Source organism: Mytilus edulis, chromosome 8 (genome assembly GCF_963676685.1).
Source record: "Mytilus edulis chromosome 8, xbMytEdul2.2, whole genome shotgun sequence".
NCBI lineage: Eukaryota > Metazoa > Mollusca > Bivalvia > Mytilida > Mytilidae > Mytilus > Mytilus edulis.
In genome coordinates, this window is record NC_092351.1 from 39,428,547 (window position 1) to 39,500,635 (window position 72,089).

The 72,089-nt window shown below is 31.6% G+C and overlaps 1 protein-coding gene across 6 annotated transcripts; it reads left to right on the forward strand.

Annotated features, from left to right (window-relative positions):
* The first annotated feature begins 22,792 nt into the window (after nucleotides 1-22,792).
* LOC139485563 (inhibitory POU protein-like) lies at nucleotides 22,793-53,529 on the forward strand. Of its 6 annotated transcripts, none has more exons than XM_071270146.1 (3): nucleotides 22,793-22,893; nucleotides 44,153-44,221; nucleotides 51,097-53,529. In XM_071270146.1, the coding sequence occupies exon 3, from the start codon at nucleotides 51,181-51,183 to the stop codon at nucleotides 51,946-51,948; it is 768 nt and encodes a 255-aa protein (XP_071126247.1). In that variant the 5' UTR covers nucleotides 22,793-22,893; nucleotides 44,153-44,221; nucleotides 51,097-51,180; the 3' UTR covers nucleotides 51,949-53,529. The 6 variants fall into 6 exon arrangements, with proteins under 6 accessions (XP_071126247.1, XP_071126245.1, XP_071126243.1 ...); XM_071270144.1 differs by lacking the exon at nucleotides 22,793-22,893 and adding an exon at nucleotides 28,481-28,660; XM_071270142.1 differs by lacking the exon at nucleotides 22,793-22,893 and adding an exon at nucleotides 39,287-39,487.
* The last annotated feature ends 18,560 nt before the right edge of the window (nucleotides 53,530-72,089 follow it).

Sequence of the window (72,089 nt, forward strand, 5' to 3'; positions counted from 1 at the left end):
ACAAACAATTTTAGATATCATTTAAAGGACACAAAATAGTACTTTGGTTCTAAAACATAAATTTACATTGGTAAATATTACCACGTTTTAGTGAAAATTATGGGAATAAAGTCTGTTAATGGGTTGGACAATTGAAATTGTGTCAGTTAAGAGTAATTTAGCCACAGTTATTTTTGCTACCTTTATATTTTCCTATAGAAAAAGTTAAGAGTGAGATGTTCCTGAGTATAAAAAAAAATGATAATACGGTGCAACAGTATCCTACGGAAGCGAATTAGCGCAACACATTTTTTAAAAAAAATTTCGTCCTATATTTGCGTTACAACGCAAACCTTTTGCGTTATAATGCAAACCTTTGCGATAAAACGCAAACCTTTGCGTTGTAAAGCAAACCTTTGCGAAATAACGCAAACCTCAAATATCTTGATTTCAATTGTTCATTAAGTTTTGTAAAAAATGTCCGTCTGTCATTCATTTCGGTTGTGATTTACTAGTAAGAGCATTTTTATTTTGACTTTCTTTGCATTTTATTGAAGGGTGTGTCACTTCAATATAGTGTGATATGGATTGGCCGCTGGAATACGCATGAATTTATTATTAACGTTTTCAATCAGCCTCAATTTTTGTGTCTGTTCAAAGTAGCACGTTCTCAAATCCGACTGAAAGTGTCTTTCTAATACAACAAAGGGTACATATAACGTGTTGTCATTCTCATATGCACATGATATTTGTCACTGGACGTTTAACCCTAATTCGTAAGCATCGTCCAATTGGTTCTTTATTTCTATTACTTAATCATATGTTGTTTACAAATCATTCTCAAGTAGTAAATGGAAATGAGCGAATGCAGCTACATTTGGTCATCTTGAGTTTTAATACATTTTATTCCGTTTAGTTCCTTTCTTCATAAGTGTAAAGGAGAACGGCAGTTGTCCGCATGTAAACTTTTAGCATTTGTCACCAATTAGAGTACATCGAAATCTGTTACTGTTTCAACACCCAGGGATGTTTCTTAAACAATTATTTTGTTTTCTCTCTTTTTTAGCAATGCATCACTCTCTACTGTCCTCATCTATTGTTCTATATTCTGCTACTCCATCCAGACTATCGTGTATACCATGAGGGTTCGAATTGGGGGGGGGGGGGGGGGGGGTATTTCTGTATTCTCTAAATTGTTATGTCACGTTTCCTCCGTGACTTTTTTCCTTTTACCTGATATTTATCTTACTCATTATTCTTTCTCTATTCTTTATATTTTAGCATTCCATTATATTTTACTTACTTAGTTTAGTTACATTACGATGTTTATCTCTGATCTATATACTGGTTACCAATGTAGATGACAAATTGGTGTCATTCATGACAATTAAACAGAATCCACATGACATATGCGACCATTCTTGGATGAAATTAACATTACTTTAATATTACACTTTTTGAAACCGTTTTTATCAATTTTCAATTTCCATTGTTTAAATTGTTCATTGTTCATGTGTTGTTTCCGTATATTTTATGTTTCATTGCTCATGTGTTGTTTCCGTATATTTAGCCGCTCGTCTTGAGCTTACCTTTTTGATCCGATAACACCCCATATAGCAATAAAATTATACTTGTATTGCCATTCATAACTCTAAACAGACCAATTAACAGACTGGGTTTTATACATCCGACCCATTAACAGACCAGGTTTTAAATAAAGATTGATTTATGTCACCAAAATACAGATTTTTGTGAAGATTTTTCACACAATGATTTCATTATGGTTAACAAACATAATGCCTGTCTTTTCTCGATGTTCAAAATATTGCATACACGTAAATTCAACCAACGTGTCATTTTGTGTACAGTTTGTGTGTATAAAATGTGTATAAATTTATTGATGAGTAACCCGCCTTTTCATTTTATAGATCGTACATTGAAGCTAGAAAAATAATAATTACACCACTGGATTCAGTACATTGAATTGTTTTGTTAGACATGAATATTTTTTATGATAAAAATATATTTAAAAAGTTATACAATGAAACATGCTGAACTTTCAATGATTTTCTCGATAACACCTGATTAACAGACTTTAGCCAACCCGATTAACAGACCAACCGCCGAAATAGCCGCATACTCAATATAGATTAACCGACCAATCTCTCGGTTAGCCGAGTGTCGGCCGTGTGTAAGGTCTACAAAAACATATTCGTGGCGTAAATCATTAGTTGACTGCTTATAAGAATGATTGTACGTTACTGTTTTATAATATAAGAGTTATTGTTCTTTTATTACAATTTTATGAAAAAAATAAATAAGATAGAAACAAACTGTAAAGGAGTAGGTCCGGTAAGGGCCGATTTTGGCCTCAAATTTCAGATTCATGTTACTAAAGTTTTTGGACAATTTTTAAACACGCAAGTGTCTATTTCAATTCATTCGATAAGTTTATGTCAAAGATTTTAACTGATTTAGTCATTAAAAATGCTCCGATTCAAGCTTAAATATGAAAAATCTATCAAATATGCTAAAAAACGCCACTTTTCAGATGGTTTTTGTCAAAAATGAAAGTGGCCGCATCCGTGTTCATCCTCAACCTTTATATATGTTTTGTATTATCATCAAATACAACTTACATTTCAATATTATGAATGAACACGATTGCGGCCACTTTCATTTTAGACGGAAACCGTCTAAAAAATAACCAAAATGCTAAAATTTTGAAGATTTCAGTAATTTTGCATGACTTTATGATGCTTGAACGCGATATTTGTGCATTGTATTGTCAAAAAACAGCTCATATTTATGTAGCAGAAGCATTTTACTTTCCAAAATATAGCTTAAAGATTACATTTTCACAATTTTCTAAAACTGCTATATTTTGGGGCCAAAATAGGGTCTTACTGAACCTACTCCTTTCAAATTATCAACAAGGCAAGATCTAGAAATTGTCAACGTTGCCAAAATTATCAGTCCAATTCTATTAGCAGTCATTGCCCATAAATGCCGATTATACCGATTTGTTTTGCAATTTGAACAATAACTAACGTAGATTGAGAGAAATGCAAATCGACCGTGTAAGTAAAAAACTTCAATTTGTAGAGAGATGGAAAAAAGTAAAGTTATCAGCAACACAGATATTAAAAAACCGAGATTTAAGTCATGAATTATGAATATATTCTATAACATAAAACTGACAGAGAGTTGAAGTTCACCCAGGTGGGAGATACGGGCTCTTCTCTGGAACCCGTCGTTTTTTCTAGATTCCTAGATTGAAAATTGCATTGATGAAATAATAATCATAAATGAATAATTACGAATGAAATGATTTCGATGTCATTTTTCTGTTATACTTTTGATTTTAATATTATAATCATAGATAGACTTGTTAGTCATGTTTACTTATAAATAGGAAAGTTATATTTCGCAGCGAAGAATTTTAAGTCATTCTTAAGCTCACATCTGACATGATGTAAAAGTGTTCATTAGCTGAAGACCTATCAACCCTGAAATTTTCAGATGAATCTAACAACTCTTTGTTGAGTTGCTGTTACTAAATTGGTAATTTTATGGAAATTTTGCAGTTTTTTGTTATGCGTTTACTTTTCAGCATTGGCTAGTTGAGATCTCACAAACATGTTTAACCCCGCCGCATTTTTGCGCCTGTCCCAAGTCAGGAGCCTCTGACCTTTGTTAGTCTTGTATTATTTAACTTTTAGTTCCTTGTGTACAATTTGGAGTTTAGTATGGTGTTCATTATCACTGAACCAGTATATATTTGTTTAGGGGCCAGCTGAAGGACGCCTCCGGGTGCGAGAATTTCTCGTTGCATTGAAGACCTGTTGGTGACCTTCTGCTGTTGTCTGCTCTATGGTCGGGTTGTTGTCTCTTTGGCACATTCCCCATTTCCATTCTCAATTTTATTTGGTTATTATCTTGGTTATTATTGATGATTTAAATAAACTGTAAACAGCAAAGTAATTAAGACCTACAAATAAGTTAATATGACAAAATTTGTCAATTGACTCAATAAGGTGTATGTGCCCTTTTAGGACAATTTTACACAATTAGTTTATCCTGTTTTATAACTTAAATCTTTTCCTTTGAAACTACGGGAAAATTCCGACCAAACTTATATCTCAAACTATATATATATTTAAAGCATTTAGAGCAAATATGATGTGCGGTAAAAAATGTTCATTTAGCCAAGTTCTATCAGCTATGAAATTTTCAGATGAATCTAACAACTAAATTTTGCAGTTTTTGATTATTTTCTTGAATATTATTAATGCTAAAGATAAACTGTGAACAGCAAAGTAAGATCTACAAATAAGTTAATATGACTAAAATTGTCGATTGACCCCTTAAGGAGTTATTGCCCTTAAAAGACGATTTTTCACTATTTGTTCAGTCTAACTCGCTTAATTCCAAAAATCTTCTATAAAAATGCTGAATCAATTTCAGCCAAACATAGGCTAAATGAGTTTCAGAGTATCTAGTACAAATTTTGTATTTTAATTCCTTATACGTCAAGAAACATAGCCACTATGGCTAAAATTGAACATAGGGGTAAAATACATTTATTTTTTGCTTTTGAAGAAAATATGATAGAAACAAAAAACATTTAAATAGAATAGCGATTCATGCTCTCGAGAGCCTCTTGTTTAATATTGAGACATGTAACTGATCAAGATGAAGTCTTTTAAAATCTTTAAACAAAATAAAAACAATATTAGGCAATCCAAACTAGGTTTATCGTGTTTATTTTAAAGTAGAATGAGAATCAAAATTGAGATATTTAGGAATTCTGACAACTTTAAGATTTTCTAAAATTGATATTTTGGCATTGGAATTGTCAATATAAAGGCAAATATACGTATACTTGTTTTATTTTAAAATCTGTATTTTTTCGGTAATTTCTTCGAAATCATCTGACTTTCGAAATTTCGAAAAATCCGATAGCCTTATTGGTTTTATTAGAAAGCTTAACCCTTTAATTTAAAGAAACTACACTGGTAAACGAAATAAAATTAGATATCAGCAATTTACGTATTCTTGTGCTTACATTAAATATCATCATATTGATCGTTTAAATGTCAATATTATTTGAAAAGACTCAAAGGTTTTGTATCTCCATGCAGGTGGACAACGCAAGATTTAGCAAAACTTAGTGCTCCTCAACTGTGTAATAAAAAATAATTCTTTCATGCATGATTTCGAAGAAATTACCGAAAAAATACAGATTTTAAAATAAAACAAGTATACGTATATTTGCCTTTATATTGACAATTCCAATGCCAAAATATCAATTTTAGAAAATCTTAAAGTTGTCAGAAAATTTCACCGCAATTCCTAAATATCTCAATTTTGATTCTCATTCTACTTTAAAATAAACACGATAAACCTAGTTTGGATTGCCTAATATTGTTTTTATTTTGTTTAAAGATTTTAAAAGACTTCATGCTCCATGCTCATTAGCACATGACATAGACAAAATCCCTTTGATCTTGCTGTGGTATAATGTGGAAAGTGCACATATCAGGTGTGCACTAACAACCTCGTTTAAACTGCACAATTGAATTGTACTTTAAGCCTTCAGCCAGTCTAGTTTTTTTCTAATTTACATGTGTCGTATCCATTGCTACAACAGATAATTGCAATTCTCCATTTTGTAAAAAAAAACATAAAGTGAAAAAAAGCATGTACCTATACTCTGCAATCAGTCACTTGTTTTAAAAAAAAAACCATCATAATTACAAAAAAACAACATACAAAATTGCATAGTTCTGTTATTTCTGCAAACCTAGAATTGACTCCTTGTCCGATTTTGACCAGATCGGAAGATGTGCAGATCATTGCTTCAATCTGTGTTTAAATAACGTTCAGTAACAAATCTTTCATTCAGGACGAGAACAAATTGACGATAAATCTAATTGGTATACGCTCTGCTAAAAATCAAAAATCAAATCTAAAAATAAATAATAAACGATCGATATCGACATTGGATCACTGGCATTGCGTACAATGCAACTATTGGACGCAATTAGTTTGCTGATAGAAAAGAGGAATTGAAACTTCAGAAATGTCCATCTTTTATATTTCGACCTACAAGTCTAAACTTCTGATGCACGTTTTTTTCTAGATTAGAATGTGTATGTGTGTATATAGAAATTTATGTGTAAATGACACTCCTACATCTGTTTAGATTTTTGCTAAAAACTAGTAAAAAATCTTTGATCCAATAAAAAGTTGTGTTTTTCACTACGAAGTATCTAAACAAAAGTCCCAATAAATTAAAATCTGAACATTTCTTTTTCAATTTTCTTTCACCCAAATGGTCTGATCGGTGTTTTAAAGCAAAATTTAGACACATGATCTGTATATTTTAATCAGATTGGTTATACATTATATACAAGTAACATACTTTTATAATACACATTTGACGAACGGGTTAAAAGTATAAATATCACAAAATGTTAAAATATAAGTTGTTTTTTTAAACACAATATAAACAAAACATTTGTTTATGAATCCTTTACCATCCATAATATTTATGGTTATGGAAAATTTTCTCATTTTACATACATGTATTTCAAAATTACATTCAATTTTCTAATGCAAAAAAGAATAATATTAAAACCAAAACGCCTTTTGAATTATACAGAAAGAGATAAGATAAATTTTATTTTATTAAAGTGTCACGTATTGATCTTCACAATAGTAAAATATAAGTACAATCACATAAAAAAAAAGATCAACACCCAGCCTAAAAAGGATTATGAGACACTGTTATATACATATAAAACAGCTCAATCACACAATGTAAAAAAATAAGAAATAATATATATATATAAAAAAAAAAGAAGGAAATTATAAGAAATCTCACGTATTTATCTTGCAAACCTGATAAACGGACTAATAAAAATTAGATTTTAAATGTTAAATACACCTAGTTTAAAAATTGCGTCTAACGACTAAAACAAAATTATGTGTTAAACTGCGATAAGAATAAACTATTACTTTATATTATAATTTAAAGTTAATAAAAGTGATAGAAAAAAGACAAAGTAAATGGAATCAACAGTACATTTAAACCACTTTCAACCATTTTCAAAAAAAATAAATATTTAAAATGTTCTATCGACATATTATGTAAACTATTACAATAATATACGTGTACTTTAATTTTTTTATTATTTTTTTTTATGTACCAAAAGTTATTTCCCTTAATTAATATATATTTTCTTAAAATTATTTTTTTACCCTGATAGAAATAATAGGCTTTATGGACAATTATATGTTATAAAAAACTTTTTCTCCTGACATAAAATTTTTGAATAGAGTAGGACAGTGTTACTTGAATGTCATTACAAGTCATTAAAGCATTGAACTTGAGCTCTGTACTCATGTTTTCAAAATTTTTAATACATTGACGTGCCTTTTGAAACAATTCATAACTAATGTCTTCATACAGAGTGAAAACCATTAAAACTAGAGGCTCTAAAGAGCCTGTGTCGCTCACCTTGGTCTTGTGCATATTAAACAATGGACACGGATAAATTCATGACATAATTGTGTTTTGGTGATAGTGATGTGTTTGTAGATCTTACTTTACTGAACATTCTTGTTGCTACAATTATCTCTATCTATGATGAACTTGGCCCAGTAATTACAGTGTAAAATATTTTCTAAAAATTAACAAAAATTTATGAAAAATGTTAAAAATTAACTATAAAGGGCAATAACTCCTTAAGGGGTCAATTGACTATTTTGGTCATGTGAACTTATTTGTAGATCTTATTTTGCTGAACGTTATTGCTGTATACAGTTTATCTCTATCTATAATAATATTCAAGATAATAACAAAAAACGGCAAAATTTCCTTAAAATTACCAATTCAGGACAGTAACCTAAGTTAACAACGGGTTGTCCGATCCATGTGAAAACATCAGGGCAGATAGATCTTGACCTGATTAACAATTAAACCCTGTCAGATTTTCTCTTAATGCTTCGGTTTTTGAGTTATAAGCCAAAAACTGCATTTTACCCCTAAGTTCTATTATTAGCCGTGGCAGCCATTTTGGTTGATTGGCCAGGTCACGCCACACATTTTTTAAACAAGTTACCCCAATGATGACTGTGGCCAAGTTTAGTTTAATTTGGCCCAGTAGTTTCAGAGGAGAAGATTTTTGTAAAAGATTACTAAGATTTACGAAAAAATGGTTAAGAATTGACTATAAAGGGCAAGAACTCCTTCAGGGGTCAACTGACCATTTTGGTCATGCTGACTTATTTGTAAATCTTACTTTGCTGAACATTATTGCTGTTTACAGTTTATCTCTATCTATAATAATATTCAAGATAATAACAAAAAACAGCAAAATTTCCTTAAAATTACCAATTCAGGGGCAGCAACCCAAAAACAGGTTGTCTGATTCATCTGAAAATTTCAGGACAGATAGATCTTGACCTGATAAACACTTTCAAAGCATGTCAGATTTGCTCTAAATGCTTTGGTTTTTGAATTATAAGCCAAAAACTGCATTTTACCCCTATGTTCTATTTTAAGCCATGGCGGCCATCTTGGTTGGTTGGCCGGGTCACGCCACACATTTTTTAAACTTGATATCCCAAAGATGATTGTGGCCAAGTTTGGATTAATTTGGCCCAGTAGTTTCAGAGGAGAAGATTTTTGTAAAAGATTACTAAGATTTACGAAAAATGGTTAAAAATTGACTATAAAGGGCAAGAACTCCTAAAGGGGTCAACTGACCATTTTGGTCATGTTGACTTATTTGTAAATCTTACTTTGCTGAACATTATTGCTGTTTACAGTTTATCTCTATCTATAATAATATTCAAGATAATAGCCAAAAACAGCAAAAATTACCTAAAATTACCAGTTCAGGGGCAGCAACCCAATAACGGGTTGTCGGATTCATCTGAAAATTTGAGGGCAGATAGATCTTGACCTGATAAACAATTTTACCCCGTCAGATTTGCTCTAAATGCTTTGGTTTTTGAGTTATAAGCCAAAAACTGCATTTTACCCCTATGTTCTATTTTTAGCCATGGCGGCCATCTTGGTTGGTTGGCCGGGTCACGCCACAAATTTTTTAAACTAGATACCCCAATGATTATTGTGGCCAAGTTTGGTTTAATTTGTCCCAGTAGTTTCAGAGGAGAAGATTTTTGTAAAAGTTAACGACGACGGACGACGGACGACGGACGACGGACGCCAAGTGATGGGAAAAGCTCACTTGGCCCTTCGGGCCAGGTGAGCTAAAAATGGTTAAAAAATTGACTATAAAGGGCAATAACTCCTAAAGTGGTCAACTGACCATTTTGGTCATGTTGACTTATTTGTAGATCTTACTTTGCTGAACATTATTGCTGTTTACAGTTTATCTCTATCTATAATAATATTCAAGATAATAACAAAAAACAGCAAAATTTCCTTAAAATTACCAATTCAGGGGCAGCAACCCAAAAACAGGTTGTCTGATTCATCTGAAAATTTCAGGACAGATAGATCTTGACCTGATAAACACTTTCAAAGCATGTCAGATTTGCTCTAAATGCTTTGGTTTTTGAATTATAAGCCAAAAACTGCATTTTACCCCTATGTTCTATTTTTAGCCATGGCGGCCATCTTGGTTGGTTGGCCGGGTCACGCCACACATTTTTTAAACTTGATATCCCAAAGATGATTGTGGCCAAGTTTGGATTAATTTGGCCCAGTAGTTTCAGAGGAGAAGATTTTTGTAAAAGATTACTAAGATTTACGAAAAATGGTTAAAAATTGACTATAAAGGGCAAGAACTCCTAAAGGGGTCAACTGACCATTTTGGTCATGTTGACTTATTTGTAAATCTTACTTTGCTGAACATTATTGCTGTTTACAGTTTATCTCTATCTATAATAATATTCAAGATAATAGCCAAAAACAGCAAAAATTACCTAAAATTACCAGTTCAGGGGCAGCAACCCAATAACGGGTTGTCGGATTCATCTGAAAATTTGAGGGCAGATAGATCTTGACCTGATAAACAATTTTACCCCGTCAGATTTGCTCTAAATGCTTTGGTTTTTGAGTTATAAGCCAAAAACTGCATTTTACCCCTATGTTCTATTTTTAGCCATGGCGGCCATCTTGGTTGGTTGGCCGGGTCACGCCACAAATTTTTTAAACTAGATACCCCAATGATTATTGTGGCCAAGTTTGGTTTAATTTGTCCCAGTAGTTTCAGAGGAGAAGATTTTTGTAAAAGTTAACGACGACGGACGACGGACGACGGACGACGGACGCCAAGTGATGGGAAAAGCTCACTTGGCCCTTCGGGCCAGGTGAGCTAAAAATGGTTAAAAAATTGACTATAAAGGGCAATAACTCCTAAAGTGGTCAACTGACCATTTTGGTCATGTTGACTTATTTGTAGATCTTACTTTGCTGAACATTATTGCTGTTTACAGTTTATCTCTATCTATAATAATATTCAAGATAATAACCAAAAACAGCAAAATTTCCTTAAAATTACCAATTCAGGGGCAGCAACCCAAAAACAGGTTGTCTGATTCATCTGAAAATTTCAGGACAGATAGATCTTGACCTGATAAACACTTTCAAAGCATGTCAGATTTGCTCTAAATGCTTTGGTTTTTGAATTATAAGCCAAAAACTGCATTTTACCCCTATGTTCTATTTTTAGCCATGGCGGCCATCTTGGTTGGTTGGCCGGGTCACGCCACACAGTTTTTAAACTTGATATCCCAAAGATGATTGTGGCCAAGTTTGGATTAATTTGGCCCAGTAGTTTCAGAGGAGAAGATTTTTGTAAAAGATTACTAAGATTTACGAAAAATGGTTAAAAATTGACTATAAAGGGCAAGAACTCCTAAAGGGGTCAACTGACCATTTTGGTCATGTTGACTTATTTGTAAATCTTACTTTGCTGAACATTATTGCTGTTTACAGTTTATCTCTATCTATAATAATATTCAAGATAATAGCCAAAAACAGCAAAAATTACCTAAAATTACCAGTTCAGGGGCAGCAACCCAATAACGGGTTGTCGGATTCATCTGAAAATTTGAGGGCAGATAGATCTTGACCTGATAAACAATTTTACCCCGTCAGATTTGCTCTAAATGCTTTGGTTTTTGAGTTATAAGCCAAAAACTGCATTTTACCCCTATGTTCTATTTTTAGCCATGGCGGCCATCTTGGTTGGTTGGCCGGGTCACGCCACAAATTTTTTAAACTAGATACCCCAATGATTATTGTGGCCAAGTTTGGTTTAATTTGTCCCAGTAGTTTCAGAGGAGAAGATTTTTGTAAAAGTTAACGACGACGGACGACGGACGACGGACGACGGACGCCAAGTGATGGGAAAAGCTCACTTGGCCCTTCGGGCCAGGTGAGCTAAAAATGGTTAAAAAATTGACTATAAAGGGCAATAACTCCTAAAGTGGTCAACTGACCATTTTGGTCATGTTGACTTATTTGTAGATCTTACTTTGCTGAACATTATTGCTGTTTACAGTTTATCTCTATCTATAATAATATTCAAGATAATAACCAAAAACAGCAAAATTTCCTTAAAATTACCAATTCAGGGGCAGCAACCCAAAAACAGGTTGTCTGATTCATCTGAAAATTTCAGGACAGATAGATCTTGACCTGATAAACACTTTCAAAGCATGTCAGATTTGCTCTAAATGCTTTGGTTTTTGAATTATAAGCCAAAAACTGCATTTTACCCCTATGTTCTATTTTTAGCCATGGCGGCCATCTTGGTTGGTTGGCCGGGTCACGCCACACAGTTTTTAAACTTGATATCCCAAAGATGATTGTGGCCAAGTTTGGATTAATTTGGCCCAGTAGTTTCAGAGGAGAAGATTTTTGTAAAAGATTACTAAGATTTACGAAAAATGGTTAAAAATTGACTATAAAGGGCAAGAACTCCTAAAGGGGTCAACTGACCATTTTGGTCATGTTGACTTATTTGTAAATCTTACTTTGCTGAACATTATTGCTGTTTACAGTTTATCTCTATCTATAATAATATTCAAGATAATAGCCAAAAACAGCAAAAATTACCTAAAATTACCAGTTCAGGGGCAGCAACCCAATAACGGGTTGTCGGATTCATCTGAAAATTTGAGGGCAGATAGATCTTGACCTGATAAACAATTTTACCCCGTCAGATTTGCTCTAAATGCTTTGGTTTTTGAGTTATAAGCCAAAAACTGCATTTTACCCCTATGTTCTATTTTTAGCCATGGCGGCCATCTTGGTTGGTTGGCCGGGTCACGCCACAAATTTTTTAAACTAGATACCCCAATGATTATTGTGGCCAAGTTTGGTTTAATTTGTCCCAGTAGTTTCAGAGGAGAAGATTTTTGTAAAAGTTAACGACGACGGACGACGGACGACAGACGCCAAGTGATGGGAAAAGCTCACTTGGCCCTTCGGGCCAGGTGAGCTAAAAATGGTTAAAAAATTGACTATAAAGGGCAATAACTCCTAAAGTGGTCAACTGACCATTTTGGTCATGTTGACTTATTTGTAGATCTTACTTTGCTGAACATTATTGCTGTTTACAGTTTATCTCTATCTATAATAATATTCAAGATAATAACCAAAAACAGCAAAATTTCCTTAAAATTACCATTTCAGGGGCAGCAACCCAACAACGGAATGTCAGATTCATCTGAAAATTTCAGGGCAGATAGATCTTGACCTGATGAACAATTTTACTGTGTGTCAGATTTGCTCTAAATGCTTTGGTTTTTGAGTTATAAGCCAAAAACTGCATTTTACCCCTATGTTCTATTTTTAGCCATGGCGGCCATCTTGGTTGGTTGGGCGGGGCACCGGACACATTTTTTAAACTAGATACCCCAATGATGATTTTGGCCAAGTTTGGTTAAATTTGACCCAGTAGTTTCAGAGGAGAAGATTTTTCTAAAAGATTACTAAGATTTACGAAAAATTGGTTAAAAATTGACTATAAAGGGCAATAACTCCTAAAGTGGTCAACTGACCGTTTTGATCATGTTTGACTTATTTTTAGATCTTACTTTGCTGAACATTATTGCTGTTTACAGTTTATCTCTATCTATAATAATATTCAAGATAATAACAAAAAACAGCAAAATTTCCTTAAAATTACCAATTCAGGGGCAGCAACCCAAAAACAGGTTGTCTGATTCATCTGAAAATTTCAGGACAGATAGATCTTGACCTGATAAACACTTTCAAAGCATGTCAGATTTGCTCTAAATGCTTTGGTTTTTGAATTATAAGCCAAAAACTGCATTTTACCCCTATGTTCTATTTTTAGCCATGGCGGCCATCTTGGTTGGTTGGCCGGGTCACGCCACACATTTTTTAAACTTGATATCCCAAAGATGATTGTGGCCAAGTTTGGATTAATTTGGCCCAGTAGTTTCAGAGGAGAAGATTTTTGTAAAAGATTACTAAGATTTACGAAAAATGGTTAAAAATTGACTATAAAGGGCAAGAACTCCTAAAGGGGTCAACTGATCATTTTGGTCATGTTGACTTATTTGTAAATCTTACTTTGCTGAACATTATTGCTGTTTACAGTTTATCTCTATCTATAATAATATTCAAGATAATAGCCAAAAACAGCAAAAATTACCTAAAATTACCAGTTCAGGGGCAGCAACCCAATAACGGGTTGTCGGATTCATCTGAAAATTTGAGGGCAGATAGATCTTGACCTGATAAACAATTTTACCCCGTCAGATTTGCTCTAAATGCTTTGGTTTTTGAGTTATAAGCCAAAAACTGCATTTTACCCCTATGTTCTATTTTTAGCCATGGCGGCCATCTTGGTTGGTTGGCCGAGTCACGCCACAAATTTTTTAAACTAGATACCCCAATGATTATTGTGGCCAAGTTTGGTTTAATTTGTCCCAGTAGTTTCAGAGGAGAAGATTTTTGTAAAAGTTAACGACGACGGACGACGGACGACGGACGACGGACGACGGACGCCAAGTGATGGGAAAAGCTCACTTGGCCCTTCGGGCCAGGTGAGTTAAAAATGGTTAAAAAATTGACTTTAAAGGGCAATAACTCCTAAAGTGGTCAACTGACCATTTTGGTCATGTTGACTTATTTGTAGATCTTACTTTGCTCAACATTATTGCTGTTTACAGTTTATCTCTATCTATAATAATATTCAAGATAATAACCAAAAACAGCAAAATTTCCTTAAAATTACCATTTCAGGGGCAGCAACCCAACAACGGAATGTCAGATTCATCTGAAAATTTCAGGGCAGATAGATCTTGACCTGATGAACAATTTTACTGTGTGTCAGATTTGCTCTAAATGCTTTGGTTTTTGAGTTATAAGCCAAAAACTGCATTTTACCCCTATGTTCTATTTTTAGCCATGGCGGCCATCTTGGTTGGTTGGGCGGGGCACCGGACACATTTTTTAAACTAGATACCCCAATGATGATTATGGCCAAGTTTGGTTAAATTTGACCCAGTAGTTTCAGAGGAGAAGATTTTTCTAAAAGATTACTAAGATTTACGAAAAATTGGTTAAAAATTGACTATAAAGGGCAATAACTCCTAAAGTGGTCAACTGACCGTTTTGATCATATTTGACTTATTTGTAGATCTTACTTTGCTGAACATTATTGCTGTTTACAGTTTATCTCTATCTATAATAATATTCAAGATAATAACCAAAAACAGCAAAATTTCCTTAAAATTACCATTTCAGGGGCAGCAACCCAACAACGAAATGTCCGATTCATCTGAAAATTTCAGGGCAGATAGATCTTGACCTGTTGAACAATATTACCCCATGCCAGATTTGCTCTAAATGCTTTGGTTTTTGAGTTATAAGCCAAAAACTGCATTTTACCCCTATGTTCTATTTTTAGCCATGGCGGCCATCTTGGTTGGTTGGACGGGTCACCGGACACATTTTTTAAACTAGATACCCCAATGATGATTGTGGCCAAGTTTGGTTAAATTTGGCCCAGTAGTTTCAGAGGAGAAGATTTTTGTAAAAGTTAACGCAGGACGACGACGGACGACGACGGACGCCGGACGCCAAGTGATGAGAAAAGCTCACTTGGCCCTTTGGGCCAGGTGAGCTAAAAAGTGAGTTTCATGTTCAATATCATTCAATTTACAATATTTACATAGTCTATTATTCAATGGAATCTGCGGTCTGGTGTATCTCCCTGTCTCTACAGCTAGGGGTAGCGATCCACTGCGGAATAATGCCATAGTTCGCATTACGTTTCTTGGTAAAAGCGAGAGAATATACTGTTCTGTTTTAACACTTTGCTTGTAAATACGGTAAGTCCTTAGCTTTTTTCCGATAGCATTGTTTCTGTCGTCATATAAATCTTTCTCGAAATAAGCCTGCTCAAAATTCGTTAGTTTTTCACTTATAAGGCCCACGCTACTACTTTTGATATAAGTCTATCATCGTTAACTCGTATGATCTTACATTTTAGACGTAGGCATGATAGTTTTTGCTTCGTATAACATGAGGTAAGTCCAAGATCTCCGCGCACCGCTGTGTTGGGGTTTCGCTTCCCAACTGCAAGAAAGTATTTTGCAGCTTTGTTCTGTACATTGTTAATTACTCTGTGGGATTTGTAACCCTAAGCAGCACTGCCATAGAATAAAACTGGTTCTACCATCGTCGTATAATGTTTGTGTTAAATTTAAGTCGTTCCGGGTCATACCACCTGTCGCTATGAATTTACCAAAAAGGGGTCCCAAAGCTCTACTGGCTGATTTAGAAAGTTCTGTAACTGCCTTTTCTAGTATTTTAAAAGAACTCATCGAACCGAAGTACCAAATATTTGTATGAGTCAATATATTCTAAGTTGTGTGTTCCACTTTCAAAATCAAAGTCTGACCGAGGTATCGAAGGATTTCTAAACTGCACTACTTTGGTTTTCAATCTATGGACTTCAAGCTTCCAGTCATCACACCAAAACACCAAAACGCAACTTCCAAAGGTCCATATTTTCTATCAAGTTAGCAAAATGTGATGCCAGAATGCAGATATTTAATGTGAATTTGCATTTAAAAGAACCAATTTATAAGAATATAACTAACAACTATTAATATTTTTGCAAATGTTGATTAGTTTTAATTGTTTTTTTTTGTTTTTTTCAATTGGCATTTCAAGGGGAGGTAGCTCTAAAACAGTGCATTTTCTGAGGGATTCTACATGAAATTTTCCTATTTTGTATTCTAGCCGAAAAAAACGTACGGTGACCCTATCTTTTCTTTTGATATGCTCAAAGCATTGTCTGAAAGCTATCTTTTCCTGAAGTATTTAACAGTTATATCATTTTTTTAGTTTCTAATCACAAAATGGTGTTTTTTCCTGTATAATCCATACAAAATTTGTCACGTCCTGTAGCTTGAGAAAATGCGCGATGACCTATTATTTGTTTTATATTTTTCAACATATATCAATAGATACTATGTTTTGGCAAAGTATGAACGGTTACGATCCACTTCTCTCCACTCATCTCCTGGAGAGGAGGGAAGTGGATCGTAACCCTTGGCTAGCGAAGATGGGGTTAAGGAGTTTTCCCGTGTTATTTTCTTCACCTTTCTTACAAAAATCTGGAATATAATTCAAAACTCACAGGTCGAAGAGATAAATTTCAGCAGTAATACACCAACTCATAGCTCATAAATATGCTTTGAAGAAAAATACGAGATAATTAAATATTTGTTTAGAATCAGTATATACAGTTAATGTTTTTAATTTTGATCTGGGGTTTTTTCATGAGGGCATGCATTGAGCGGGTCTTTTTCTGTAGAAATTAGTTCTATTTTAATTTGACTTTGTTTGACTTGTCACTGCACTTTGTAGCAAACCGTTGAAATGCAAACAATAGGTGCATCATTTACGTGCACTGCATGTGACAAAGGGTACCATTCTTAACATTTTATATTACGTTTTATTTAATTTGTTTAATATTTTATTATTATTTGACAAAGCAATAACATTAACAGCAGAAATTTAATTTTGTAGTATTTTTTTTTTTACTTTTATGCTAATGGTTTGATATAATACATTATTAATTCACATTTAATACCGTTAAAATAGTTTCTGATTTTTATACATGATATGATATCAATATTTTTACGACTTCGCCATTTTTTCTCCACATAAATTGGAGTTCTCGTATTTTTACGATTACATTTAAATTAACATTTGTAAAAAATGAAACCACGGTTCCATGTTATATCATATATCGTAACTAAAGCTTCCATCGTCAAATTGACTACAAATATTATTAAAGATGAAAAATCCTGATAAAATCCTGATATCATAAATGTGTCTGAGGGCAAACTGCATTTGACCAATTAAATTTATAGCCGTTTGATGACCATTTGTTAGCGTGAAGTGGCAAATCAGCCTCACAATCTAATGTCTCACCATAACCTGTGGCTATTTTGTTCCGGATTGACATAATTATTAGGTAAATCCTCGTTAATAGGTATATTCATGTAAGACTCATATAATAATATTTGTATAATACGAGTCTGATAATAATAAAAATAATGATTATGAAATTAATAATAATATTAAATGTAATAATGAAAAATTATTTGTTTTTATAAGTTATCTAAACCGTTACCTTCTATATTTACATATAAGCTGACACATTCTTTAAAGACAACAATTATACATAAACAAGAGAATGTTAGAGGAGCAAAAAATACTGAAGCCGAGGAGGTTGCAAAGATGTTTACATGATCGAGCTCGTCTATTCACAATATATATATGCATGCGGGATTTTCTCGCTGTAATAACAATAATACAACTTATAGAATATACAATTTTACAATATTTTTTTTGAATGCATCAGTGAAATATAAATACAATAATTATACACAATACATGTATGGCGGAGAATGAAAATAAATTCATATGATAAATAATTAATACAACTAATTTACTACATATTACGAATTTTTTCAATATCAAACAAAAATTTACCTAAATTATTAAGTTCTTTCACATTGTGAACTGATAACAACTGTATAAGTTTAAAAGTGGATGGATATTGCCAATAATATTTCTTAATGTATATATATAGTTTTCTTACATCACTATATCTATTACATTCTAGAATAACATGGTATTCATCTTCTACCATATTGTTATTGCACATAGTACATAATCTGTTTTCTCTATCTACATTGTAATATCTGCCTGTTTCTATATTGAGGCTATGGGCGGAAATACGATATTTACATATAAAAGGTTTATATATTTGATTAACAGGTCTATCTAAATAAAATTGCAGTATATCTGTGTCATATATATATATCTATAAAGAATACATTTTGATGAATTATTAAAAAAAGCATTAACATCAGCAATAAAGGTATCTTTCATTCTTTGTTTTAACTCATGTATGAATATATCAACATTATTTACGCTTTGTTTTAGCCATACATCATGAAAACCATATTTACATAAAATATCTTTGTATTGGAGACCCATTGGTGACCTTCGGCTATTTTCTTCTCTTTGATTGGGTTGTTGTTTTTCAAGTTGACACATTCCCCATTTCCATTCTCAATTTTATCAACAACTCGAAGAAAAAAAAACATATAAAAAGTCTTCATTGTTTTAATGAAACAAGGAACTGGAATTCAATTTCAACTTTAAATAAATAAACTTTATGGGGGAAAGTCACAGATAAATGAAAAAGATTGATGAAAAAAGGGGATGGTGGATTTTAGATATCAAGTTTGATCTAGAATGTATTTTGGAAAATTTTGTATTTACAATGTAATAGGATAATTTTTACGATAGCTTTAAATAACCTTTGTACACATCTATTTAAAATTTACAAAATGTATACGGTAATTTCAATATAATTAAGAATGACCAAGGGGAATGTGTCAAAGAGTCAACAACCCGACCGAATGGTAGAAAACAGCCCTTGCAAGTTCATCAATGGGTCTTCATTGGGCCTTCGGAGACAGGTTTAAGTTGTCCCCTAAACAAAAATGCGTAAATATTTCAAGCGATATGTAACTACAGGTGATTATACTGCCTTTCTGTGAAGTCTTGGTTAATTATGTTGCCCCTTTGTGGAACATAGGCCACTAACGATATTTCTCCACCTTGTTTTGTTGTTTGCTAGCCTCTCCATAACATTCCACGTGTACCCTTATTTCTCCATCTTGGCTCAAACGTTCCTTCTCCAGGTGTATATTGGTCTGCCCCTGTTCCACCGTAAGGTTGGCCTTGTAATGTTGTTCCACTGTCTCCTTTTCAACTCAACAACTGAACTGGAGATTGGTTGTCCTTTTCCCACATATCTTGATTTGATATTTCTTCTCAGTCAATCTGATGTTAAAAATGCGCCTGCGAAAGTTGTTGATGAAGACTTAAAGTTTTTGAAGCAGGTTTTTCTTTTCTTCCCCAAGTCTCAGCTCCATATAAGCGTATTGTTTTTATTACATTGGAATTGAACAAGCGTATTTTGTTCTTGAGAGTGATGTTTCTTGCTTTCCAATCTCCTTTATAAATTTTACGAAAAAAGTTTCTATCTCAAGCAAATATGATTTAGTTTTTCTGTGTGTGTTCTTTTTACACTTGTCGCACTATATTTATTTATAAATCTCTGTAAGTCTTATAACTTTTAAAACTAGAGTAAACAAGTTGAATGTTAGACGCCAGCTAGGGATGGATAGAAAAGGGTGGGATTAAAAAAGCCACGTGGAAATCTTTATGAATAATCCTGTATTCATTCAGCATATCATAAAATTTCAACTTGCTTACTATGTTTTTGTAAGTGATAAGAAAAAGATTTTTGCATGTACACTATATTTTATAAGTTATACTGATAAGATTTCTTAATGTTGGTTTCACAATTCATTCTCATTCTCATTCTTATTATCCACGTTTATTATTTTCCAACGAAATTGTTTTATTGACATCTATGGCTCTTACTGTAGATGCCTAACAAACGAACTTTGACTAAAGTAATAGCTTAAGCGGTTATAAACTGAGAGCAAATACAAAGCGACAAAAAAAAAATCTTCATGAAACCAAAGGGCTGACGATGTTAACTTACATAGGACAGTGACGGTTTCTTTTTCATAAGCTTTAAAAGTAACCGCATAACAAAATGTATAAGTAAACAAAATGAGACAACTAATTACCTGATTATTACTAAAAACAAGATTTAACAATGGCCATAAAAACTGAGAACACAGGGAATGAAATACGATTCAAAATATTTCATTGCAAAACTTTTGTAGAAAAGGATGGTATATCACGTTTTATGCTTCCTTATAAAAGCGGACAAAGTTGTTCATTCTAAACGATATCTTATTGATTGAACAACAAATAGAATTTGATAGATGGAATAAATTTATTTGAAAGTGATGTATCATTTTTCAATTGATTTGTGTAAAATAGGTTTGGTTTCGCATAGAGAACATTCTAAACACCTAATTCTACGGTTAAATACTCTCAGAATCTATAAAATACCGTCACAATTATATTGCCATTTTGAAACATTAAATATTTATCCCTACCCCTCTGGGGACCGGTGTTGAAGGGGATGGGTCGATTCGCGTGAGGTAAACTCTCTTACCACGAAATACTAATAATAAACTTGCGCTTTCAATATGTCGATGGCTATGAATTATTAAGGGATTTGATTGGCTGAGCGTATCCTTTCAAATTACCCTACTATTGAAATTGTCGTTATCTACCCATCATGGCAACATAAATTCTCGGTAAAATTACTTAAGTAGTCAATTAAAATTTGTACAAAATTAATGAATTCTAACTGACGAGTATGCTTGATTTTCGATTTATCCCGTGGGACCTGAGTTTGAAGTGAAATATATACCAGGAAGTACCATCCCCGTGAAACGACATCAGACTGGTTCCTTTTCTTTTTTATACCGAATACAATTATGTATATGGTAGGCTATTGTTTAATTTCTAGAGTTAATTCTTAAAACAGATTATGAATCAATAAAAAGAATTAATAAGTGCCCCATTTTTTCTTCTAAGAATTAATAATTCCCCTTCTTTTTCTTCAAAGAACTAATAAGTGCCCCATTTTTTCTTCTTCAGATAACTGTTACACTACAATAAGCCGAAAAAGCAGTAAACCATGATAGGAAAAAAAAACAAAAAAACTACTGTATATTTGTTATGCAAACGACTACCTTTATGCATCTTCGTTCGTCATAGAATAAATGTTTAATCCATATACTTCAATAAAATATATTTGCCAAAAGTAGTACTGTTTCATGGAATATGAATTCATGAGATGTCACGACTTCCAAAACGTTTCAAGTTCTTCTTCTTTACTATGGTAAATCATGTTTTTAATGATATACTTAATAAATGATTAACTGGGTTGCGTTCAATATTGTAGCAGCTACATAGTGCTATGTAGTTGGTTTTTTTTTTTTGTCTATTGAACGAGTAGCTAGCCTTCCTGCTATCAATATCTATGTAGCAGCTAGTCTATAGCTACACGTTCAATAGTCAAAATGTACGTAGCACTGTGTAGCAGCTACGATATTTATTGAACGCGGCCCAGCTAGGCTAGCTACACGTGCAATAGACAGTTATCTAGTCTGTATCTACGTAGCCCTATGTAGCCGCAACAATATTGAACGCAATCCCGTACTGCGTATCGGATCCTGCATGTTAAGCGAATATTTGCGACCGTCAACTCCATATTTACACCGACAGAGCTTCACAATACATTGATGTGGTTCGTGTTGTTTATTCTTTAGTTTTCTATGTTGTGTCGTGTGTGCTGTTGTTTGTTTGTCCTTTTCATTTTTAGCCATGGCGTTGTCAGTTTGTTTTAGATTTATGAGTTTGACTGTCCCTTTGGTATCTTTCGTCCCTCTTTTACTATAATTTTCTTTATATTCTATTGCAACATTCTAAAAAATGAAACATTTGAAACACACCGGAAACGTTACCGCTCTGTGCGGTGTTGTTGTCAAGGATTGCGACTGAGTCAGTCACATTTAACTAAGATGTATATTAGCAGAGTTTTCAATTTTTAAAAACACATGTTCCCTTGAAATATTTAATCCTAAAACTATATTGACTAATAAGTGCATTTGAAAAGAATACGTATAATTACTTTTGGTTTCAAGTTCTGGATACACTTTCGTTTAAAATATTTAGCTTTTAACTTAAAGTATTTGACTAATCGATTTAATTCTATTCTGAGAAATTTTATCAGTTACATGACTTGTTTTTGTTTATAACTTATGGCGACTGAACAAGGTCAAAAGAAGTTCTTTCATTCTTGTGCACAAGCTATCCTTATGGTACTGATAAAACAGATGATAACAGCGAGCTCCTTGTATCTGAGTCACCAAAAGTCGATTAAAAAAAATACGAGAAATTATACTTCTTAACTTTTTAAAATATTTATAAATTTATGGAATTTTCGACATGCATCAACCAGACTGTGAAATTGAAACCTGATGGAAATATAGAGTATCTGATTTAAAAAACAATGAAACCTAATAACAAGGTTATTAAAATTCTAAGAAATACACTTTTTACCAGAAAATAATGAGATTGATTGATTCGTCAGTGCAATATACCTATAGAGAAATATTACACTGAATATTGTAAATTATAAATATGGTATTGATACACCAATATCATCCATGCTACTAGCTTCTGAATAAAAGATGGAGCAAAACTTGTAAAATATTTACACCCCATTCTATATATAATAAAATCTCATTTGGCTTACAAAATAATTTAAAAGATTCGTCCATGTACGTATGTTTGGATATAATGAATTTCTTGTTATATTTTGGATGTTCTTAGCAATTTTACTGATTTGAAAAGACGGATAGGTAAGATAATAGAGTCAAATGTATGTGTTAAAAATACGATTGAAATATCATAAATTTTAAAATCACGAATTAAAGCGGATGGTCAGTTTAAGACCTGGTAATGAGCAAAAAAGTACAGTTTCTTCCAAATTTCTAAGTTCAATTATTACGTCACTCTTAATATATATTTTTTTAGAAAACACAAAACTTTTTATGTCAATATCTTTTTTTTCATGGTGAACGACAATGAGACAACAGTTCAAAAAAGATGAACATCTGAATTCATGCAAAGAAGAAATAAGTTATTATATTGTTTCATTTTCACTTGTTTCACGCATATGCACTAGGGAACCCTTTTTTCCTGTCCTTTTCTTAAAGTTTTTTTTTGGTTTAAATGCACTTAATTTTGTTGCTTATTCAAAGTTGTTTTTGTTCTTATCTGTTAAAGATTGAGATGTTGATTTTGTCAAATGTTACAATGAATTTGTTGCACGTGTGTGTTTTGAATTTGCTTACATGTCGAGTTCGGCATGATTTTTTGAAAACTAAGATATATACACTTTTTTACTAGGATGTGGTCTTCTTTGACAAATCCAGACACATCTCAAGAGCTCTTAAAAAATAAAGTACGAATTTCAATACATTTGTAATACAGAATACATTTAAAGCTGGAGCAATTTATTTTGTTGTTGTGGTCATTTATTCGGAGAAAAATAAATATATCTATTGTCTTCTCTAAGGTTGGGTTGTTGTCGCTTTGACACATTCCCTATTTCCATTCTCAATTTTATATGGTACAAATCATCCGAAAATTCCTTCAAAAACAACAAGTACTTCACCGACCACGCTTCCCTCGTTTCATCTTTACTTCATGCTAAAAATGATCATCTTTGCTCTAGGTTTTGCGTATGCAAAATAGCTTTTCATATTTCACTAGTGCCTTTTTGTTGTCAGTTTTAAGGGGGGGGCGAAAAGAAGCCCAATGAACGTCACATTGTTTTATACGGAATCAACGTGTCACGTCGGCACCGAACCCAAAGAACAAACATCCATACCGGCTACTAGTATGGCAGATATACAACAACATCTATATTGCAAAAACATGTAGCTATATTGTACAGCCGATTTTTGTAAGCGGCCTGCATGGCAGAAATCTCTTACTGAGTTATGAAATTAAGTTCACGTCGAAAATATTTCGAAAACTTCTATAAATACAAGCGGAAATTTAAATTTATGCCATCAGACACAACAACATTAAAAAGAGTAACGAGATTTTGGATTTGATTTCGTAGAACGATCTTTTATTTTAAAATTTTTAAAATTATCAGATTTCAAAATTTATTATTCGTGAGTCATTTAGAATTTAAGGTATGGGTGTTAAATATTGACAAATGCGATGCATATCAAATATCGAAAAACAGATATTTTAAAAATAAAAAATAACCTTCTGCGTTACAAAATTTCTATTTTTTTTAATGTTCGTGTGGTTTGTCAAATTTACAAATATGTGTTCAATGCCTATGCTATTGGTAATTCTCTTTAAATAACATTTTATCAAATTATTTTAACATTTTGGTCTGTCTTTATCAGATTGACAGAAAAGCGCTTTAAACATATGGTTGTATGCTTTTTCATTCGCCTTCTTACGATTTATACAACCAAATGAAAATAAAATATTGAAATTATTTTTTTGTCATGTATTTCAACGATTTGAAAGAAAGATCATTGCTCATATGTTTTCTGTTTTAATTGAAATGGCAAATCATTTAATTAAATGGAGTAACTTTAATATGATATTGAATATGTCCTAAATTAGGCTTGAAATCTTAATGTTTATTAGAAGACCGACTTGCTTACATTTTATTGGTCTTGAAAGATCTAGATGGTGTTAGCAAGATTAATGTATAATAAACTTATTATAATTTGTTCATGAATAAAAATGTCTTTAAATGTCTGTAAACTTTATGTTGTTTTTTGTCATGGAGAATAAAGGCCTTAATGATTTCTCGTTTTTTATATAGATTAGACCGTTGGTTTTCCCGTTTGAATGGTTTTACACTAGTAATTTTGGGGCCCTTTATAGCTTGTTGTTCGGTGTGACCCATGGCTCCGTGTTGAAGGCCGTACATGGACCTATAATGGTTACTTTTATAAATTGTTATTTGGATGGAGAGTTGTCTCATTGGCATTCACACCACATCTTCCTATATCTACTTATGTTTTTAAGAAATCACACATAAGGAAAACAAAAAAATTGGTTCTACTATTTCATTTATTATCCAATGTAACGTTCCATAACAAAACATGCCTCGATGTTGTTTCCAACTTGCTTAACTTAAAATATATGAGTTCCAAACTATAAAAAAAATCGTAGCTGTTTCATTAGTTCAGTTCAGGAAAAAAAAGGAATCATAAAAAATAATAAATTAAATTGTTTTGAAAATTATTACCGGGTATCAGAATGATTAAGCAAATGCCATGCACGTAAGCAAAATTGCACATCTGATATTTTGATAGAAATCCCCATAAATATGATATTAAGATTCTATCGTGCCTTTCTGCACGTGTTAGCAATTAATACATTTATGGAATTGTATGCCCAATCTACAATTGTTTGTTATGAAATAGTATTCATGAGTTTTCCTTGTTCTTATTTCATTTATCTTTGAATCATAGTATCAGAAAGTCATAAAAAGTATTTTCCAAAGAGCGCTTTGTTAGATTTACATCAAATTCATATAAATGAAAGTCTAACGTATAGTTTCATTCAGCTCCGTGAAACAAACTGAGAAATTAACTTATGGCTAAGCAGAATAGAAGTTTTTAATATTGCAACAATGAGATAGTAAAATAGAAAAGCTACATTTAGAAATTTGACTAGAACAAATAACTGAATTTCAAAATTTGAGAGAAATCCGTTTGCGCCAAATAAAAAAGGCATCGTTTTGCGTTAGAATTCATTCACGTCGTAACTATATTTGCGCCGCTAGTATGCCAAAGACGTATCATCTGCGTCAAAAATTAAAAATTCTGTTGTATCTTTTCTTATGTAAAATTTAAATCTAAACATTTAAAGAACCGACAGTTTGGAGGTTGACATTTGTTGCTCTTTCCAAACGCTTATTAAGTTGCTGTTTAAGAAATACGTTTACCAGCCGCCTTCATTCAAATTCAAGAGACTCAATGAATAAATATTCGTAAACAGATTAAATTACAAAAAGTTTGCAAAACCATGATAACATAATATAGTATCACAATAACTATAGTTATGTAATTATATATTTCCAAAGAACATTTCAAGAACATTGCTCTCATTAAAAGATGGTTCATGCACGTGGGTTGGTCTCTTGTAGATATGATAGACTTATATTGATTATAAATAGGCATTTCCATATTGGCCATGGTATCAGCCCTAGACTCTCATATCAAACCAGAAAACAGAGAAAGAATCAACCAAAAAACATGTTAAAAAACGAATGAAACTATTATTAGACGTCAAAATTTCAGTAAAAACTTTGGAGGTCCCATTTTTTTTTATGTAATGTCGTGTTGTAGGAACATCGTGAGCAACATAAGTATTTTAGCATAAGATACGTGTTTGCCAATTATGAGACGACAAGGGCAAGTATGCTAACAATTGCAGCTCACCATTGTGCATTTAATAAGCAAATTCAAAACGACATAAAAGGCTATTAAAGTCTGTGGATAAGCAAAATAAATGTAAACAACCTCAGTATTGTCTGGCTAGAGATTATAGTAGTAGAACTTCTAGACCACTTGACCACCGAGACCCCATTTGATATGATTCTCCATCAGAGAACAAATAGAATATCAGGTAGTTTTTCTAAGTTGAATTTACCATATTTAAAACCTTTAAAAACTTTTGTGTGTTCAAGACATATCTAAGTTTTTGTCACGATAATAAGAAATCTAATAAATGGAGTTATTTTTTGGCATTGAAATACATTAAAGTTCAAATTCAATATTTCAGCATGAGACAGAATAAATATTATGTAATCGGCGCAAAAAGAAAATTCCGCCACTCAACAGAACGACGTTCCACAGACATTCAAATCAGACTTAATTTCAATAATAATGCACGGTTGTTGAGCTTATGTTACAGGTGGCGCATATGAAGAAATTCGAACCAAATAATTAATCAGGAATCATTACAAAGGAAACGTTCATGCTTCAATTTATACGTCTTTATAAAAAATATCATTATGATAAGAAAAATAAACGTTTATGATTTTATTGACATTTCAATATTTCCGGACTGATCGGATCAGTGATCCAAGGCGTTTATTATCGCTAAAATCGTGACCACAACCGTACCATATTGTCGACAGGAGAAATCTTATTTTTATGTTTCACATCTGGTACAGCAGCAAATGGTTAAAAAGACTGAATTTCTTCATACAAATCAAATGCTAGTCAATGGAATTAATCTATATTTCCTAAAATGACCCACAAAAAGTAGGAAGAGGGACGAAAGATACCAAAGGGACAGTCAAACTCATAAATCTAAAACAAACTGACAACGCCATGGCTAAAAATGAAAAAAAGACAAACAGAAAAACAATAGTACACATGACACAACATAGAAAACTAAAGAATAAACAACACGAACCCCAACAAAAACTAGGGGTGATCTCAGGTGCTCCGGAAGGGTAAGCAGATCCTGCTTTTTTTAGGAACTCTTTTGTTGATTTGTATCAGGTTTAAAAAGAAAATAATTCAGGAAAACTATATGCGATTTGTCGTTGTGTCGTTTCTGATTTGCTTTTGGTTAATGTTGATTATATGAATCGGGGAACTGTAGACTTTTATTATCTTCAGCTTATCTTTGGACATACCGTATCCAAAACAATGCACTGATAGCCATGTCGCTAGGGGTACAATTGTAGTCCCTAATGTGGACAGTTGCTTGATAATTTAAAATGTCAGTGGTTGTCGTTGGTTCACGTCTGTCATATTATTTTTCGTAAACTGTTTTGTTATAGATTAGCCCGTTAGTTTTCCCCAATTTCATATTTTTCTTGTCCGGGGCCTTTTATATATTTTATAACCGACTGTACAGTATGTTTTTTCTCGTTGTTATAGGCCGTACGGTTGCCTATAATTGCTTACATCAACTTTATTTGAACTGTTATGGATAGATGTCTCATTTGCAATCATACCATATCTTCTTTTTTTAATAGTGCATATAAACTTGCAATTTTTTCTCACACTAATAGATTGCGTTCTGGATTTGAAAATAAAATGTCATATCTTGCATGTACATAGTTTAAAATTAGATATATCACGATGTCTTTCAAATTCGCCTTGAAACAATTTTATTAATCCAATATAAGGTACTTCAATTGTCTTAAAATTATCAACAATACACAGTTTTATGTCTTTTTATATAAAAAAAAAAAAGGAAACTCATTATCAAACAAAACCCATTTTCTGTTGGTCAAACCATTGTTGCTTTAATTACATTGGAAACCAAGGATTTGTATAGTACTTGGTAGGGCTATGCTACATATGTCCCTTGCATTGGTATTTAATAATACCTACTGCAACCCAGTAAGACGTTTGCGTGACCTTTACTGATAAATGGAGGATTTAATCACGACCAAACAAGGGAAATTAACTTGAAACACGGACTTTGTTGATTAACCAACCTACCTTAGCGTCAGAAAACTGAATGAAATCTTATTACAAGAAAGATTTCGGAAATTAATTAGAGCAATGGCTGTTTGAATTATCTAAACTTACATCAGAGAAGGGTTAATTAAAGAAAGTAATTATTTGAAGCACGAGGAGGCCTGACATTAACTTGTCAGGTCATACTGTAAGGTGTTAAGTGTACCCATATCATCGTTTAGAATCTGCCTATAGGAGTCATCGTTCCCGTAAAAAATAAGTTTTCATTTTATACACACGATTTTGGAGTTTACATATTTGATTTTGTTAAATGTTTCAAAAAAATAAGGAATTGTAAGGAACCGCCAATGGGACAGCAAGGCACATTCAAAAACGAATTGACGTTTAACTTTGTTGGAGTCTGTTATCCAGTTGCAGTCGTTGATTGCTGTCTGTCATATTTTGTTTTAATAATGACCAAGCCTGCGAATTTCTCTTTTAACTGATTATTTTCATTTTTCATCCCTTTTATATAGCTTAATGTAGGGTTTGGCCTTTGCTCATTCTCAGTGAAGGCTTCACGATGACTTGTAGCTTCTGAGATCCCTTTACTTTTAGTCTTTGGAAGTCTTTTCATTTGCAATTCTAAGACAACACCTTATTTTGAAATCTTTAGGTAAAAATACGGTTATTAAAAATAACTTGTGTTGCCATATTCAGCTCTGAATTTCCCAAGTTTATTCAAGCTGATTGTGACTTAATCAACAGAGGCTACCGAAGACATGCCACAATGCACAATTCTTTAAAGAGGAAAAAACTGTAATAACTGTGTAAAGTACTTTTTAGATGAGTACCCGGCCACGTCCACTTGTCTTGTATTTTTGTCCATCTGATGAGTTAAGCCTTTTCAATTGATTTTTATAGTTTGTTCTTATGTTGTACTGTTATACAACTGTCCAGGGTTAGGGGAGGGTTGAGGATCCCGCTAACATGTTTAAACCCGCCACATTATGTTTGTATGAGCCTGTCCCAAGTCAGGAGCCTGTAATTCAGTGGTTGTCGTTTGTTTATATGTTACATATTTGTTTTTCGTTCATTTTTTTTTATATAAATAAGCCGTTAATTTACTCATTTTAATTGTTTTACATTGTCATTTCGGGGCCTTTTATAGCTAACTATGCGATATGGGCTTTGCTCATTGTTGAAGGCCATACGGTGACCTTTAGTTGTTAATTCCTGTGTCCGTGATTTTGATCTCTTGTGGAGAGTTATCTTATTGGCAATCATACCACATCTTCTTTTTTTATATTCAACCCTTCTGTTTTTCTTCACATTATCGAAATAGTGACTTATTCAAATAAATAATGATATATACAGTTCCTAATATATAGAAATAATAAAAAACCTTAAGTCGACGCGTTTTTGGTCTAATTTGGTGTCTCTATGTCTTAGGCAGAAAACACACGTTCACCGGCGATTTTTGTACCTGATATACCAGTCAGTCATATGAATGCTACTGAATTATTAAGTAGGATTATATATCACATTGTATCTATTTTTTTCGTACTTGGTTTTCCTATTCGATAACTGTTCTAGTGCCTGAAACATTTTGTATTAAATATTGATCCTGGAAAAACAAAATAAACGGTTTATGTATATGTTTTTAGTTAAACAATATAATTTTGCATTTGGAAGCCTAAAATTTAAATAATGTTATCAAAGTACCGTTTTGTGGATTTTTATATTAAAAAAACTCGCTGTGAGTTTACCATGTTCACCTGACGTTTCTTCAATAACACTATTATATAGACTGATGGAATCTATTAAAAGAATGCTTTGGTTTACCATAATGTCAGTTTAACTTGTATTCTTTTCACTTATTACAGTGTCTATGCATCAATGTCGGTTCTTGAAGAAGGCAAGAGTTCGTTAATGCATAGTCTCAGTGCTCCCTTTTATATAAATCTTATTTGTAAGCAGGAATAATGAAAATATTAGTTATAAAAAATAAAGAACGAAGAGAATTTATTAGTGTGTATAACGCTTTGCTAAACAAAAAAACTATAGCAGCTTTCATTGAAAATAACCAGACTCAAGCTGGCAGCCACTGAAAATCTGTAAGAAAAAAGTGGATCCATTTTGATTTGTGTGTACACATAAGTGATCAAAGCAAGTACTAGTAATATAAATTACATTTTTTAGTATAGAGAATAAAAGAATGGTAAAATGTAAAAATTGTAAACACTTGATATTGTATGGACCAATTATTGTTATTATCAAAAATAGTTTTAAGAGGGTGGTAAAGGGTTATTTTCCTGCAACGTGTTTTGCCATTGATATTTCACGTGCAGTCGTGAAAAAAGTTCGTTATTCACTGTGATTCGTGAAATCGGTAAAAAGATCAACGTGCTAGAAACTTAATTGTTCGTTCATCGTGAAATGGCAATTTTATTTCGCGTTCTTCCGAGCACTTACCCCCTTTACGCCCCTCTTTTAAAAGTTACTGTAATGATAATATATAAAATTTCAGAATTTATGATAATTTTCCTAAAATGGTGAAATTCATGATGTTATTGGTTCTCTTTCACTATGGTCTTACTGAGTTTATATCTAACAGTAATTATAATAATAAAAAATGTATGAAACTATTATATTGATAAATCTTCTAAAAGTTAAATTCAACAATGTTTTAAAAGTCGTTATCTTCAAAGAGTTAATCGATATTACTGAATTAGAAATTGAATAAGGAAAGATTAGAATAACATAAAACAGTATTCCATGCTCAAGTTGTTTTCTTTTATTTCCTGTCATTGAAGAAAATGATAAAAAATAGTGGTCTCGGATCAATGCTTTTTTTCCCTTTCGTGTGTCTGTTGTTCAGATCAAGGTGTATTTCTTGACAGATAGTCTGATTAGAGACAATTTAATCTTGCCAATATGATTTAGAGGTAAATTCAATTATGTGTTAATAGTCATATGAGAATTAACGGTAACATAGTGTACATATGTTCGCGTATTCTTCATAGATCACTCAAGTGTAACGGTAGAAATGGGGGAAATGTATTAAAAAATTTCACATAACAGATTTTTATCTGGATATATATCAAAGAGATATAATTGAATTTTATGTCTCCGAATATCTTATTTATCCTTATATGAAACTTTCACATTGGTGTCGGTCATGGCAAACATTCTACAATATATATCAGTATATCAGGGTTTTGGATTTTGCTCTTTGATGAAGGCTGTATTGGTTGATTGATGTTGGTTGCTTGAAGTCCAGTGGCAAATATTTCATGCATGTTCTGGACGATGATGTATTGGACGATTACAAGTGTTAGATGGCATATAGTTGTTTAAAAATCTTTGGCATTTTGTCTTTGTAACTAACAATTTTAATCATTTAACAAATAACATAGCAATTTTAATCACTTAACAATAAAATACACATGAAATAATATTTAGGATTCAGATATTCACAAAGTTGATTTTACAAATCTCTCTCCTAACTTGTAAACAAATAAAACACTTATTAGTCAAAACGTAATTTTCGAATACACTGCAATTATTTTAATATAAATTGTGAAAAATATAATAGAAAGCAAAGAATAAACATAAACTTATTTTTACAATATATACATTCAGAAATGCTTAGGGTTCCCTCTGAATGATGCAATTAGAGCATTAAAATCAAAGATTCAAAAGTTTGCTTTTGATATTTCTGTACAAAACTAAATAGAGGCGCGTCTGAGAGTACTGATGAGTCAAAAAGCAAAATATTGGTGCCAATTTGAACAAATGGGCTAAAAGAGAAGCCAATATTTTATGTCATAATTCGGTGTATATTTGACAAGATAACAGGGAGTGATAATTTGGTCTGCTAGTGGATATTGGTCTGGATTAGAAGCTTACTGCATATGTAAATTTATGTAAATCTGTGAAAATTATAATATATTATGTCCTATCATAAATTTACCATTAAAATATAATTTTAAATCTCGATACCATAACATAACTTGGAAACGCTTTTATGATTTTGTGGATTTTTTTCATTTGCTGCCTTTCAGTGCTGTTGTTAAAGGATGATGTCGATTGTTGTTCTGCGGTTTCTGTTTGGGATGTGCTGTTGTTGTATTGTTCTTTGTGCATTTTTATGTGCTTGTTGTTGTTGTGTGTTTTTTTTTTTGCTGTGTTATGTCACGAAGAGTTGTCTTTTTGCGATATTTTTTAACATTGCCATATAAGCGGGAGGTTTGGATGGCAAAAAAACAACACCCCAGGTTCAAACTTCAACTTTTCTTCAAATGTCCTGCACCGTGTCAGGATTATGACACTTGTTATCAAATAGTCCGTTTCGATGTATGTTAGCGTTTGTTTTGTTGCGCTTAAGTATTTCTGTTGTTCCGTTTATTTCCTCTTATAGTTGATTTTATTTTCCTCGGTTTTTAGTTTATAACTCAGATTGGGTTTCTCTCAATCGATTAATGGACTTTGAACAGCGGTATACTACTGTTGTCTTTATTTAGACCATATTTTGTTGGAAGCCAAATGCTAGACCATAGTTATTAAAAAAACACAACATTTAAGAGCAATCTAATTTACAAAAAATAATCCATGACCAACCCTAGCTGTATAAGGTATAATCATAAATATGTTATAGGGCTGAAGTTAATCTGACGTCTCGTTATTGACAATGGTAAAGGACACTTATAGAAGGTACCACTATTACACACATATTTATACAAATATTTCAGTTTGAACTTTAAAAAAAAAAAAATATGCGTGATAGTGTAATATGTTTCTGTTCTGTAAAATTGTAACAAGAAATTATAAAAAAAAAAAAAACTTTAACTTTATTATTCATTACTATTTCAACTGTCATAAGATTTATCTACGAGAATCATACTCAGATAATGTCAATAGGCAGTTTTATAATGGTCTTTGGGTAGTGTTCAGTGTCAAAATGGAAATAAAATGTGTACCCTTAAGGTTGCGATCGAACCAAGATCCCGTAAAAGGAGGCAATAGGTTTCTGATGCATGCAATCGTGTTTTTTCAAACAAAATATAACCCAATTTACATTGGGGAGCTCTGTTTTATTACTACAAATAAGTCACTTTGATTACGGAATGACTGTAATATTTCTTCTGCTGATGAGAAAATAACATATAAATGTGGTGCACACTTAATAACCGACGAATCGGGTTATTTAAAAGTGTGCACCAGATTTTTGAACAAGTAGACAGAAAAAATATTGCAGTAATTCCCTATGATTTAATTTTAAATCCGATATTTTTAATGAATAAATCACGGATAAAACCGTTGATGATGTCACGGTCACATTACAAACTATATATTCATGAGGTGATATATAAAAACATTCAGCCAATCAGAAGATGTGATGCATCTATTTCATTTTGGAGTTAATCCTTCGAGTGAAGAAATGACGTTTTTTCAAGTTAACATATTGTGATCATGCGAGTACCTAGGCACTTCACTCCATTGCGTTTGCTTTTTCCGCTTTCAAACAATAAAAAATTAGAAATAATTAAGAATAAAAGGCTTACTTCTATTAAAAATTCAGAACCAGTGCAAAGTAAGCATTCACATGTAAAGAGCATCTTTGAAATTCACTGTACAAGACAATTATATGCTTTCAATGACAAGGGAATTTTTAAAAATGAAACTGCAAGTCATGAATGATGTTTCGAAAACTTATGAAATATTTAGTGTCATTTGCAGCTACTTACTTTTGAGTTTACCCAGAAGAGGAAAGCTGCCGGATGTTTGATTGTTTTCATTAAAAATGTAATGACCGTTCTTATTTTGTGTGTGGGGTTTTGTACTTTTAAAATTCTATGAATGCCAAGAGGCACATACTATAACATTTCTTTAAATTATTAAAGTTTAACGAGTAAACAATTTGATTTCAAAAAGATGATTAGTCCAGGGCCGTAACTACATTGAGGCAAATGAGGCAAATGCCTCATGTTGGAAATTTCCAAAAAAAAAACCAAAAAAAACAAAAAAACTGAAACAGGATTGTCTTCATATCAACCTGAATTGTTTTCACGGAAAGTGTCTTGCAAGTCTCTCTGATGTCTCCCGTGCATGTTTTTCGAGATACATGTTTCTATTTTACTTTTAGTTTTCAGAGTTGATGGTCTATTGTTTGTACTTCTGTGTCCTGGGTTTGTCTTTTGTTCATTTATTATACTACTTTATAACTATAGTCTGCAGAGTGTTGATTTTCATTCGTAATCTGTGGTTTTGCCATGTTGCATGTCCACCGATGTCCAGACATTGTACGAGAAACTATTTTAAGAATATACGATGTTACTGGACATAAAAAAAAATTGTCGTTTCTGCATGGAAAATTGAACTTGATATCAAAGAATACAAAACTGGCTCTTTTTTGTAGATGAAACTAGATAGCTGACATGGTTTAAATTAAAGTAAGACCACCAATATCCCGGTATCAAATCATCTTTAAAAAAAAGTCAATGTATTGCCATATGACCTTTTACATTGAAGGATTAAACTTGCATGAGGTCGTGTTTAGACTCTTAAACAGAAAAAAAAGAATATGGAGTAAACGTGCACAGGACCTTATCTCACACGAAGTCAATGCATAGAAAAAATACAAATGATCAATGGCCAAAGTTTTTTTCCCCTATTCTTCATCTTGATAGTTGATGGAGGGTCTTCAACAATAAAAGAATCATTAATACCATAAAACAAGGTCAAGATGGTCCGTAGTGTCGACTTAAGCAGTACTAGTACTTAAAATATAATACTGCACTGTCACTATTTCAATCTAGCCATAAAAAAATCGGCCCCGAGACCCCAAGCAAATTTTTTTTACCTCGCTACACTCGGCGAACATATTTTGCCTCAATATTATAAGAGGCTAGTTACGGCCCTGTAGTCGGCATAGTTACATCTAAACCAAAAAGACTCATTTTAATTCAGAATGTGTATTAACTAATTTATAACTGGTCTAGATATGTCTTAGGACATTATTTAGGATGGTCTTAGGACGTGTCTGAGACATGTCTTAGGATGTAAAACAAAGCTATCTTAGGATAGTCCTAACTACGATGGTCCTAAGACCATCCTAACACATTTATTTAATTGAAAAAAAATATGTAGGGAATTCAATGACATATATTTTTGTTCTATTTCACTATATGTGTAAAGGCAGAAAGGAGGACTCTTTTATGGAAAACAATTTATGCAAAATAAAAGTTTTAACGTAATACTTGTAGAACGTTATTATACACGACAAAAAAATACAAATGAATTGCATACGACAACAAAACTAAATAGTCACACAACTTTGTTAAATGAGATATTCGATTCGTGTGGGAATTTAATGTTAGTATGTAAATTGTTTTGTCTTTGGGTCCACTCGATTTCATTGCATGTATTGAATAAGGATTAAGTAAAAGGAAGTCATTTTCCCCCACATTTAAATTGACATAGCACCGTTTGGTTAGGTGCAAAAAATGTTGCTCATGATGATAGTATTTTTTAAGGTTTATGTACCCTTCTGTAGCCATTTTTGTACGAATTTTTCAAACCTCAATTGTATCAAAACTAAAGATATAATAAATAATAGAGATAGGCCATTTAGTACATGTTCCAAGGGGAAACTTGATGTAAAGCATTATTTTTTACTGTTTCATTGCATTTGATAGAAAAAGAGGACTTTGTGGCAAATAAATCAAGATTTTTATAGAAAATCCACAGCCTTTAATACAGAGATTTTTGTTATAAAATTTGAAACATAAATTACTCACTTGATTTTCTATGATGTGCTAGTGTTTATTTTTTACAAAAAGTTCTAAGTAACCTTTAAATTCCAAAACACCTCGTGCTGAGTCACTAAAGTCGAGCGCACCCTAAAAGGTGTACTTGATTTTGGCCATATTTATACTTGTCTTAACCAATAACTACATTTATAAACTTGTTTTAAGGAAATCAATGCTAGCACTGCATGCAATAATCCTATATCTATCAGTCATCAAATTGCCAAATATGAGAGTACAAGGATAAAGGCTGTGGATTTTCTATAAAAATCTTGATTTATTTGCCACAAAGTCCTCTTTTTCTATTAAATGCAATGGAACAGTAAAAAATAAGCTTTGCATCAAGTTTCCCCTTGGAATATGTACAAAATGGCCTATCTTTATTATTTATTATATCTGTAGTTTTGATACAATTGAAGTTTGGAAAGTTCGTACAAAAATGGCTACAGAAGGGTACATAAACCTTAAGCAAAAAGGACAGTCCCATATATTCCAGATAAATGTATGAGCGTAACGATATGACATCGTCAAACATACTTTTTAGAGATTTTCTCTTGATGTCCATTTCATATAGAGTTGTGTACAGAAACGCAATTTTAGTTAATAGTAAAGCATTTCACCAAATGACTTGTCCGCAATATCTCAATGTAATTTCTAGCACACCCACACAAATGTCTTGTAATATGCTTATTATTCCCAAAACTCAAACTAAATACTATGAACGCTTTTATTTTTATATCTGGAAGCATTTTAAATAACAAATTTGTCTACAAATTGAAAATAATGTAACACAATTGAATCTTTAAGAAATATTGAAAAATTTTGTTTAATTAGTTTATTTTCTATAACATTATACTAGTTTATTATTGTATTAGTATTTTTATTAATGAATTTATGCCACATTTGTTGTTTTTATTTCGTTTTAGGACATCGTAACCTTTAGGACTATCCTAAGACACCTATTTATATATCCTAACTTTAGGACCAAATTTAGGACATATCTTATTTTAGGACACCTTCGTTAACCTGACTTAGGACTAAGACGTGTCCTAAGACCATCCTAAGACATGTCCTAGTCCTAGGACAGCTTCGTTGACACGGCCCCTGATACTGTTATTGATATGCTTGATAAAAAAAAGCTTTCACCTTTAAGTAAGGCTATTTCTTGTCTGCAAAATGTAGGGTTGTACTAATCATGCCAATAGAAATATATGGTATAGTGGTTTGAGTTTTACATACCTGGGGCCGGTTTCACGAAGCTATCCTAAGACATGTCATAAGACATATCTTAGGACATGTCTTATGATCCTCTTATGACTATCCTAGGACATATCTCAGACCTCGTCTCGAAGCTGTCTTATGATCATCTTAGCTAAGACATCCTAAACCTGTCGCAAGTTCTTTAAATTTTCAAATATAAATATGATCTACGGAAAAAAATCATGTAAATGTAGTATGTCTTACCATAAATTATTCTAAACGTATGATTAATATAATGACATAATTTGCAAAATAAATATAAAAAAATAAAAGTAATTTATATATAAATTATCTTTAAACAATACATCAATATAAATATGAAATTTTCAATGCAAAATTAAGAAAAAAGAATATAAAATTATGACATTGTTTTGGTACAAGTGAGTTGAATTCAATTTCGACTTTATTGGTTATAAAAGGTTAAGAGATAAAATCGTGCAATTTTTATATCAATACATCGAACTTTCATTGTTGACAAATCCTGATAATCCGTCAATGTATATATGTTTTAAGCAGGAACAGGAGAATAGATAATTATATAATAATAAGATATTTTTTTTCAAAATTAATATAAAAAATGAGCGTAATTTATATAAATAAACGTAAAACTATCCTAAGACCATCATAAGACACCTCTCGCGTTGTCCTAACTTTATGACCAACTTTAAGAGATGTCCTAATTTAGGACCGCTTTGTGAAACCCACTTAGGACTAAGATATGTCGTAAGACCATCCTAAGATATGTCTTAGTCCTAAGACAGCTTCGTGAAACTGGGCCCTGAGCCGTTACTCTTTTGCAGTAGTAGATATTGTATATAGAAAATGATTGTAAGCATACTTTATTCCTTTGGACAAACTTATAGTTGTGTTTCCTCTATTCGGAAGAATTGGCAAAAAGTTATATGAACAGAACTTTCAATTAAAAAAGAACATGTTTACTTTTAAATCTTGAATTAGAAAAATTATACAGGAAATGCATGTTTTGCATTGAAATCAAATGAACCCACGAAATGTTTATCTTTTGATTTAGAGCTCAAGTAAGAGATTTTATTATAGGCCGACGAAACAGAGACCCAAAAACAAATTAGTTGTTTTAAAAAAACCTGTTGATATCTCACATAAAGAGAATTCAAGATTTGAAATTTTAGAATATTTATTACATAAGATATTCAACAAAATATTTAAATTTTGGGAATCATTTTAACATTGTGTTGTTTCGATAAATTTTTAATAAGGCCTTTTGACTACATTCATTTTGTTGTCGCGTTTTTAAATGAACACGTCATACAAGATAGCTTCTGTGTATTTTATGTTCCGTGTCCCTCCAATCAAGTTATGATATTTTTCTGTTTTAAATAATTAATGCACGTATTTGTACGATTTTTTTTTTGAATTATGAAATTAAATGTAAAAGTAAAAATGAAAAGAAAATATTTCTTAAATGTAAGAAATCATACATATAGGCATGCTTAATTATCAGTAACTTATATATTGATCAAGGAATGCTTGCCGGACTAAATTATTTCTTTTACGATATTTCTATTATTTTTAATCTTTGTGACTTTTGAATAGTAATTATCGATTAAGCATAATTCAGAATTTCCATCATCAGAATAGTTTCCGTTAAACACATGGTCCGGCAGGTAATAACCAGGTAACACGCCTTCCTCAGCATCACAGACGGTAACCGACCAATCAGAAACTTCCAAAGGAAATTGATTAACAAAACTAGGTAACAACATTAATGCTACCTTAAAAAGTTGGTCAGCAAAACTCAGTTATTATTTACGAGAAATTTACCATTTGAGGGGACAAGACACGTTTTAAAACCCTACTTTTTTTATACTGACTCCCTCATCCAGGAGCCTGACCCAGTGGCCATGTCGTCTTACGGGCTGTACCACCCTCATCAGGTAGGCAAATGATTTTTTTCCTAATTCTTGAATCTTTAATAAGGTTTTATTCGTCTTCATCAACTGTTTAAAATATTAAACAGATTTTATATTAAGTGACATTGAAGTCGTTTCCTCTTTGCAGATTAATCATTTACATTTTCATTAATAACTGAGTGGCAATGTTCTTACAATGATTTTATCTATTTGTAGATCGGACATTTGCATGTTCTAGTAATGTCTGATCAATTTCTTTTTATTTCTTTCGGTATTCACTTTGAAGTGGTTTAATGTAATATTGAACATTGGTAAATATAACAAATTTTATATATCTTTCTTTGATTTTTAAAAGATTTCATATCAGCTTAATACATAAGTAGGCAAAAGTACATATGCATGCTTGTCTCTTATTTAACATTGCTTTTGTCCACGGATATATGGAGCACGAAAATATCAAACCCCAGTGACGTGAGTTTTAAAATTTAAAGTAGAATTTTTCTCTTTTTCTAACAATAACCTTTATAAAGTATATATATATTTCTAAATTATTCACCTTTTTGTAATTAGTATAATTTTTGTATGAAGCAGTGATTGAGATTTGTAAATTTATAAAAGTAGGTTCAAATAAAGTACTCTGAACAATCACAAAAATGTGTAATTCTTGCTTCTGTCAATAAAATCACGGTTTAAATAATCTTGATTTATTAAACAAATAATCAGAGTAACAGGTGATTTATCAATTTTTGTATCTGCAAAATTATTACAACAAATCGGTGATAATTGTACGCTTAATTTCAAACATGAAAAATCCCTTATGACAAACATTTTGTTTCCCCGGAATGATTCTTTCCGGAATGGGTCTCTACGGAGCATTGCGTTAGCTAACCTCAAATAGCCAAAGTCGCTGCACTTGCAAACTGCAAATAACCACCAGCAATTAATAAACAATTATTACAGATAACCCAGCCAACACGTGTCTGGAGAAATTTGTATGTTTAACAACTTATAGATTTAATCAAATTTTATAATTAATTTTGCATTTTTGTTTGTCAGTGATTAAGAATAAAGTATTATGTGTTGTTTACATCCTGTAGGCCAACCGATTCATTATTTTTACAGTGTATTTTATATGAAAGATTGAAATGTTGAACCCGTTTAAGGCAGTCATATATATTATCTGTATTTGTGAAAAGTGCAAAAATGAAACGTTTTTTTTCAATGCATCAAGTGGCTATCTAAACATTGATGAGATCCGCACCTAATGTTAAGATCTGTTAAGGTCTGCAATTGCGCCAAAGCCATCTGGAGTTATCAGGCAATACGTCACACGAGCACACCTTTCAACCTATTGTTTTAAAAACTGTATACCTAAACATTATTTAATGGCGAAAGGGTGTATCGTATAGGCTGATGCAGAAATATTAATAAATTATTGTTACCAACAGAAAGTTATCTAGTTTGTATGTGATTGCGAGAAATTGTTGTTTTATTAAATAGAGACAGTAGTTCCCAATATTTTTGAAATGGCAATTTATTGTGTACCAAAACAATCAAAGCAACTAAGCATATTTTATATGTTTATATCATAATATTTAAATTCAAATATATTTCTTTCAGCAAAATTACTAACTCCGTCACACATTTGAAATATAGATATATATATTATAATAAATCTGGCTTTAAATTAAAAAAAAAAGGCACGCGCGTTTCTTCTACAAAAGGCCAAAAAAGTACGAATTTGAGAAGCATTGAAGACTCAAAATTTGCCAAATAAAGCTAGGATAATCTATTCTTGCATATGCACTGATTAATGGGAAGGTGTTTAATGCCATAATGACTTTTACATGCTATTTCGATGACTAGTAAAATTCGTCATACGACAAAGTAAGAAGCTTCCACTCCATTTTCCTCTTTATAGTTATTCTGTAGTTTTAAATAAATTTAAAAAAAAAAGATGTAAGTTCATTTAATGTTGTCATAAAATGCATAATGAAATATGGTCCTAGTTTCTGTCTTCTGAGATTTGTTTTGTCTATTGGCATATTGTTTTAAATAATCTATCTTATGGTATCCGCTTGTATAAAGGAAAATTGAAAAAAAAGGGAGAAGACAGCAACCGATCAGCACTAGATAACAAAAACAATGTTCGAATTGTTGAATATATCTTTGTGTGAGAAGCTCTCATTATAAAAATCTAACTTTTATGCTGTTTTCGTTTGAGTTCTCTTTTAAAAGAATTATACCTTGCCTGCAACTTTTTTGTCATTCTTTGGAATTCCTGATATGTAATATGTAAAGAGCTCTAAAAGGTGTAAATTCTTAAACAGTGGCATTTCTATGAACAGTATTTTAATCTATAAAGTTTCTGTAAATTGTTGGACGAATCTGGTGTAGCTTCATTTTCGTGCTTGGCTATGAATAAAAATCAAAAGTTGATAATGAGGAATAATGTATAAGGAATTCACTTAACCAAGGGTACATTTAGTAAGTATTCTTGTCATACTTAAATGATTTCATCATTACCATATTAATAACTTCGGAAAATCTGTCTCGTATATGACCACGTGTAGGGCCCATTTGTCACCATCGTGTCCTCTCAATTTTTCCCTTTATTCACTATCACAAAATGCAACTGCAGACGGGTTTTACTAACCAGACGCAATGACGCAGTTTTTTTTTGTTGGTGTCGCTAGTGAATATTAAAAAGAAAATGTGGTATGATTGCCAATGAAACAACTCTCCACAAGAGACCAAATGGCATAGAAATTAACAACTATATGTCACCGTACGACCTTCAACAATGAGCAAAGCCCATACCGCATAGTCACCTATAAAAGGCCCCGAAATGACAAATATAAAACAATTTAAACGAGAAAAACTAACGGCCTACTTTATGAAACAAAATGAACGAAAACTGACAAATATGTAACCCATCAGCAAAAGCATTAAATCGTAGCACTTGTTCTTCCTTGTTTTTGTGATGTTCGAGTTGTTCAGTCTTCATTTTTCTTGAAGTATTTGTGAATATTTTTTGTCATTTTGTCTTTTTTACATTCGGATATGGTATGGTTTGTACTTCGTCGATTTTATTGCACGATGGTAAAGTAGTTCTATAGTTTCGTGATCATGATTATTATAATTCACCCACTCTGATGTTTTTTCTGTATTATTATTATTGTATAAAAATTATAAAACATAATTCTTTTGTAACAGCTCGCATGACTATGTCAAAGTACCTTTGGAAGTTACGTTTATTGTTTAAAGGATAAACTATTGATAAAAAGTAGCATAAATGCGATCACGGGCAGTTAAGAATTAATTTTGATTTTATTTAAATTATAAAAAAATCTGTTCAAATTGACCGTTTAAAATTTATAGGTCTTTTTGGAAAATCAGATATTCAAGTTTTAAAAAATACAAACTTAAGTCAGAGAGACTTGTTGCAGACGGCGTATTTTTCATTTTGTTTAAATCAAATATTTAAAAAATAACGATGGTGGAAAAAAAATATGTATAAATGATTACACCTTTTTTGATATATTTAGTTGTTACTTTTTATTGAAGTTCGAATGTTAATCTATAGGAAAAGTGTTTTTGCAAGATGTTTGCATAGATCTTACTCAAATAAGAATGAGTAAGATGTTATAAGACTTGTTTATATATAGAAAATGACGTTTTTTTGCATTAGTCAATTAAAGAACCCGTACCATGAAAATGTCAATAAAGATAGTAAATAATTCAGTTACAGCATGATTGAAATGGTATTTACAGAGAAAAAATAGAAAAAAATAATAAAGCTAATAAGAAAAATAAATAAGGAGACGAGTAAAATAAAATTTATTTAAAAAGTCGCAACCTCAAAAATATTCCCGCGAGAATTTCCTATTATTTAGATACAGCCGTATGTTTGTCATATGCTATGGCAGCCTTTTGTTAAATTTTACGATGTAACGGCACGGAACAGTTGATATCCCAAATCTACACCTCTGATGTAATTTTAGATGTTCATTTCTTTATTTCAGTAATAAGTTCAATCATTAAAACCATAAAACACAAATTTATGGATAAAAGAACGGAATTTGTCAACGGTACAAAGAAAAGGCTATCTTTGTGTCGTGTTAAATGATCCGTGGTGGCGTGTGCCTAACACGAGCCGACAAAGGCCTATAGGTGTGAATCTACCGTTTGGCATTGTTTGTATAAATATATCAAAACAAGATTTCCATTCAAAACTTATAAAAACAAGCATTTAATTCATTAATGATCTGTCTAATCCAATCATAATGTCACGTCTCATTGAGCACGCACCTGTCCACTATTCAGATCATAGCCCCTCCCACAAAATGTATAAAAACAGATCAAATTTTATTGTCAACTTATTTAATAATTCAACAGTAAACAAATCAAGATGCTTTTGCTACCTGAAGAGAATCTAACGGTAATCTAATATTTGTTAACAGAATTTTAAATATTTTAAATAATTTAAATAATATAATATATAAAATGTATTTATATAATATGTAAATTATAATATACGATTCTGTATCAAAATTAACAAATGTTAATGAATGAAATAATTATGATTTACATATGCTTATTTCGAAAGCTTCACTGACTGTATCTACAAGTTTTTAATAGTTATACAGGTTTAAAAAAGATAATTGACAGATCTTTTTATTGTTTCAGACATTGACAACGTTAGGAGGACCCCGAGATTTTTCTGGAGGTGAACATGAACAATATTTATGGAATAAGGTAAGGATCTTTTTCTTTTGCTTTAAAAAACCACATATACATACATGGTGTTTCATAGTTTTGTGTAAGTTATGAAAAAATATTTTGGATTACAGTGCTGTAAATTCGTCTTTAACATTTGTGAAATATTTGCTACTGGACGTGAACGACCTTCGATCAATCAATCCAACCTGATACACAAGTTTTTAATCATTATAAATACGAGTGACAGTTCCTTGATACAAGTATGCAAAGTTATCATCTGTACGATATAAAGCATTCATGACGTCTTTTTTATGGTATGATAAAATCATGCACTTTTGTAAATACATGGAAATGTTCTTTGTTTTAGATTAGAGTTAGTTCCCTTTGTTCGGAATATTTAAAGAACACTATTGAAATAATGTAGAATTTTTTTTCTTCATTATTATTAAGTTTCCTATTTTTTCTGCATAAAATAATGTATATATCTACATGAAATTTATATTATTATCAACTATCATTCTATTGCTATCATAATCTTAAAACAAATGTACATTTATACCTTTGTAATTGGTTTGTGAGAATAAAGATAAAGATATATATATATATATATATATATATAAATAAATTGAAAATCATTGAAGGCGGAAAGAAAGTCTTTCAAATGTTGCGATATTTCGGATTACTTTCTTTATATACAAAAATATGCGTTTACATTAGGTTGAGAGCTAGACAGGACTCTCTCATTTGAAGGGAGGAGTTGAATTCGTTATAACCAATTCTTGACTAAATAATCTTATATGACTTATACAAGTCTAGTAATGAACTTCTGCTTATATTTATGTTATCTAAATTAATTGCCAAGGTAAATTGCATTTTTAGTTTGTAAAGATAGTTTCATTCGAAGAACTAGGATCCTAATTTTGTTGAGGTTCAAAATAGCTCAATTCACAATTTTGTAACTATTTAGAATAGATCTGGGACGTCTATATCTTAATTCCCATAGTATATGTACATACAAAGCACCGTATAATTCCACAATTCCATAAATTGCTCGTATATAACAAAACAAAAAAGAAAACTACCGTATGATTTCATTGCATTTTCAGCAGTGAACACCTTGATGCTACACTTTGAACAACAAGGTGTACCCTAATATTATTCATATACATGTGAACAAATGGCTCAGTGCTTTTGATAAATCAAAGTTAAAATTATCAATTTAATGTTAACGGAATACAAGAAAGTAAAGTCAAAATTACTAATCCGGTAATGATTCTCCACTACCCATCTGGTTTTCAATTTAGATGATCGTTTGTGTATTTAAAAAAATATAATTGATTACAAAATATCTTCAAGTTACAATTAATTGTATATATTATTTTTAGAAATAATTCCCTTTTGGATTTTATACCTTTCCTTTCTTTTAGAAGAATAAAATAATGATCGATATTTTTAATCGTCCCGGATGAGTTTACGAGTTGACATGTCATTCCTTCCTATAGAGTTTAACCTTTGGAGAAACATGTGTTATATTTATCAGCGATCAAGCTTATTGTATTGGTTTTATCCGTTATGAACAGTCGATCCGATCACGATAAAACTATCATTACTGGCGACCTGAGTGGTTTAATAGGAAAACTCATACCTGATTAGAAGAAAACGATACAAAATAATAGGGAAATTGAACATCGCCTGACATGTTACCTAGTAATAAAATACTAATTATCGACAATACAAGGCTCTAACTATCATTTTAGATCTGTCTTTCTTGATGAAACAAATATAAATCTTGAGAAATTAAAAGAACAATATAGAAAATAATTGTTGACATGTGCGGGTGACACATATTGTTTGTTTATCAGTTTGTTTTCCCGCATCCCTTTGATTAGAACAAGCAAAAGCTAAAACAAAATGTTAAATTTAGCAAGGAAAGAAAATTGAAGTTAATAATTTTATCATAGAACAGCCAAATTGAATAGATAGATACATTCATTCATTCATTTGATCATTTCTTAAATTCCCCATAATTTAGATATAAGAGGTATAGGAATACCCTTTACCGTCAGTCGTCAATTCGCTAATTTTCGGCTACCGTTAGCGTCAAATACCGTGATTAGTCAAAATACACTTATCGTGATTCGTTAGAGGTCTCAAATGATTACCGTTACCAATGACATTTTTTTTACTTGAATCGTCAAAATCTATCGATTTTTTTCATCGTCGTAAAAAAGTGTGCATTTATCGTCAAGCACCAAAAATTAACGTTAACGTCATTTGTTAAGACTTTGAACCGTTATTCGTCACGAAGGTGCCCCAATTAAGAGAATATCTTCACTAAGGAAAAGGGTTAAGACCAGTCTCTTCCTCTCCCTAGGATAGCATAGGTGGCAATATAAAAAGTATACACAAATTGATTAAGAAGCTTTCAAGATTAAAAAATAAAGTAGACGCAAAACAATAAAAATATGACACAATAGGTCAAAAGGCCAAATACCATAGTCGGAAAATTAATACATAGAAATCATCGTCTTTTGATCTATTGCTCTATAAAATGTTTGTTAATTTGGATGCGGGTCATTAGGGAGCTTTTGGTGACCTGGGGCTGGGTCCATTAGATTAATTGCTTTAGTTGCTATCATCCCAGGATAGCATTAATTACATGATACATCGAGATCTGCTTCTAGGGCAAATATTTCACATATCATCCATGTTTACTTAATTGTAGACTGTTGATAAATCACTGATCCAGGTAGCAACTTGAGCTTTTGCGATCACAATCTGAGCACTAAACAGTCTGTAGGCTACTAGTATGCAGGCTTCCATTAGATCTTATGCTTCCTTTTATAGCAACAGTACAAATAGAAAATTACTCATTTGACCTTTTTGTCTTTAACTTGCGTTAGTCAGGAAAATTGTAAACTAAATTGAATCTTAAAGAAATGAAGATAAAAAAAAGTGTTGATTGATTGTTTGTTGCTTAACGTCCAGCGGCAAACATAATTATAATGAGAAAGTTCTTAGAAAATACTGCAGTTGGTAGGATATTAAATTTAAGAAATTTATTTCAGACACTTAATCAGAAGTTTCTCAACTTTATATCAAAATTTGAATTAAATATATAGATAATATTCATGCGAACATGGTATTTTTTTAATTTACACACAATCATTTGTGTTATATAGGGATGATGAAGGAGATTTACTCCCAGAATATTACGAATTCATTAATATACGCTCAAAAAGTATACTTAATATAGTAAAGTTAAATTTTTCAACATACCTCTAACCCAGGTAGAGGAAAAACAATTATAAACTAAATATGTAATAGAATTTGACGTCATTTTAAAACCAAAACAGTCATCGTTTAAATTATCACACACCAAAAGACATATCAAACTGGTACAATTTTTAATATTTATTTTATATATATATTACACAATGTATCGTTCGCTCAACATGCATGGATTTTCATGGACGCTGAAAAAATCTTCGATTTCTGAATTAATCAAAATGTGATTTGTTTTTGTTATGAGCACAATAAATAAAAAGCATGAATATCGACCCTAAATGTGTAAGAAAAGTCTAAACTTTAATTCAAAGAAACAGCTGTTTTTTCATTATTACTTTGCACGAAAATAAATGATTAAGTTCTCTGTTCTTGCAGAAAAAAGTGGTCTGCCAAAACAATAAAATGTTATTTTAATTAATGAAGTAATTTTTTAGCACACACGAGTTTCCGACACATTTGTGAAAATTATCAGAATTTGTCATGAAATAGCCAATAATTCCGACTACAGTTTTATATAATGTGAAGTCCTCTGCATTATATACTAAGTTTAATTTGAAAGCAATTAAGATTTTTTAAGAGATATTTCAACTATTGTTTTCTGCAGATGCTATTTTCTCGTTCTTCACATTTAAATCAATTTGTAATAATACAATAAGATTTTCTTTTTCTGCGATTGAATTTTTATTCTGAAATAGCACAATTGGTATTTGAAGAGTAAAATCTATTTTTCTAGACATTAACAAAATAAAATATCACTTTGAATATGAAAATGTTGAAGTATTTTATTTCCCGTGTTTTGAATGACTGATTTCATAAAGTAAAAAAAGTAATTACAATCTTAAAAAAAAACCCACATGACGGACATTTTGGTGTTGTTTATTTTTTTTTTTAGTTTAGGGAGGGGGACTTAAAATGGAAACACAAGACAAAAACTACTGCGGCATAAAACGATAACATTATTTTTACATGTATCAAAATTCAACACAATAAATTAAATTGGCTAGTTAATTGGCATTGGCATAAGAGGCAAACATTTTTCAGGGAACTTATTCGTTTGTTTTTTTCAAAATCTTATTTTTTAGAATTAAAGTCATAGTGTTTTGGTATTAGGGATCGGATGTATTGACTCAGTCTAATTGAGTTAATAATTGTGTTTGTAGTCACTATAGGTCTGAGAAAACACGAAACAATTATAACAACACTCTTTTTTTACAATTCTTTAAAATAGATCGTATTTATGACTACATTATCCAAGAAAGGGGGAAGTTTCTTGTTACAAAACATCACATACTAACTAACAAAACACTGTTATTAAACTGATGGGGATAATTTATATCATTTACAAATCTCAGCAAGTGCTCGGAAATTGAAACAATTAGTTGAAAATCCGGAAGACATTTTAACTCTCATATTACTAATATCCCTCCAATGAAAACTGATGAAGTTAATTGACGAATTGACGTGTTGTAATCTTGTTCTCGAATTTGAACATATTTGTCAATAAAACCGCAGGACAAACTTGACGGTATTAGGACTTTTACATTGTCTTTCCCGGGAGTGTATTTATAAAGCAAAGGCACCCCTCTGAGATTCAAGATGAATACAACTACCGGATGACATCTTAATTAAAATACATTACTGTCAAGTCAGTATGAAAATTTGTCAACATTCTCATTTATTTCTTTAATTTACTCAATACCCGCAGAAAGAAAAAAACGTAAGAAAAATATAATCGGTTAGTCTATACCGGATAAAGTCTTAATATTTTCCGGAGAAAAATAAGTAATTTAAAATATATGTTCAATTAGAGAAAAAAACACAATTTAGCACATGTTTTCACTCTAAGAACATAATGACAATTTTAAAGCACTCTCTTATTATGGTAATCTAACAAAATTGTTAGATAGTATTTCAAAGAAACCCCATGGGTTAGAAAGAAACATTTAACAAACTGGATAATATTTTTAAAGATAGAGATTATTTGATCGATGATCATCATCAAATCACATATTGACTGAAAATATTGCCACTATACCACAGGCACTTCAACTAAAAAATAAACACCTTTATAACGTTCATCAAACAGAGCAGTTCTTAAAGAGAGCATGCGCTACTTGGAATGAAATAAAATGCCACGTGATTTAAACAGGTGCCGTACAAAACCAATATCAATTTCTATAGTACCAATTTGTATGGAGTTTGGCATTTAATAATTTTAATAGAACTGGCTTATATCAGTATAAACAATAGGCCCTAGGCCTCTGTAAACATTCTAACAATTTGTGCCAAAATAGTGATGCTGAATAGCCAAAAATCTGTTGGAATTCATAATTCATTGAATCCTGGACATGTCCCGGGGAGGTATTCCCCACCCTACCGACCCCCGGATCGTGTGCGGTGTATGTCAACATCGGCGGTATGTATATACTATATGTTTAATGAAAACTGATTAGGTATTCTGACCTAAACAAGAGCGTTCGGTTTCATTGTTCAATATGTTTCATATTTTATGAAGTTACGTCGCGGAAGATTGATAGTTCAAAAACATACCTGATATTTTTATCTAATTTTCCGAATCGCTAAATTATTAAAAAAAAAAATCGCAAATGATTGGAAAGGAAACTTTTTATAAAATGGAAGTATATATTCGTAGTTTTTGCTGAAGATAAATTTCTTAAGGTAAAATATTTATTGGAAAATTGATTTGAAAAGTGTTTAAATAAATATTTCTTATTTATTTACTATTTTATATTTGTTCAAGGAAAAAAAGAGATTGCAAAAATTCAATAAACAAAGTTATAGGAAAGGAATCTTTTAAATATATAACACGTATGAAATTGATACAAATATGTCAGCCTTTTTTGTATTTTTTTTAAATTTTGTTTCTGTTTGATATACTGTGATATAAGTTCTTGGTCAATAAATTCTCTACTCAGGTTTTTGTATTTTGTTTTAAAATTTAAAATTATTTTCAACCTTATGTAAAATGTTAGTATATTTACTTGACACATAGTTATCACTATTTAATACTAAAATTAAACAATTCAATTTCCTTTTGTAAAATGTCGTTATTACGCTCCGCTTCAAACTTTTTGTTTTGTTCGTGTATATTATTACAAGGAATGCTGAAGAACATTATAAATACCGCTCCCAACTTGACATATTTACTTTAAATGTATCCATTTTCAGATCTAAGGAAAATACATAAACAAATTGAAATGTTTACTAAAGTTTAAAATATTGATAAAATATTTTAAGATTTAAAAGTTTTGTAAATTTCTACCCGAAGTACTTATCATGTTTAATTAGTTTATATTTTTTTTAAACTTTTTTCTTCTTTTTCTAACTGTCATCTCTTTGTCATAAAACCCCTTTCTGCAACATACAATCGAGTATGCCCTAGCTCAGGTACGTCGACATAAGCAACTAGCATAGCAACACTAAAACCACCAACACGTCCGGTATTGTTTGCGCTAATTTTTCAAGAATTTTTTCAGGGGGTAAGTGATGTTTGATTGGTTTGATAAACACTTATTTTACGTGCAGCGTTTTGTGACTTAATGTTTAAAAATTGTCCAAAGTTTTCATTTTTAATACATTAATTATTTTTTATGTATTTGCAGGGAAATTTCTTTGACGATGGTTTGCTTACACGAGCTGAAGTTTTGGCAGCAGTTGATATTTCTAAACAGTCTTCACAACAGCTGATGAAGCACGACATGTATGGGCACACCGCCGACCTTGGCGGTCATAATGTCACCCCTTCAAGGTCGCAATATCATTCTGGATTTGGACATTCAGACTCTATGTTAGAACAACTAACATCAAGTTCCGGTATGTCTTTAGGAATGATGGACCACCATAATAATGTATCACACGGACTATCACATAATCACCATCAAATGTATCCCCCTGTTTATTCACACCCAAATTCTATGAATGGGCATAATGGCTTCCCTACTCATCATCCAGTACATCACCCTATGCACGATTCAGATTGTGATCCACGGGAACTAGAATCGTTCGCAGAAAGATTTAAACAAAGAAGAATCAAACTAGGAGTAACACAGGCCGATGTAGGAGGAGCGTTAGCAAACCTTAAATTACCTGGTGTTGGTTCATTGAGCCAGAGCACGATATGTAGATTTGAGTCACTGACACTTAGCCACAATAACATGATAGCACTTAAACCAATACTACAAGCCTGGTTAGAAGGAGCCGAAAAACAAGCAAGAGATAGACTAGAGGCTGAAAACGGAAATTTATCCAATGACAAGAAACGTAAACGGACTTCTATTGCTGCCCCGGAAAAGCGATCTTTAGAGGCTTATTTTGCCGTACAACCAAGACCATCAGGTGAAAAAATTGCACAAATAGCAGAAAAGTTAGACCTCAAGAAAAATGTTGTTCGTGTTTGGTTTTGTAATCAAAGACAGAAGCAAAAAAGAATGAAATTTTCTGCAGTTACCGGATAAAGACAGCACCCCAACGCTAAAGCACAAACAGTGTCTCATATATATAGCTACTACGATTGTTCGTGGTATATATACTGTGCAATTATGCATTGTGACGTGCTCTGCACAAACTATGACGTCATATGCAAATTATAATTATACCGAACAAACGTTTTGATTTTCTATATTATACTTTTATACAAAGTTGAAAATTTCTACAGATTTGCTTTGATAGCAAATATATATACATGTATTGTATATATATAGTGTGAACATAATTTTTACCATTTCATTGTATATAAACATTCTTTAAGTTATTTATTTATTACCATTATTCTTGTTTTGTTATCTTTTGAACTTATATGCTGAACAGTTTTGATTACTTTTTGGTCTATTATATAGACTGTTGATAACATGAATATGAATTCAAAACTCAATTAAAGAAAACAAAATCATACGTCATTTTTCAATATAAAATCTAGTCATTTAGAGTATTCACAGAGTATTCAATTCATAATGAGCTTTAATCAAAAGACAGTGGAGAAATATAACAACAATTTGTAAATGCATTAAGATATCAAAAATACTTTTAAGTTTAAAAACAATAATTGCAGACATATTGTGTTTCTTGGTATTTTTTTGTCTGATTGTTTTTAGAGCAGATACATTTGTCACCAATGTGATACAATACAATCCCGTTTCTATGTCATTATTAGATTACTAACAGACGCTAGTCTCTTATTCTTAGCTATCTAATTAATTTAAAAACATGCGATATTTATGTTATTGGACCTGACGCCTGTAGCAAGTTGACATTTTCATGATATTTCATTCACTGCTATGTGTTCAGGGTCTTTTGAGACCAATTCAGATCTCATATTATTGTTTCAAACTAGAATGGATTACAATGCAAGTAAAATGATGTTTAAATGCAAAAAAAATATTGTATGCTAGAAAACGTGTATAAAAAATACATTTAAGTTAACGGTCAACTTTAAGTGAAAAAAAACCCCGAAAGTATGAAAATCTACTTGTCAGGAAACGTCTATATTCGGAAGTTTTGCAAATGTTTCTAAGGAATTTAAAGTTGGATGAACATTAACAAAAACGGCTTTCATTATATTTAGCAGCTAATTTGTAAAGTGTGTATTCTTATAAAGCCAATATTCCCTTGAAAAGGTCGTTCTTTGGAAAGTTTACTTTATCAAACTGATGAGTTTGACCGTTAATAGCGTTTGTTACAATGTTTCAAAGATCTGATTGTTTGATTGATAATCTTTGTAGGAACAAGATATAATTATCTAATGACAATGCGATCATAATGTAATTGAGATCGTAAACACAGTAAATTCATCACTTTTACTCCGACAATTCAATTGTTGACCGCCATTGATTTTCCGGAAGTGTGTCCGGAAGCGATTTCTGTCATTATGTTCACCTGCAATGCATTAGAACAATTTGTTACAAAGAGCCATTGAGCTTTTGTGGTTGTATTGATCATCTAATGTTTAATCTTTATGTCTCATTTTTTTACGTTTACAAACTATAAAATCAATGGAGTTTTCATTGTTACTGAAAATTAAAGTATTTAAATGTATGAAATGTTTTCTTTCTTTACAAACTGATATATACATGGGCGTACACGGGAAGTTTTACTTAACCTTTTTGCTGTTTGATTCTTCAAATATGCATTTAATGATGAGAAGAAGACAAATATTGTTCTTTCACTGATTGCTTCATGGAAAATAAACAAAGATAGACACAGTTCAAAATGAAATGACATTAAAAAGTGCTAAGCATGATCGGTATTGATTTCCTGTATTTTTATAACTTATTGGAACCATATGAAAAAGTATAACGCCGAACTCTAGACACTTAAACAAACATATTATATAAAACACACAAAGGTAACTTGCGTTTTTTAAGCAATTTGAAATAGATCTGAGACACTGTGGTATCTATGTTCCCCGTTTCTAAATAAAGTTGTTTTGAGAACTAAAGTTCAAGCACCCTAACATACAGTTAACTTCAGATGAATTTATCTAAACTGGACCTATTATTATATGCCTATTATTATCTTCTATTTATAAAATACATTACAACTCGCTACAAGCAAAAGGATTATCCAACTAAAGAACAACTACACATAATCATAATGTGTAAAGAAAAACAATTGTAGTATACTGCTGTTCAAAACTCATAAATCGATTGACAGCAAACAAATCAGGGTTACAAACTTAAACCGAAGGAAACGACGAAACATCAAACATTGAAGTGCAACAAAAAAGAAACGACAATGCAACATACATAGAAACAAACTTTTAGATAATAACGGCCATATTCAAGTTGGTACAGGACATTTTTTGTGGCAAGCCAAACCTCGCGCTTTATAGCTATGTTAAATATACCGCTAAAATGACATGAGAATATTGTACGGTTGCCATTTACCAACCACAGACCAAAAGACAAGGATGTGAACAATTACACAGGTCACCGGACGTCTTCAACAATTTCAAAAACTTATACGCTGTGTAGAAAATTATAAAAATCTTAGGAAAACGAAATGTGTAACAATTTCAATCGAAAATATATGGCCTGTTTCTTCACTCAAACATTAAAAAAAAAACCAGTCACACCCTAATTATATACATGAAAAGTGTATATACCAGATAAAGAATGTGAGTGATTTTGCATTTGATCAATCTTGTTCAATAAAAAAACCACTATGATGCCACGAGCGGGATTCGAAAGAACAACAAATCGGCAACTGTAGCTTTACTGTAATGATAAAAAGGTCGAATTTAAAGGAGAAAAACATGCCCTTACTATTGTGGTCGATACTGCCTGATGAAGGTTATTGTAGAAACATCCGCAAGGAAATTATAGGATGCAGCCTTATACTTCTGAAATAACCCATGCTCAACCAGTGAATTACACTTTGAGAAGATTCATCATGTTTAGCCTATACAAACAATATATCGGATGTCCACTATTGACCAATAATTTGCAAGCTGCAGAATGGTATTTTAAAAGTGATTTACATTATTTACTATAGTACTGATACAATTTGGCAGAATCTTCATACATTATAAATCAAATGATTGAAACAAAAATTTCAAAATACAAACTCAAGGTCTTTGAACAAAACAATTACCGTGTCCTCGTTTGTTTACTGAGGATTTCCCTTTGTCTGATAAGTTATCAAGTCGGTGACAATGCATGGTTAATCTTTTGTGCTGTTTAATGTGCTGTCTTATTTTGTTTTATATTTGTTCGTTTTTATTCTGTGGTTAGACACCACTTAGGTGTTGACATGAACATCAATAATATGGTCATTTTTATAAATTTACTGTTTGCGAAAGTAAGAATTATTCTAAATACTAAGGATTTTTTTTTAAATTTCAGACATAGATAACCTTCGCCGTATTTGGCACAGCTTTTAATTTAGAATTTTTGGTCATCAATGCTCTTCAACTTTGTACCTGTTTGGCTTTCTTTACTATTTTGATCTGAGCGTCACATGTAAGCCTTAAGTACGTACGGTGTATTAAATTATAAGCCTGGTACCTTTGGTGAATATTAGCATGTCGAAATGTCCTATCGTAATGTTTATTTGTGTATTTATCTGTTCTGAATGGTCTTGCATTTATTTGTACTGTAGTCCTGTCATGTAATGTTGTCATTTTAGTGTTATATTTAATATTGCCATAAAAGCGCCAGATTTGGCTAGCTGCAAAACCAAATTAAACCCACCATTTTTTTCTTAAAATATCCCGTACCAAGTCAGGAAAATGGAAGTTGTTATCATATAGTTCGCTTTTGTGTGTGTTGCATTGTCGTTTTGGTTTTTTGTTGCACTTAAGAGTATCTGTTGTTTTGTTGCTTTCCTCTTATAGTTGATGTGTTTATCTCAGTTTTAGTTTGTAACCCAGACTTGTTTTCTTTCAATCGATTTATGTCTCTCGAACAGCGGTATACTATTGTTGCCTATATTTATCGATCGTCCTGAACATGTATGAAATGTTTGCCACTGGATGTTAAGCAACCAACAATCAATCAATCATCTGATTTTGAAAATATTGCTCTACACAGATTTTATCTGCAACTAGTGATTCCTGGGTTTAAATGTATTTTGTGTTAATTTTCCTGAGAGAAATTCTTTCACATCTTAATAATTCTAAATTAGAAACTTATATTTTACATATATGCAATTACGTATTTTGAACAAATTATCCCTAAAAAGAGTTGTTGTTTTGGCTAATAATTTTTGGATTAACTAAAAAACATACATGAATCTTCCGAAGTAAAATGTGTTTATGATAATATAATATAAATAAGAAAAAGGAAGTACCCCTCCCTTAAAACAACAAACACCCAACAAATAACCGAAAGCAAACCAACATTGATAAGTTCAGATTGTAAGATGGACGCCATGATGCAGTCCACAATAATCAAGGAACAGTCACAAAATAATTGAATGAAACAAGAAGAGAGTATAAGACAGTAACCTGACAAAACAAACAACTAGAAATCAACAATAGACAGGTTTACATTATAGCATCCAATGATAAAACTATAAAGTTGATGAGACTATAAAAGAACTGTCATTAACACAAGATTCACTTACAAGAAAAACAAAATCACGAAAACCTGCTGATTCAAAATCAGTAACATAATAGCTCGAACTACGCAGTACTCTCACAATTCAACCGCTTCAAATAGAATAACAAACTGCACATAAAATGAACTTGAGAACACAACAAAATGATAACAGATTGAACACTTTAATAAAAAAAAAACCACGTAAAAACAGAGACCACTAACCGAAGCAAAACAATAAAAATTATTAAATAGACAATACCACATCAAAGGATTATCATTGATCGAAAACAAAACTCGAAACACCTAACCTGCTAGTATCCAGAATGGAAGTCACAACGCAAAACAGTAAAACTCCAATACTTGCTCGTAATTTTTTTAAGGTGGTACCTAACACTACAGGGAGATAACTCTGTAAAATCAGCTAAACGTTTTAATTACGTTGTGTTGTTAAGGGATTATTAAGCTTTTCAATGATCAAAATAAGTGTTTGTCAAACTGCTATATAACCAGTGTAATTTTTCTGATAAAACGGTTGGTTCAAATTTTTTGAAATTTTTATATTTTTATAAAAAGGTAAAAGTAAATACTTTGTCAAAATTTTAAGAAAAATAAACGAACCAAATTAATTTTAGTTAAAGTGTTGGGTACCACCTTAAACTCAAATTATTATGAAATTTATAGAAATAGGTAGTATGAAGGTTCAACATCTGTCTTTAAATTCTTCTAAATAATGCAAAATGAACAGTTTTCAAAACCTTCCTTTTATTTGATATCATCGGCATGTCATAATGTCTGTGATCAAAAATAGTTTTTTATATTGTTAAATGCGAAGCCATTGCTCATTACTTTGATAAGTAATTAAAGTGATTAAATGAATTCATGTAGTACAACATGATGTCAATAAGTTTAATGATACTATAATGTTATATGTGTATGGAAGGCTGTTTCGGCAATTCCCAGTTGTTGTCGATGCATTAATGAATCGTCCTGAAGGGTTAAATTCCGTTATCTCTGATATTACAACGAAAATTATAGGATTTTTATTACAGTCTTATTTGGTGATACGTTTGGATTATAGGAAACCATAAATGATAGGTACAAAATGTATGTGAGACATTTGAAATTTTGAAGTTATGGAATCAAATTAGTTTGAAAAACTTTCTAATTCATCAACGTATGTTTGGTCGAAATATACCGCTGCTTGTTAACTGTCAGTCCCTGATGGAATCACCAGCGTAGTACTCAATGCTTTAACTGCTCGAATCATAGCAAATTCTAAACGTAGACAAATGTAAAACAAAGAAGCCACAAACCGAAACAAAATAATAAATATTAAACAATATCACATCAAAGGATTATCAGTGCTCGGAAACAAACTCTTAGCACCTAACCTGCTAGTATGCAGGATGGAAGTCACAAAGCGAAAAACAGTAAAACTCAAATATTTTGAAAGCAAAGAAAGGAAGATTTAAGTTTCGGGGTTATTCGTATATTTTTAACCTCAAAATATTAGGGAGCTCTGTAGAAATCGGTAGTATGAATATTCAAAATCTGTCATTAGATTCCACCAAATTATGCCAAATGAACAGTTTTAGCAACTTCCTTTGATTTTATATTACCATCATGTCATAATGTCTCTGATTAAAAATAGAAGAAACTTAAGTGTTAACTACAAAGTCATTGCTCACATTGCTTTTATAAGTAAATAAAGTGATTAAATAAATTCATGTAGTACAACATGATGTCAATAAGTTTGAATGATACTATAATATTATATTTGTATGGAAGGCTGTTTCGGCAATTCCCATGTGTTGTCGATGCATTAATGAACCTTCCTGAAGGGTTAAATTCCGTTATCTCTGATATTACAACGAAAATTATAGGTTTTTATTACAGTCTTATTTGATGATACGTTTCAATAATAGGAACTCATAATTGATATGTACAAAATTGTATGTGAAACATTTGAAATTTCAAATCGATGGAACCAAATTAGTTTGAAAAACTTTGTAATTCATCAACTTAGGTTATTTGAGTCAATATATACCGCTGCTGGTAAACTGTTCGTCCCATCGGGAATCACCAGCTTAGTACTTAGTGCCTCCACTGCTGGAGTTATAGTAACTATACCTGTATTCTAAAATTCACCATAGATGAATTAAGTAATTTCAAGGTTCCATGGCAACTACTTCAGGCAAAGGTGACCTTATATGAATGTGGCTATTATTTTTAGGTCCCTTTTTGTTATAAAGCTCCTAACGCTTCTACGAATTATATCTTCCTATACTTTTAATACATAATAAACGGTCAGATTAGGGTTTTTCGGTAAAAAAAACTAAAAATTGACTTAAAGGGGCACTAGCTACGAGATATATAAAAATATAAAATATGATTTTTATTTCAATCATTTAAGGGACAATAGCTGTCAAATTCATGTTCACCGATTTGACTCAGTTCCAATTGCACGAGTTAAGTTTCTATTTCTATCTATATTTATGTTTATGTCGCTTATACATGTTATATGACCATTGGAGGTATTCGGAGATCATAGCGATAATTAATTAGATTAGCCTGAACTAATATACACACGAAAAGAAACTACATATTATCGAGCCCATGCCTTGTAAATTGTTTATTTTAGACTTTTTATAATTTGGATATATGTTAAACAATTATTATAAATCTGATATGAAATTGAGTCAAATCGTTGAACATGAATTTGACAGCAAAGTGCCCCTTTCAAAATACATACTAATGTGTATTCTAGATGAAACAGGTAGCATCAAAATAGAATGAATCCGGACAATTTTTTAAAAATTAGAAACTCCTGTTCAATATGCGTCTTCTAAATTTCTCGAGAAGGTCTCAGTGAAAATTTTCACTATAGAACATTTCAAGAGGACTTTCAGTCATTTTTAATATTAAATCATCAAAAGTTTCAGTTTCAATGGAATAAAAATTAACGACCTTTTCTAGATAGTAATTGGCGAGTGATGCATATCGAGTACTACTTTCATTTTGTCCTGGATCTAGTCGGCTCTTAACAACACAGACTGCAAATACAACAATAACAATGAAAGTATTATCATTACAGCGAGTACCTGTTCCGTTTGATGGTATTGTATTTGTTTGATGTTGCGAGATTCTGATCAAAGTATCGATAGAAAAACTTAATGAGGGGTTTACATAAGTAGAACAAGTGTAGGACGTAGTAATTGTAGCGAGTAACGGTACCACTAAAACAGGTGTTCTATATACCTGTATTGTGATACTTTGCCCTAATACACCTGTGATTTTTCTTTTCTTCTCAATTTTCTAAACCATCGGAGCGATCGATATAATCTTTCTTTTTGCTCTAGATGTTAAAATTTTACCCGGTTCAGTGGGCTCACAGCAGCATATGGTTTATTGGTCATAGGTTAGAAAGAGGCTCATGTTAGCGCGTGCCACATTGCATTCTTCGATTACATTAACAAATGACTTTATCAATATCGACTTTGGATTTACAATACATAGTTGAATAGAACTATCTTTTCTATTTGTTCTTGTCTATAATTGCAATTTAATCAAAAATCACAACGGGATTAAAATTTCATTTGTCGGTATATTATCTTTTGTTGTTAAAGTACTAATCGTCCAAGTTTAGAGTATCGAAAACATGGTTTTAATAGTAATATTAATAAATAATAAATATTAATAAATCTAATAATCGCCATTAAATTATATTATTTGTTGATGCAAACGAAGTGGTTAAATATAGTATTATGCTAGTGGAAGGGAACAATACTGGCAATTAATAATTAAGCAAAGCACAAATTAGCCTATTGCAAACAATTTTAGTACACAGCAAAGACATTAAGTGCACAATTATTTTAGTAATATCATTAAAAGTACTACAACCACGAAACACAGTTTGTGCAATTGTCGTTTGGCGAATTAGATAATAATGTTACATGTTAAAATGTGTGAATAAAGATATATTGTCTGGGGACACTGTTTATAGACTCCCTAGTGTGGACAGTATGTAACTTGCAAATGTATTTCATACACCTTCAAAAAAAAATTCTTTATATTTTATATATACATGTGAACACATTTTGGGGTATGAACTTTTAGAAAAGAAGTGATCTGGTCTAGTTTGAAAAGGTCCAAAATGTGTATGGGTGAAGCTGTCAAAATGAATTACAGACCGCCTTTACATAAAATTATCCATATTTTGAGTTAGAGCAGATAGACTTTTCTATAATGTTTCTATAATTTTTATAGGAATATGGAAGTACTAATTACTTACTCTCTTTGCTTGTCTTGGTTACATAAAGATACCATGGACATCACTTGTATCTCTTTTATAACAAGATCTATACAATTTTAGATATATTTTTAAAAAGAGGACTTCAATTTTCCTATTGTGAATTTCTCACTCTTGGCCAGAAGAATACCATATACAACATGATTAATGTTTTACGATACGCTAGAGCTGTATTTTAGAACACTCGATATGTAAGTACATGTAGTAGATTTCGTAAGCGTTTTGGATAGGTATACTGCGGTTTAATTTAAATTTTCGCGTATACTTAGTTCGGATCTATCCTGTTATATAAAAGAAAACAATTAGATGCGTCTGAAGCGCTTTTCTGAGACGCTTTGACTGAGAGAGTTGAAATCTTAGTTTCTTTATAGTTTCAAAACTTATAAAAGGATAATTTAAATCATACCCATGTTTTGCTTTAATTATATATTATCCTGTATATACATGTTTCTGTTTGCTTGCCTATCTTTAAATATATTTTTTATCCCTTAAATAAGCAGTTAAAAACAATATTATAATAATAACATATGTGAAAGAATCCAGCATATTAACTCTACATTTATTGGAATACAAATATTAAAAGGAAAGGCTACGTTATCACTAATGATTGATAAACCCAGATTCTTGTCTCTTTTTTAAACGAGACAATAATTGAGCGGTTTAGGAAATATTGACGGAAGCGAAGGAAATTAGAAACATAAATACAAGACAAAATGTCTCAATAGCATTTTTAAAATACAATTGACAGCTAATTACAGTCTCTCATAACAACAAAGAGCACGTGCAGTTATCGTGCAAATCGTAAAAAGGCCATTATAATAAAAAGCCAATATTAAAATGTAAAAATGAACATGTAAAATAATTTTAACAGTTTTAATAAAACTATTTTTTTTACTTTTTAAATATTAAACAACATAAATTGTTACACAAACGTTAATTCGTTTCAGTAATTATATCAATTACATTAAACACATTTTTTCATTTGAAGTGATTGAAGTGTTGGATAATATGTGTGCAAAATCTCCGTATAAATATGGTCTGTCAAATTTCAGTGTAACGTTTGTATGATTTGACATTTCATTTAATTATTTTTTTTTCTTCATGTAGTTGTTAATTAATTATTAACATATTTTCATAAATTAGAAAAAAAGATAACTTGAAATACCTCTTAAAAGAACATTTGATTTAATTTTAGCACCTGATGTTTATCGAGTTATCAATTATTCACTACCCCAGGGTTAGTTCTGCTTTTATTAGCAATATAATATACAAATGGTTAAACGAAATGGTCTTTTTAAAATATAGTTAAATGAACTGTAAAGATATGCTTAAACTTTGTATTCGATTAATTAAATGGTGTTTTGCGCCATTTTCAAAACTATTGTGGTGTTTCGCGGCGGTCAATTTTTTTATTGGCGAAGGAAGCCGGAGAACACATAGAGAACAACTGACATTCTGTAAGAATACTTACAATCCTAGTCAAAAAAGACTAGATTCGAACGCACTTTGCACGTTCGAGATTGGAACACAACGGCTCAGCTCATTTGTATAGTTCATGATGAGGTTCTAATTACAGACACAATGTGGTATACAGTCACATCAAAATGTACATCATCAGCCAGTATGAAAACTATTACAGTTAAAATCCTATTTAGGCTCCATGAAATATTATTTCAAGTGTGCCTTTAACCAAATATGACAGGGAAATCTCCTCATCGTTGTAGAACTTTGAGGCTTTTAGGTGCTCATTTAGATTTCTTGTCTTATCAATGATTAATATTTCTCCTTTTATTCAAATCAGAAGGAAAATAAAATCTCATTTTATATTTTAAAATGCTAAAACCTGACCATAAATACCAGGCCTGGCTTAAAATTTGGTATATAACCAGATGCGTGCTTCGTCTTCATAAAATATATATAACAAGAATGTGTCCCCAGTACACGGATCCGCACTATCATTTTCAATTTTCAGTGGACCGTGAAAATGGGGAAAAATCTCTAATTTGGCATTGAAATTAGAAAGATCACGTCATAGGAAACAAGTTTCAAGTTGATTGGACTTCAACTTCGTCAAAAACTATCTCGACCAAAAACTTTAACCTGAAGTGGGACGAACGGACGCACAGACCAGAAAACATAATGCCCATAAATGGGGCATAAAAAAGTTCATTGACCCAATCAAAATACTGTAAAAGTTTATAATTCTATGATAACGCTTTCGACATAGACACACTAATTTGTTAGTTTCGTCGCAACATCATAATTTTCGGAATTAGGTATTGATATTAACGGATTGAACACATTTTGTTTAGGTTAATTTATTTCTAAACTAAACTAAAGTCCACTGGGCTGATTTACTAACAAACTGAATTAAGGCCGAATACTTTGGAATGAAATTATCCATATAGAAGAATGATAATTCAGGATAGTTAAGTCATACTAACATGTTGCTGCTTGAAACTAGTTTTATTAGTACTCAACCATACTAATTTCTATCTCAAGTAATAAAATCGAAAATGGAATTTGGGAATGTGTCAAAAAGACAACAACCCGACCATAGAACATACAACAGCAGAAGGTCACCAACAGGTCTTCAATGCAGCGAGAAATTCCCGCACCCGGAGGCGTCCTTCAGCTGGCACCTAAACAAATATATATACTAGTTCAGTGATAATGAACGCCATACTAAACTCCAAATTGTACACAAGAAACTAAAATTAAAAATATAACGAGACTAACAAAGGCCCGAGGCTCCTGACTTGGGACAGGCGCAAAAATACGGCGGGGTTAAACATGTTTATGAGATTTCAACCATCCCCCTATACTCCTAGCCAATATAGAAAAGTAAACGCATAACAATACGCACATTAAAATTCAGTTCAAGAGAAGTCCGAGTCTGATGTCGGAAAACCAAGATGAAGATACAAATGAGCAGACAAAACAACACCAAAATTAAAAGTTAAAAGAGAGCAAGAAAAAAAATTAACATTAATCAACGAGTCATTATATCAAATACTAAAATATCATTCAACACGAACTGAAACCGGGAGTAAACTCAGATTCTCCGGAAGCAGTCCAAGTTCAACCAGGTATTATGTTCTCGTGACAATAGAAATGTTGTGATAATTCGTATTTTTTACAAACTCACACACGAAAAAATGAGGACGAGATTCCTACCAAGAATAAACAAGCGAAAAACAATTCAAACAGGAAAACCAACGTTCCAATCTAATAAAATAGAAACGAGAAACACTAATCACCGGCTATAAAAAAAAAACAAATATTCAAACAAATAAATAAACACAGATTTACCAGGGTACAATAACACAATGCCGGATGAGCCACGTCAAATGTTGCAAAGAAACACAAGAAGCAATATAGACAAAGCATATAAGCGAAAATGAAAGATAAGCAAATATTTTAACAAAGCACAATATCACAAGGTTGGGATATATAATTACAGAGCCACGCCATTGTAACAAAGAAACACTAAAAGCCATATACACAAAGTATATTAGAAAAAATGAAAGACAAGAATACAAAAATTCTCAAAGAACAACAACACAATGGCGGGAAGTATAAGCACAGAATCACGTCAAATGGATACCACCAATAACAGACTAAACAGTAAAAGTAAAATATTCATAAAGACAAATAAAAGAATACTTATACTTCAAGACCATCGTGTATTATTAGTGAAGTTGATACGGAATATTTATCAACAAGGTCTTGGTACCTTCTGATGAACATACCTCTGGTTCATCAACATTCTTCTCAGACAATGTTGATGTTTTGCAAGGCATGAGAATATATAATGAAACGACATAGATCTAAAAAAAAAAAGGAAAAAGAAAGAAAGACGGACGACATATTATGAAGCACAAAGAAAGTAATGATTTAAACCTAAATTAAAGTTTTAAGTTTACTTTGATATAGTCAAAAGTGATAAAAAAAAAACCCTGAAATCATAAATCAAGTATAAATGTATTAAAACAGCAACGTGTTTAACACATAAATAATGTATTGCGCAGAGAATACCAATTGATACAAAAGACTTTACGAGTATAAAACTGCAACAATAATTTGGGTGCTTCATTCTTTGTGTAAAAACGATCAGATAATGTGATTTTACTGCCACATAAAATTTCATTGGTAATACTTTCCATTTCTATTGATCATCCCAGAGAGATTCTTACGAATTCCATGACCTTTTGAATGTTTGGCAACTAGTCTGTAATCTTCTAAAATACCAAATAGCACACGATCCAATATTGTTTGATTCCCATAATATTAGTATTATTACGACACTCTATCGTAAAGCATCCCTTTAACAGACGATAAGAATTTCCCGAGAGGCTCCGAATGTTCTATAATGATGCATTGACAGACCATATGTTTTCATTCCTTATTAAGCGTATTAATGTAAAGGGTAGAGTAACAATAATCAGCCAAATTTGTCACTAGATCCTTGGTAATAAATTCAGAAGCCTGGCATTGTATATCAAAAGTTGATACAGTTTGTTTTCTAACGAAGACAGTCATTACTGTTGCTGGATGATATTCAATTTATGTAGGTTATTACTGCAATTGTACTTCCTGCATGTAAGTTTTCTTGGGTATAGTTTGGTGTTGATGGTTCGTGTTGTTGGTCCAATATTTTTTTGTGATTATGGACTTTCCGAATTGATTTTCCTCTAAGTTCAGTATTTTTGTGATTTTACTTTTTGATACTCCTTGTATCTTTTTTTGTGAAATAGCTTTCAAGTTGGACCTTTAGATAAAGTGAATTTATCAAATTCTATGAGTTTTTTTCATTGTAAGTGGGCCTATGAGTTATGATTTAATGTTGAGAATTATAAACATGTTTTCTTTAAATAGTATATACTATAGGAAATGAGTGCAATGTATGAATATGGATATACGCAGCTTTTATAAGACACCACACACCCTTCTACATGATCATATGTTGTATATGAATTAAGGAAATGTGGTATTAATGCCATTATACAATTATCGATCTGTCATCAAAGTTTAAGTGAAGTGGATCATCCATGTAAGCCATATACTAGTAGTACATATTTTAAATGAACATATATAATATTAAAAAAATATCCCGAAAAGCTCCCACAAATATGGCTTAGGTTTTTCAGCCTCGGAGTAGAATATCCTTTAATAAGCGTTTCGAATGATTCGACATTTTGTTAACATACTAATTACAGAACATTTCAACTTGCTAGTTCACGTCCATACAGTATAGTGCTTATATTAGAACTTTATTAACACTCTAGACAGTTTACACTGTAACAAGAGGCAGACAAATGATACAAATAATAATTTACAATGGTGAACACTAAACCACTTTTGAATAAACTGATCTTGTAAAATTTGCTTTACATATATTTTGATGTCAACATTTCTTAAAATACATTGAGTGTTCCAAACATAGCTCAGACCTGTATTTTCTAATGTAGATATAATACAATTAATCCACTTACAAACAATATTTCCAGAATTGTGCATGTTATACAAAAATTGGTATAATAATCCTGATAATTTCGTGCTGTTTAATAATAATTTTGACCAGAATGATAAAACTCGTAATCGTACTTCAATTTCCAAGGGATACCTGCCAGTTTCACCGTACACCATATAATTAGGAGTACTGCTTCTTAATGAAAGAATTCTTTTCAAAAAATTTAAATGAACTCTTTCTAAAGCATCTATATTTTCGAAACCCCATATTTCACAAGAGTAAATCAGTATGGGTTCAACCAAAGAATCGAACAATTTTAATTGCAAATCAATAGGAATATTTAAATTCCTTATTTTTCTGTAGAGAGCATAGAGTGCCTTTTCTGCTTGTTCTATCAATTTTTTTCTGGCATTTGTAAATCTACCGTTACAATTAAACAGCAAGCCTAGATAAGGATTAAAATTTACTATTTCAATATCAGAACCATATATAATTTGAAATCATGTAAGTGGTTTCTTTTGCTTTTTCTTTTTGAAAATATCATAATCTTTGTCTTATCTGTGTTCACAGACAGTTTCCATTGTGTACAATATAATTCGAATATCTAATGTATTTTGCATATCGCTTGCTGTTTCTGCAAGTATGATAGTGTCATCTGCATAGAATAAGATAAACATTTGTAAATATAGTCCAATATGTTCTTGACAATGCGTTGATACTGTTTCAAGTCCATTTATGTTATTTTCACACAAGAATTCTTCTAGATCCGAAAGAAAAATAGAAAACAAAAAAGGTGATAAATTTTCTCCTTGGCGTACCCCGAGATCACTAGAAAAGAAGCCAGAAATATCATTTCCCTTTTTGACACAAGATTTAATGTTATCATACATATTAAAAATCACTTTTAAAATTTTTCCAGTAACTTGATTTTTTACCAACTTTTGCCATAACCCCAATCTCCAAACAGTATCAAACGCTTTCTTAAAGTCTATAAACGTACAATAAAGTTTTTTACCAAAGGATAAATATAATTCTATCAGCACATGTAAGCAAAATATGTTATCCAGAGTTGAATAGCCTTTCCTGAAGCCAGCTTGTGCTTTTGGAATTATTTTAAACAAGTCTGCATATTTTGAAAGTCTCCCATTCAGTATGGCAGTAAATAATTTTCCCAGAGAAGATTCTAGATTAATTCCTCTATATGAGTCAGGATTAAGGGGGTCCCCCTTATTTTTGAAAAATGGCAAAATAATACCTAATGTCCAAGCTTGCTGACTTTTGGGGTAACGAAACTCTCGGGGCGAGTCGTTCACCATCAGTGATATTGATCTAGAGGTTGTAAAAACTATTCAAAGAAACCAGTTTCAAATTTAGTACAAAAATCTTGTTTCCTCCTCATAAGACTTCAGTTGCACTTGACTCAAAACATTTGAAAGGAACAATTAAAAACATACTTCAAAAGATTTGAAAAACTAAAATCCTGAAAAGTTGTGCCAAATATATCTTTAAGGTGGTACCCAACACTTTCACTAAAATTAATTTGGCTCGTTTAATTTTCATAAAATTTTGACAAAGTATTTACTTTGACCCTTTGACAAAAATATAAAAATTTCAAAAAAATTGAACCAACCGTTTTATCAGAAAAAATACACTGGTTATATAGCAGTTTGACAAACACTTATTTTGATCATTGAGAAGCTTAATATTCCCTTGAAACACAACGTAATTAAAACGTTTAGAAGATTTTACACAGTTATCTCCCTGTAGTGTTAGGTACCACCTTAAAGCTATCTATGCTTCGGGATAGAAAAATAAACTGGTTTCGAATACATCCGATAGGTCATTCATCAAAACACCTTTAGATTTGTTACTAATGAACACAACCAGAACATTATTATGAAATAAAACAAAAAAGTACGAAGGGGACAGGTGTAACCAAAACACATTATCATTCGAAGACAACCAACACTAAAATAAAATATTCCTGATCTGCTAAGTATAATATCAAGTAACGGATTAAACCAGATTTTAACTGAAGTGTTTGCTCCTGAGTTTAGAAATATCAATTTAGAAAGGTTTTTGAAAACTATTCTTAAATAGATTTATCTACCCGATGAAACTCAAACAAATTGCACTGGTGACTAATTTAAAATATACATTCTTGCCAACAAATGAATTTAGGTTACTAGAATCAGAGACAATGTATTATATGTCTCTGCTAGAATTGACCTGTTAAGTTAGATGCGAACGCAAAAAGCAAAACATATTTAATTGCAAACAAGTAATAAAGAAAACTAGTAATTATTTAATTAAGCAGATATTTCTCGTGTCATGTTTATGAAGTAATTTGATTTCTCTGTTTTGATTGTCTTGTATAACTACATAAAACAATGTCCCATGTGTCAGCTAATTTGTGTATTGTATCGTCAGTTTATTTATTATTTATAAGTAATCGGACGGAATGGTAGAAAAACATTCACACGTCAATGTAGGCCATATGTCTTACAACATTTAACCAAGATGGTTCAACGGCTAAAAGAATTTTAAGTTGCTATATGTCAGCAATCGTCGGCAACATATAACAATAAAAAGCACTAAGAATTTCACGTTTTTGGTTCCTTAAATGTGGATATTTTAAATACCTCTGCACACACAATAATTTATAGCTGTGTTTTGGTCGCAGGTTCAGAATAGTAAGAACATGGTACTAGTAATTATCAGCTTTACACCAATGTGAAGCTACGAATTTGGTACATTGGCGACTCATCTACATGTCTCCAAATAAAAGGAATTGTCCGTTGGATTGACAAACATTCTGTCTGCAGTTAACAAAGGTCTTCAGAAATAGTTTTCCTTTTATTTAACTTTGTATATATTTAACCTATACTGTCATTTTCATTTTTGGTAATATCCTCTTGGTGTAGCTAGGTATTTATACATCCCACCACTGTGTAATTGTGCTGTGACAACTTTTTGTATTGTCGTCTTTTATGTTTGCTTATGTGCTTTGTCTATACATTATACCCTTGCCATTTTGTTTTTCTTTGTTTGCACAGTTGCTTGTTTTTTTTTATTGTGATTAAGATTATAACACAATCTTGACTGCTTTACCTCAATTTTTGAATTTCTGATTATAATGTCTGTTTGTTTGCTCACACAATTTTGTCAATATAATGGAATTATATGCAACTATCACACGAATAACGATAGAGGATTTTAGCTAGCTCTAAAACCAGGTTTAATCCACAATTTTTCACACAAGAAAAAGTCAGAAATATAACAATAAATTATTGTTTTCCATTTGTTTGATGTGTTGGAGCATGGGTTTTGCCATTTGAAAAGGGACTTTTCGTTTTGAATTCTTGGTATATTTGATATTTTTTACATTTTGCATTTCAATTGTTTAGGCCGTTGTAATGATGCATGTATGCCTGATTAAAGATTAATTAATGAATAAACAAGACGGGAACAAACTAACATTTGATAAATTCTGAAAGTAAGGCTAACTTGGACGAAGAGCGGGAATTCTAGAATGCCACAGTAAAATGAGAGCACTTTGGATATGGGCAGACGTCTTTGTATTTCAACAGACCACGTTCAGACTCTTCAGAGAGTTGTTGCAGTTTTTTTTTATCAAGGAAGTCTTGCTACAATAGGCATGTGGTTTAATGTACCCTCTCCGACCAGACGTGCCCGCGTATCTTTACATCCAAAAACTAAATTTCTGTGTAATAAAATAACTTTAGATTAATCCTTTACATACTCCCATCTATCTGGTAGTTTTTTTTATAACTCTTAGATATTTTCATCTTTCTTATATCCGGGGTAAAATTAGAGATTTTCGTAAGATATCGACACTTGAGTTTTTATTTTTGCCACCACATCAGTGTAATAAAAGGTCAATGCCACTGTTTATATTTCATGCTAAAATCCGTCATTATTTTGATCAAACAACAAAACAAGAACAAAAATTATCAATATTCAGCAATTGAATAACTGCCTTTTAGACTCCGTATACATGTTTCCGGAGCAAATATCATTATTCAGCAATTAAATATTTGCTTTTGGACATTCCGGAGATCACTCTCAGTTTTTGTTGCTTAGTCTTTAGTTTTTTATATTTTGTTGTGTGTACAAATGTTTGTCTCTTTGTCTTTTAGTCAAGGCGTTGTCAGTTTCATTTTGACTTATGATATAAAAAAGAAGATGTGGTATGATTGCCAATGAGACAACTCTCCACAAAAGACCAAATGACACAGAAATTAACAAATATAGGTCTCCGTTCAGCCTTCAATAATGAGCAAAGCCCATACCGCATAATCAGTTATAAAAGGCCCCGAAATGACAAATGTAAAACAATTCAAACTAACTTGGACAGGCACATATATACATAATATGGCGGGGTTAAAAATGTTAGAGGCATCCCAATCCTCCCCTAACCCTAGACAGTGGTTTAACAGTACAACATAAGAACGAACAATAAAAATCCGTTGAAAATGGCTTAACTCATCAGATGGATACAAAAAGAAATACATATAACAAAAACACAGAGTGGACGTGACCGGGTACTTCTATATCCCAACACCAAAAATCACTAAGTACAGACCCGAGCGTACTCGCAGTTACTGAAAGCTAGTTCAAAGCCACTAATAAATAATAAAAAAAATCATGCATCTTAGACTAAATTATCAATCAGTACACATCCAACCTCCAATGGATTTAGTGTAGAGACGTCATAAACTGTCAGAGAAAAACATGACCTTGTGATATGCCAAGATACAGGTTTCGACAGATTGTATATCCATGGAGACTTCATGGAGTATAAGCTTTTTACTTCTTTTATCATATTGTTGCAATAGCGTTTTATGTTTCTTTTCGACTTATGAGCTTTGAATGAGCTCTCGGTATTTTCCTCCTATCTTTTTAATGACACTAAAACGAAAAAAAACAACTTTATTTCGAGGTGTTCTAATGTAGATAATGACATGTAGTTTTTTCTTGTCAAGGTGAACAAAATGTAGCAAGAATGCATGAAATAATTTCGTGACTTTGATTAAGGAATCACTTTACAAATGTTTCGATTTTCTTTTCTTCAAATGTTTTATAAACGTCAGTTAAAAAAATTAAGCATATCATTTACTCCGCACTTACTTTACTTTTTAGCTGTAATTGAACCACGAAGAATTCGTGATGGCATTTGAACTTTCATTGGCGGAAAATTTACAACTTATACATGTTGATAAAACACATTTCCCGTTTAGTTTAATGCAAGATGTCTTTGTATTATCTTTGAAATATTATTACACCAAACGAACATATATTTGTCTGTTAATGTTATTTTACTTTTGAACAAATAATCAAATAAATTAATAAAAACAAAAGATTTGCAATTAGGTTGCTACAAACTAAATTTCAAAAGATAATGCATTAGATAAATTGGTACATTTGTACAAGATTTCCATGTAACCTGCACAATTTTTAAATTTCAAAATTGTGTTAAGTGTCTAACGAATGATAAATATCGTTTCTTCGTATTTAATACAATGTATCAAGAAGAAAAAAACACGAATTCAGAGTACAATTATATTTAAATCCGATACGACTTTATAAAATGAAAATTGAACACAATGACCATAGTATTATAAGTATAAGACCAGAGTCAAATGATGGTTCTAACAGTCATTTTATCACACACTGCAAGGAAGAAAACACATTACATTTCAGCAAGCTGTGAAGCAAATTTAATTAGGATGAGTAAAGAAGAGAAGGGAAGAGAGA

Bases quoted from the DNA above. Each gene is read 5' to 3' on its own strand.
- LOC139485563 (XM_071270140.1), top strand. From the start codon at position 49,770: ATGCTGAATAGCCAAAAATCTGTTGGAATTCATAATTCATTGAATCCT. The intron at 49,890-51,096 runs GTATGTATATAC...ATGTATTTGCAG, and splicing joins GGTGTATGTCAACATCGGCG to GGAAATTTCTTTGACGATGG.